Raw genomic sequence first — 72,089 nt, 5'->3', positions numbered from 1 at the left:
GAACTGATGTTTAGTGTAAAGATACGGTTTACTCAGATACCTAACAAGTGACCTTGTCTTCAATGTACTTTGAAATGCAGTTGCAGGATCTAGGTCACCAGCAAAGACAGCATGTATCATGTTCTCCAGAGATTTTGCCTAATCTGCTGAGAGTTAAGGGCCTGTCCCACTGTACGAGCTAATTCAAGAGTTCTCCCCTGATTTGAACTCGGAGAATTACAGTAATGGCCGCTCGTAGGTACTCGGGGCTCTCGTGGACATTTTTCAACATGTTGAAAAATCTTCACAAGCTTGCCGCGTTTCCCGAGTACCTGCCGTTAGCGTTATGAGCCGCTAAGAGACGTCCCGAGCTCCGACGTACATTCTACATACTTACCACGAGTTTGATTTTTTTTTAAACTCGGGAGAACTCTTGAATTACCTCGTACAGTGGGACGGGCCCTTTACTCCAGCATTTCGTGTCTTTTATTGCAAATCAACATCTGCAGTTCCTTGCATCTCCAAGTGTTATCCATTCCTAGTTAATACTGAACAGGAACTGACCCTTTGCCCCCTAGTCAGTTTAGTTCATTGTCACGTGTACCGAGGTACAATGAAAAGCTTGTGTTGCGTGCTAACCAGCCAACGGAAAGACAATACGTGATTATAATCCAGCCATTCACAGTGTACACATACATGATAAGGGAATGTTTAAGGAAGAACTGCTGATGCTGGAAAAGTCGAAGGCAGACAAAAATGTTGGAGAAACTCAACGGGTGAGACAGCATCTATGGAGCGAAGGAATAGGCGACGTTTCAGGTCGAGACCCTTCTCCAGTCTGAGATCGGGGGTGGGGGGGGGGGAAATGAAAGGAAGAGGCGGAGACAGTGGGCTTGTAGGAGAGCTGGGAAGGGGAGGGGAAGGAGGGAGAAAGCATTTCCTTGATCATCCTCTGCTTTGAACTGTAATTTTCACACCTCTCCTTATCTCTAAACTCCCTCTCTCCCGACTCCCAGACTGAGGAAGGGTCTCGACCCATTCCTTCTCTCCAGAGATGCTGCCTGTCCTGCTGAGTTACTCCAGTATTTAGTGTCTATTCACGGTGATAGGAATCACTGGCTCATTCATTGTTGAATTCCAAAAACCACAGACAATTGTGCTGGAACTCCCCAGCGTCACACACAGTATGTACTCCCACAAACTGAGGCTCAGCACAGGACTGGAGAGCCTTTTAATGGGTGAAGCAAATTAAATGAATTTGATTAAAAAGTTAATTCATTCTTTAGTGGTTACGGATTTTATAACCGTATTTAACAGAAAGCAATTGTAACAATTAAAAATGTTTCTGCACATCAAACACTTTGGAATCAAAGCGGCCAAACAAATGTTGACATAGACCACTCCTGCTAAATGCAATGGGCTGACGTGTAGTACGCAACGGAGCGGAACGTGGGCCTTTTTTTCATCCATTTCAGTAACCCGACCCGACCCGATTCGCAGTGTAATCAACGTTGCGGGGGAACAGTTTGGGTTAATAAATTAAAATTCTGAAAATGAGAAGATTTTTACCAAATAAATTTTATTTTTACGAGGATGTTTCCGTAACCGGCTTCCGTCTCTGCACTAGTATCTTATGGGATCTTTGGTGCGGAGACGGAAGCCGGTTACGGAAATGGGGCCTTAAATCACCAATGAATCTGCCCATGGCCGCACTACGTCTTTTTCGTCGAGTGGACTATCTTGCTCACTGTAGGATCTTTGGTTCTGACTTAAACAAGTGGGTGTTTCACTCAACCACAGCCAAGCCCCCTATGCCTCACAGCTCTTTATCGGCCGTCTAGCCTTTTCTCCTGTACAAACCAGTCATTTGCTCAAGACTAGATAACATTATGCTTACTGACACTGAGCAAATGGAGGTGACTTTTCTCTGGAGCCCCTACCCATCTCACCACTCCACCCCCCCAGTGATGTCCGTCTGTTTGAGTAATCGCCGTGCCAAAATGTCACAGATTCATTTAACTTGTGAAACTTACACCACATGCACCCACCAGAGGCTCCAATTAGATTATGTCTTCAGCTGAAACTGAAGCCATTAGTTCCACGCTGACGCAGAAAGTGCTTTTGAAATAAAAATAATAACCAAAAAAAATAAAAAATGTAAATAGCACCAATCAATTCAGAACCAATACAAATGCTCTATTCTATTTAACTTGCCTATAGAAACTCGGCAGGCTAGATTCACATCAGATCTTAGGGCATTGAAGAGTGGTAACCATGTGAATGATATCCTCAGCAGGTAAAAGAGGGGGAGTAACCAGGACCACGAGTTTGATGTTCAAAATATCGACTTGGAAATCCATAAAGACGACTTTATCCAGTGAGTTTTTGAAGAAACAGGACAGATTTGATTAGACTTTAGAGATACAGTGCGTGAACAGGCCCTTCAGCCCATCAAGCCATGCTGGCTAGCAATCACCAGCTTAAACATTAAGGACATATAAGATTGTTAAGGGCTTGGACACACTAGAGGCAGGAAACATGTTAGGGGAGTCCAGAACCAGGGGCCACACACACAGTTTAAGAATAAGGAGTAAGCCATTTAGAACGGAGACGAGGAAACACTTTTTCACACAGAGAGTGGCGAGTCTGTGGAATTCTCTGCCTCAGAGGGCGGTGGAGGCAGGTTCTCTGGATGCTTTCAAGAGAGAGCTAGATAGGGCTCTGAAAGATAGCGGAGTCAGGGGATATGGGGAGAAGGCAGGAATGGGGTACTGATTGGAGATGATCAGCCATGATCACATTGAATGGCGGTGCTGGCTCGAAGGGCCGAATGGCCTACTCCTGCACTTAATGTCTATTGTCTAGGAAATCCATTAAGACGACTTTATCCAGTGAATTCTTGAAGAAACAGGACAGATTTGATTAGACTTTAGAGATACAGTGTGCGTAAACAGACCCTTCAGCCCATCAAGCTATGCTGGCTAGCCTAAACACCAAGGACAATTTTACTATTTTTACCAAAACCTATTGACCTGCATATCTGTAAGTTTTTGGCACGTCAGAGTGAACTGGGGCACCCGGAGCAAACCCACGCGGTCACAGGGAGAATGCACAAACTCCCTACAGATGGCACCCAAAGTCTGGGTCTCGGGCGATGCAAGGCAGCAACTCTACCACTGGGCCACTCACCTAGAGCACATGAACAGGTGATATTTTGGCTCCCATGTTCCAGTGACATTCTAGTATGTTAATTAACCAAAAATTGACTCTTGGTGTAACTGGAAGAACAAAAAATGGATGCAATTGCAGGGATAATGGGGAAAATGACAGAGGGAATGGGATTAAAATGGAGAAGCAAGAAATGGTAGATGCTGGAATCTTCATCTGAATACGAAGTGCTGGAGGACCACAGCAGATCAGGAAGCATCTGCGGAGGGAAGAGTCTAAAGAAGGGCCCCGACCCAAAATGTTACATAGAAACATAGAAATTAGGTGCAGGAGTAGGCCATTCGGCGCTTCGAGCCTGCACCGCCATTCAATATGATCATGGCTGATCAACTCAGTATCCCGTACCTGCCTTCTCTCCATACCCCCTGATCCCCTTAGCCACAAGGGCCACATCTAACTCCCTCTTAAATATAGCCAATGAACTGGCCTCAACTACCCTCTGTGGCAGAGAGTTCCAGAGATTCACCACTCTCTGTGTGAAAAAAGTTCTTCTCATCTCGGTTTTAACGGATTTCCCCTTTATCCTTAAACTGTGACTCCTTGTCCTGGACTTCCCCAACATCAGGAACAATCTTCCTGCATCTAGCCTGTCCAACCCCTTAAGAATTTTGTAAGTTTCTATAAGATCCCCTCTCAATCTCCTAAATTCTAGAGTATAAACCAAGTCTATCCAGTCTTTCTTCATAAGACAGTCCTGACATCCCAGGAATCAGTCTGGTGAACCTGCCCATTCCCTCCACAGATGTTGCCTGACCCACTTAGTTCCTCCAGCACTTTGTGTTTTGAGGGGAGCAGTATTGATGGGATTGGTCTACTGAGAGTTGGCATTGACCTCAAGGGTCACGTGACCTTGGATGCTATTGTAATAATGAAAGACACAGAACAAGGGCTGGTCATTAGATTTTGTTTCCCTTCTATTTTGAAGGAACTGTTGCACTTTGATAGCGGGCAGAGTAGTGAAGTATTTCTTTTTGCCTGATGCAACAAAAGGCTCACTCTACAGAAAGACCCAGACCCACCTAGATTACTAATTTTGCTCCAATTACCAGAGCCTCACCAGGGGGAAAACAAGCTCCCAGATGAGAGAGAGAGCAGTCTGAGGAACAGACGAACAAGGAGCAGAGCTCTACGCAGCAACAACAAGGCCAGATGCTCTCACCTTCCAATGCCCCGTGGCATCTTGCTGTGTCACCTACTGAAGTCTGTAAAGCTCAGCTAATCCGGTACAATACAAAAAAGCTGCTCCACATAGGGCAGCAGATGGTTACCATGGCTTTACACCCCCCCCCCTTCTCCCGTTACAAACAAGAGACAACAGATGACACGAGGTCTGAAATGAGACGTCTAGTTTTCTCAACTTCAATTCACACCAGAAACGCATTTACCAGCATAGGTGCCAAGGGTATAAGTGGGGTAATTCGAATATTACTGTACACGTGACAATAAAAGACCTTTGAAATTTCAATCAGGGGGAGGATTGCAAGGTACAAAAAGGTTCATTTTCCCATTTCCAGATAATACAACTGTTGCCCAGTGGATACTGATTGGGGATGATCACATTGAATGGTGGTGCTGGCTCGACGGGCCGAACGGCCTACTCCTGCACCTATTGTATATTGTCCATCCACCTTCAAATCACTTATTCCCCATCCCCCCCCCCCACCTCTCTCTCCTCTAAACTGCTATCAAATCACCTGTCAACCCTCCAAATTTAATTCAGAGTTGCCAGCTCTTGGCTGGATGTACAGGAAAGAACTGCAGAATCTGGTAAATAGTGAAGATAGACCCAAAATGCTGGAGTAACTCAGTCTGAAGAAGGGTTCTGACCCAAAACGTCAACTATTCTGTTTAACCATATAACCATATAACAATTACAGCACGGAAACAGGCCATCTCGGCCCTACAAGTCCATGCCGAACATTTTTTTTTTCCCCCTTAGTCCCACCTGCCTGCACTCATACCATAACCCTCTATTCCCTTCTCATCCATATGCCTATCCAATTTATTTTTAAATGATACCAATGAACCTGCTTCCACCACTTCCACTGGGAGCTCATTCCACACCGCCACCACTCTCTGCGTAAAGAAGTTCCCCCTCATATTACCCCTAAACTTCTGTCCCTTAATTCTGAAGTCATGTCCTCTTGTTTGAATCTTCCCTATTCTCAAAGGGAAAAGCTTGTCCACATCAACTCTGTCTATCCCTCTCATCATTTTAAAGACCTCTATCAGGTCCCCCCTTAACCTTCTGCGCTCCAGAGAATAAAGACCTAACTTATTCAACCTATCTCTGTAACTTACTTGTTGAAACCCAGGCAACATTCTAGTAAATCTCCTCTGTACTCTCTCTATTTTGTTGACATCCTTCCTATAATTGGGCGACCAAAATTGTACACCATATTCCAGATTTGGTCTCACCAATGCCTTGTACAATTTTAACATTACATCCCAGCTTCTATACTCAGTCTGGTTTAGTTTAGAGATACAGTGCGGAAACACTGCAGGCCCTTCGACCCACCGAGTCTGCATTGGCCAGCGATCCCTGCACATTAAAACCCCTGTCTCACGGTGCAAGTTGACCCACGAGTTGAAAACAAATTTAACTCGTGGTAACTACGTACGATTAACATAGCGGGAAACGTCGGAACTCGTGGACGCAACTTAGCGACTCGTGGCGCTAACGGCAGGTACCCGTGAAACTGTGTTAACACGACCCTACACACACTAGGGACAATTTAAGGGCCTGTCCCACTTAGCGTTTTTTTTCGGCGACTGCCGGCGTCGTATCAGTGTTGCCAAAAGATTTCGAACATTTAAAAATCCAGAAATCAGCTACTCAATCCTTTGCCCCCGTCAGTGGCCCAGTTGCCAGTGTAGCCCTGACGGAGTGAAGAGGCTCTTTCTGTGCTGTACGACTATGATATTCATCCTCTCCCCAGTGCATTGAAAATGTTTCCTACTTCAAGTATCTATCAAAGTCTCCTTTTAAAAAGAGATCACAATTGTATCCACTTTCACTACCCTTTCAAGCAGTATGCCAGCTCGCTTTAGTAAAAGAAAAACTCGCCTTCCAGTCATCCCCTGCCAGCGAACCTCTTGACAATTATTATGAATCCGTCTTCTTGTTAACAACCCACCTGCTGGCAGAGCAAGACTTCCCTTCAGTATCTTTGACAGTTTCCAACTGAATCTTCTCTTGTTTGCCTGTTCTCTGGATGGCTACTGTCTGAGCTGCTACACGATGCAATCCTACTGCCCAAACTATTCAAGTAACAAAGTAAATACGCTCACTGTATTTTGCTCAACAGCTGTGTAATGGGTAAATACTGTACAAGGAGTAGGTCATTGGAGTGAAGGATCCCTGACTGAACATTTGCTTTGCAAGTGACAATATTGAGGACTCTACCAAGTCATAGAGGCAAAGCTAGACAGCACAGAAACAGGCCCTTCAGCCCATCAAGTCTGCACTGATAGCACCTTCAGCCGAACCATCGATTACACATAAACTAGCACTTGGCAAGACACTTTTTGTGCAAGTCCGGGCTGGCATTCACACATCTCAAATATGTTGTGAGGACCTGCTTCCACACTCAGGGGTTGTGCATTCTAGCTTGCAACATTTGAGGCAAGCTAGAAACAACTCATTGGTCCAACTCATCCAACCATACCATAGGGCGGTTATGGTGGCGCAGCGGTAGAGTTGCTGCCTTACAGCGAATGCAGCGCCGGAGACCCAGGTTCGATCCTGACTACGGGTGCTGCCTGTATGGGTTTTCTCCGAGATCTTCGGTTTCATCCCACACTCCAAAGACGTGCAGGTTTGGAGGTTAATTGACTTGGTAAATGCATAAATTGTCCCGAGTGCGTGTAGGATAGTGTTAGTGTGCGGGGATTGCTGGTCGGCACCAACCCAGTGGGCCGAAGGGCCTGTTTCCGCGCTGTATCTCTAAACTAAACTATCATCATCCTGAGCTACATTCCTGTATGTGGACCATATCCCTCTAACCTTTTTGTATCCACGTACCTGCCCGAATGCTTCTGATTGATGTCTGACCCAGCCTCCATCACTTCCTCTGGCAGCTCATTCATTGACCCAGCCTCCAACACTTGCCTCCCAAGTACTTTTTAAATATTTCTCCTCTCGCCTTAAACCTCTAGTTTTACAATAGACAATAGACAATAGGTGCAGGAGTAGGCCATTCGGCCCTTCGAGCCAGCACCGCCATTCAATGTGATCATGGCCGATCATCCCCAATCAATACCCCGTTCCTGCCTTCTACCCATATCCCCTGACTCCACTATTTTTAAGAGCCCTATCTAGTTCTCTCTTGAAAGCATCCAGAGAACCGGCCTCCGCTGCCCTCTGAGGCAGAGAATTCCACAGACTCACCACTCTCTATGAGAAAAAGTGTTTCCTCATCTCCATTCTAAATGGCTTACCCCTTATTCTTAAACTGTGGCCCCTGGTTCTGGACTCCCCCAACATCAGGAACATGTTTCCAGCCTCTAGCGTGTCTAAGCCCTTAACAATCTTATGTGTTTCAATGAGAGACCCTCTCACCCGACTCGATGGGTCAAAGAGTGTCTTAGGGTTAGGGTTAGCTGAATCTCTCTGAATCTATGACTGCCATCCCATGGAAATGAAGACATGTGTGACTCAGTCTAGCAGGCAAAGTTCCTCAGTAACAGGAGATCCTCAAACATAATTACGACATCCAGAGAACCTGCCTCCACCACCCTCTGAGGCAGGGAATTTACATTCCACTAACCTGGGAAGCATCTGCTGAAGCTAGAATAAAATGATGAAGAAGCATTCAGGAAAACTCTGCTGATGGAGCTAGAAATACAGATCGGACCATATGTCCTTGAGTGATGAGCAGTGTTAGTTGAGGGAATGATGCAGACAGAGATCCTGCTTTTTCTGATTGATGGGAGCATTGACAGTTCATAGAGCAGTTTGGAAGTGGATGCCAATTTGTTTAAGTGGTGCAAGGCTGCCAAGTACACAGTACATTAGAGCAACTGGACTACTGTGGCAATCCAATCGAAAACAGGCAGCTCGATATATGGTTCTGCAGCAAGGCACAGACCAGCCCCTCCCCAGGAAATTTATCTTGCAACCGCAGTAGATGCAACAACTGTCCTTGTACCTTCTCCCTCAACTCCAGCCAGGGGTGACCACAGTCCTTTTAGGCCAAGCAGCGGTTCACTTGAACCCCCCTTCAACCTCATCCATTGTTCTCCGAATGGGCTCCTATATATATCGGCCAGACCAAATGCAGACCAGACAATTGGTCACTAACGCTCAGCTCAGTCCACCTTGGCCTACGGTTGCCAAACACTAACTCCACTTCTCATTCCCAAACTGACCGTACCGAGCTGGCCTTCTCCACTGTCAGTGTGAGGCCACACACAAATTGGAGGACCAGCACCTCATGCTTCACAAGGGCTCACAACCCAGTGGAACGGATGTTAATCCCTCCGATTTCAAGTAACCCTTGCATTCCCCGTCTCCCACCCTCGTCGTCCTACTGGTTCCAGTGTTCGTATCCGTGTATCCCTTCGTTATCACCTCTTCCCCAGCCAACTATGGGCTCCACCCTTCCTTAGTCATCTGTTGACGGCCCTGATTTGTTCTGGACTTCTCCCAATTTGCAGTTTCCTCCACTCAACTTTCAGTCTGAAGAAGGGTTACATAGAAAATAGGTGCAGGAGTAGGCCATTCGGCCCTTCGTGCCTGCACCGCCATTCAATATGATCATGGCTGATCATCCAACTCAGTATCCCATCCCTGCCTTCTCTCCATACCCCCTGATCCCTTTAGCCACAAGGGCCACATCTAACTCCCTCTTAAATATAGCCAATGAACTGTGTGGCCTCAACTACCTTCTGTGGCAGAGAATTACAGAGATTCACCGCTCTCTGCGTGAAAAGAATTTCATTGTCCTACACAGGGACACATGACAATGAACTCACTTGAACTTGAACTTGAAAAAATGATTTTCTCATCTCGATCCTAAAAGACTTCCCTCTTATCCTTAAACTGTGTGACCCCTTGTTCTGGACTTCCCCAACATCGGGAATAATCTTCCTGCATCTAGCCTGTCCAACCCCTTAAGAATTTTTATAAGTTTCTATAAGTTCTGACCCGACTCCAGAGGTGCTGCCTGACCTGCTGAGTTACTCCAGCACTCTGTGTCTATCTTCGATACTTGTGCCTTTGCTAATGGCTCCTGAAAGAATGATTTCTTCCTGAGGGTCCTCAGGAAGCACAACCTGGACTAACCTGCTGCTGACCTTCTACCGCTCGTCCATCGAGAGCCTGCTGACATACTGCATTACAGCATGGTATGGCAGCTGCACCATGGCAGACAGGGAGAGGCTTCAGAGGGTAACCAGGACAGCGCAGAGGATCATTGGTTGCCCTCTCCCCTCCCTGATGGACATCTACACCTCCCGCTGCCTTAGCAGGGCAAAGAAGATCACCAAAGACAGCTCCCATCCTGCGTTTGGACTGTTCGACCTGCTGCCCTCTGGAAGGCGCTATAGGTGCATCAAATCCAGGACAAACAGACTCAGGAATAGCTGCTTCCCGAGAATTATATCTACCATAAATTCAAATCCACACATGCACTGACTACACCGCCCAACACGGACTTCCATCTGTATATATGTATATATGTATGTAGCGCCGTAGAATTTGTGCACCTATTTCCCCCCCCCCCCATCTCCCTTCTGTTTTGTTTTTCTGTTTCTTGTTTTTTGTGTAAAATTGTATGTATGCACTGAGTACGAGCAGCTTTCAGTTTCACTGTACATGTATAGTGACAATAAATGGCATATCTATATCTATTTCATAGAGATACTCATGGCTTTTTTTAGATTTTTCTTGAAAAAACTGAAAGCACGTGTTTCTGCTTTTTAAGAACATGAACCACGTTACAACTTCTGTTACATCACTGTATCAACCTACCACAATTAGAACATTATTCACAAATAATAAAAATGCTATTTTTGCTATCCTTGACATTTGTCGAAACAGAACTCACAGCCGTAATGTTGCAAGAAACTTATTTTGGGCGCTATGTTACAAAACTTAGAGAAGTTGACATCCATCTAGTCTCGGACTGAGAGCCACATCCGTAGCCCAGAATTATTGAAAGACTAGCTGCAAATGTTTAACTTATTAAAAAAAATGGAGCAGGTCTCGCAAGAAAGGGTCTCGACCCAAAACGTCACCCATTCCTTCTCTCTAGAGATGCTGCCTGTCCCGCTGAGTTACTCCAGCATTGGGGTGGAAGATTGCAACCTTCACGTGGTCCACCCCGTTCCGACTAATGCAATCAACCCGACGTGCATAAACAAGATCAAATAGAACAAGTTGACCAACAACTTTAGGCTGTGCACGCCACACGCAAGAACAAGACGCCAGCATTTTGTATCTATCTTCGGTGTAAACCAGCGACTACCGTTCCTTCCTGCAACAGGTCTCCCACTTTTGTTCCCTTTGCATCCCACACCAAACATAGGCTGAAAGGGAAAAGCACTGGAAGGTTTCTGGGACCAGAGGCCATAAATAAGAAGATGCAGAGAAATCAAAAAGCCAAATGTGCTCAACTTAGGCCATTCAGAAACAGGCCATTCGGCCCACAATATCTGTGCCAAACATGATGCCAAGCCAAACTAATCTGATCTGCCCGATTTCATCCCACGTGATTCTATGTTTCTATGATACACGTCCCTCCACGCCTATGTACCTTCCAAAATGTCACTATCGTATCTGCCTCCACCACCACCCCAGGCACCCACCGCCCTCGATTAGAAATTACCTGCCCTGTACATCTCCTTTCAACTTTGCCTCTCTCACCTTAAAAGTTTGGCCTCGAGTCTTTGACTGTCACTCCGTGAAAAAATAAAAATCACTCATTTATTTTGGGTGAATATCCACAATTGTAACAGACGTGAACTTTTCTGAAAATATCACAGGCACATCAATACTCTCTGTGGGGAAATAACAGTGAACACCTTATCTTGAAATCAAATACTTGACAATTCAAGGCTGCTCAAGGAAGTCAGAAACCACTCGGATTGTTCCATCAGTTCAACTACATTGCAAACCAGTTGCACACGAGGAGTAGACACAGTATGGCCTGCAAAGAGATTTTAAATCAGCAACGTACTATTCACGAGCTACTAATCCATACTTGCTCACTGGAGAGCTGTAAAGTTTAAAAGGAACAGATTTAAAGAAAGCCAGATGATAGCATTATTGATACAGAACTTTTCAGTACATTGCATTAAAGGAGATACCTAAAAAGTTGCAAAATATTTTGCAAATGAGTAACGGCTGTAACTTTGTCAATTACAATGTTGGTACAATTCAATGCAATGATTAAAACACTCCACTGTGTATATTATTGGTGAGCTCTCCCATATAGATCAATAGTTACACAGAGACAATTCCTACAGAGTGCCTCCTTTATAAAATAAATTCAATTCATTTTCACAACCACACACTTTCATGAATCTACATGATACAAAAGCTGGTTCTCAATCAGATTGGTGCTGCTATAATACTAAAATCAGCCTGAGATCACACATCAAATGACTAAAATGAAACACCCTCTGGGTACAGGTTTCGCCAGTTTCAATCTAGGATGAGAACAGGATAATCATTCACAATATCTACTAGTGTGTCCAAACCCTGCACCTTTCTCATAAATGCATGGAATTTAAAGAGCAGCAAAATAGGTAGTTGTGTGCCAATATATACCCCTAAACTATCCTAGTCTCCATAGGCAAGCAGTAGTGAAGTATGCAAGATGATTAAAAAAAAATCAGGTGAAATAAGAATGCTTTTATTTAAAATATATATTTAATCAACCATTCAGTTACTGCAGCATAAGCAGATTGAGATTAAAGCAAGGTATTAATTTAACAGTAATGCATTTCAAACCATTTCGCTGCAAGAGAGAGCTCTCTATCTATATTTAGCTTCTGCCATGTAGGCCTGCACTAAAGCTGAAAGCCTCACAGTACAAGAACTTACCAGTGCAAAACTGCAGCAGGGAACTGGTGTCATACAGCCCGCCATAGCCAGGGATTCGATCCGCCATTCCCCCCTTTTCTTCCAATCTTTTCAAAAAGAAAATACCCAAACAAAAGCTTTTCTTCGTCCTTATTTCACTTTCTCCTTCTGCAGCCTCCCATTACCATAGCAACCAGTTCACTCCAGCTCCTTCACATGCCTTTGAATGGGGAGAAAAAAAATCCTCGATGTTTCTCGCACTGAAAAATTCATGTAGATGCATTTCCTACTGCTTTTATGTAGGCATTCATCATACCTTATTTCCCTAAATAAAACACAATTGAGGATTAATTATTAAATGCTATTCCTTTTTAAATAGGCTTATTACAGCACACCTAAAGGATGTGTTTCTCTTCCCCAAACTACACTTCTCATTCCTCTCGACCATCATAGAGAGTTTATTGGTCCAACACTTCTATCTGAGGCTTATTTATTAACAAGCTCATCACTTACTTTGCCTCCCATCAGCCAATGAATTTCCACTCCCCTCATATGCAGCCAAATAGCTGATAAACTAGGCATGAAATCGAATTAAACCAGGGTAGCTTGATAAATGCTATTTGATGACAACATTCAACCCATTGAATGTTCGGGCTCAAACCTTTTTTTATTTTGAGGCTGGTTTCATGAGTTAACTATTCAAAGCCCAGATCATCTGGAGTAATTGTCTCATCATTAGGAAACAGATAGCGACAATCAGCGGTGATTAACGTTAATTTCCTTTCGTGCTTTCTTGTTTGTTAGTGTTTGTTGATGTCCCTAATTTATAAATAGTGACAATCTTGCTGAAATTGAACGTGAACAGTCAATATTACAGAGCGCAACAGTGCTGAGGCAACATAAACCATTGAACTGAGGAACTGGGGCAAGGGGGAGTGAATGATTACTGCTGATTTTTTTGTTGTTGCTGCTTTTGTTTCAGCCAAATCAAGCTGTTGACATGTGGAACTACCCCCTCCCTTCCCCTCCCCCACTTGGCAGGCTACCACCACAATGCTGTCAGCATCAAAGATCTTTGGTCAGCATTACAAAATAAAAATCTGAACAAGGGGGAAGAAAGTTGCCAAGAGTTAACCAGACTAACTTTTCCCCCCATTGCTTCACCAGCAAGGTTCCACAAACACACTGCAATGTAACAAAAGTTACAGAGGTGATTTCTACAGGACTCGTGAATTAGATAGGGCTCTTGCTCTCCATTTTTGACAATGACTCTTGCTGTAGTGGTTCAGGCATGAAGGTGATACCTCCTGCAGTTAAATAGCCAGATAATAGCCATCTACTTGACTGAAGCCATCTACTTGACTGAAGTTACACAAAAAAGCTGGAGAAACTCAGCGGGTGCAGCAGCATCTATGGAGCGAAGGAAATCCTTCGCTCCATAGATGCTGCTGCACCCGCTGAGTTTCTCCAGCTTTTTTGTGTCCCTTCGAATTTCCAGCATCTGCAGTTCCTTCTTAAATACTTGACTGAAATGTCAGTTGGTCAACAATAACTTCGATGGAGACACAAGGAACTGCAGATTGTGGCTTACAAAAAAGACACAAAGTGCTGGAGTGACTCAGAGGGGACAGGCAGCATCTCCTGGGGAACATGGATGGGTGTTGTTTCGGGTTGGGTCCCTTCTTCAGACATTGTAATTGAGGGGAGAAGGCTCTCCACTGATCACTGGCCAAGCTTTGTCCCACACACACACACACACACACACACATCACACACACACACACACACACACACACACACACACACACACACACACACACACACACACACACACACACACACCAATCACACACACACACACACACCACACACACACACACACACACACACCACACACACACACACACACACACACACACACACACACACACACACACACACACCACACACATCTTCCAGCTTTCTTCACTCTGGCAATCAGTCTGAAAGGGTCAGACCACCCACGAGGACATTGTATGCAGATGCCGAGATGCGTGTTCAGCTCTGGCTGAGCAAATTCTAATCTTGTGTGTGTGGACTCGATAAGAAGAAGAATCTATAGAAGGGTCCCGACCCAAAGTGTCACCTATCCATGTCCTCCAGAGATTCTACCCGACCCGCTGAGTTACTCAAGAATTTCTATGAGCTGTCTTTGGCTGCACTAAGGAGTTTTCGGATTTTTATGCACCAATATTATATGATGATTATTACTTTATTGAATCTTTGTTTACTTACAGATGCAATTACATTTTTCATTGATCTGTTGTTGCTACATATGACAATTAAACATTCTTAGTTTTTGTTAAGTTTAGTTAATGGATACAGCATGGAAACAGGCCCTTCTGCCCACCTAGTCTGTACCGACCAACCATCCTCACACACTAATACTATCCGACACACACTCGGGACAATTTACAATTTTTTACTGAAGCTAATTAACCTACAAACCTGTACGTCTTTGGAGTGTGGGAGGAAACTGGAGTACCCGGAGGAAACATATGCAAGTCACGTACAAACTCCATACAGACAGCACCCGTGGTCAGGATCGAACCCAGGACTCGAGAGTTGTAAGGCAGCTACTCTACCGCTGTGCCACCATTCTTGTTTCTTGACTCGTGATGTACACAAATATTTGTATTTTAGCAAAGAAATGAATGGCTCCAGGAATAGTGTGGAGGAGAAAAATCCAGTGAGTTTAAAAAAGCGAATCAAATCATTTTAACTGTTAATCTATCAAATGGTGACAAGGTGGTGATGTCGATTATCCATGGATCAGCAGCTTGTGCCTTTTCCAGTCATTATTGTGCATTGACTTGCTGCTGGGAAGTGTGAGTGTGAACACCTAGATGATGAGAATGATCAAGTTCTGTGGTGACCGCGGTCTAAAGCCTGCCAACACTCATTATCAGGTCCTAGACAGGTAAAAGAGAAGCCTGGGGTGCAGTGATGAGACTTGACTCCTAACAGAGTTAGCACCTTTGGGAGACGTAGGAAGAATAAAACAAAGGCAACAAAAATAAATATTACCGGAAGATCGCGAATCAACAAACTGCTGTGATCAGTTTTTAAGCTGAAACATTTACTGTTTCCCTTCCTTGGATGCTATCTCACCAGCTGATGTTTCCAGCAATTTCTGCTGTGGTAGATTTTTTCCCCAAAATTAAACTTTAAGGGGAGTGCAAAAACATTTTCGACATTCGCGGCGGCTATATACATTCATTAGCGTTACAGTTGGTACTGTTCACAAACTCATACATACATTATACTAGGCAGCCTTGCCATTCATGCGCCATTTTTTGCGTGCAGTTTTGGTCTCCAAATCTGAGGAAGGACATTATTGCCATAGAGGGAGTGCAGAGAAGGTTCACCAGACTGATTCCTGGGATGTCAGGACTGTCTTATGAAGACTGGATAGACTTGGTTTATACTCTCTAGAATTTAGGAGATTGAGGGGGGATCTTATAGAAACTTACAAAATTCTTAAAGGGTTGGACAGGCTAGATGCAGGAAGATTGTTCCCGATGTTGGGGAAGTCCAGGACAAGGAGTCACAGCTTAAGGATAAGGGGGAAATCCTTTATAACCGAGATGGTTTTTCACACAGAGAGTGGTGAATCTCTGGAACTCTCTGCCACAGAGGGTAGTTGAGGCCAGTTCATTGGCTATATTTAAGAGGGAGTTAGATGTGGCCCTTGTGGCCAAGGGGATCAGAGGGTATGGAGAGAAGGCAGGTACGGGATACTGAGTTGGATGATCAGCCATGATCATATTGAATGGCGGTGCAGGCTCGAAGGGCCGAATGGCCTACTCCTGCACCTAATTTCTATGTTTCTATGGGGTGGAACGAGGGTTTATACAGGATGAAATTAATTCATTTTGAAATTATTATATGTGGAAATGGGAGGGGTAAACATTTGTGTCTTTGTGATGTTAGCCATCTCTGTTCCACATATCCCCTTTCCCATGCACGTCACCTGACCTGCTGCCAACAGGCCCTTCGGCCCAACTCATCCATGCCCTATAAAGTGTTTCCAGCACATTTCATTTTCAGCTCAGATTTACTTACCAGCTAGGTTTTGAAACATGAATTTCATGACAAAGGTAGAAGGGAAGTGTATTTATTCAATATTTATAATATAAAAAGGCGAGTGGGAAATAAAAAAATCTTATCTCTTTCAAGTACGGCAAATAAAAAAGGCTTGGGACCGTTGATACAATTAATTAATTAGTTGCAAAAAATAATATTTTCATCAACCCACATCATAGATCCCAGACTGGATGTCAATCCATTTTATAAAATTAAGTTTTTTAAATTTTCAACATGGAAAATATTCTTATTTTATTATCTGGAGGAGGAACATTATTATTATTATTATTATAGAAACATAGAAATTAGGTGCAGGAGTAGGCCATTCGGCCCTTCGAGCCTGCACCGTCATTCAATATGATCATGGCTGATTATTAATAATAATAGGAGGAACAGCACCTCATATATCGCTTGGGCAGCTTGCAACCCAGCAGTAGGATTATTGATTTCTCTAACTTTAAGTAACCCTTGTTTCCCCTCTCTCTCCGTCCCTCCACCATCCTAGTTCTCCGACTAGTTTCACTGTCTTCCTGATTAAATTTGCTGACTGTACGCCTCTTTGTCACCTTCCCCTCACCCAACAAAGAACCAATCTACATCTCATTGATCATCATCTGTTTTGATCTGTGCAGGAAGGAACTGCAGATGCTGGTTTAAACCAAAGATAGACACAAAAAATCTGTAATTTTCACACCTTACCCTTCCATATTTCGAGTCTGAAGAAGGGTTTCTGCCCGAAACGTTGCCCATTTCCTTCGCTCCATAGATGCTGCTGCACCTGCTGAGTTTCTCCAGCTTTTTTGTGTACCTAAGAATCTATCTATCTCTGCCTTAATAATATCCACTGACTTGGCCTCCACAGCCGCCTGTGGCAAATAATTATTTTATTGCTGTTCTGAAAATCACCAAAATTAGATTTGAGAAAAAGCTATCTTGATTTTTTGAGAGTTTAAGTTATTTGAGTCCGAAGAAGGGTCGTGAATAGGTAACCTATTCCTTTTGTCCAGAGATGCTGTCTGACCTACTGAGTTACTCCAGCTTTTTGTATCCATCTCATATTTAACAAAATTTAACAAAAATAGACTTAAAGGGTTCAGGTCACACCTGCAACCCCCCCCCCCCCCCCCCCCCCCCCCCCAACACCACCACCACCTCCCCAAGCTGGATTGGAAACATGCCATGTCAAGGAACACCTCCTTAAATGTGGCCTCCTTTACATCACGGAGACCGAGCGGATACAGGGCGACCATTTCGATGAACACTTTCGCTCTGGCCTGCTGGATCTTCTGGTCACCCCCTCTTCTCCCCCATCGGGCAAAAGGTACAGAAGTGTGAAAACGCACACCTCCAGATTCAGGGACAGTTAGATGCATAGATACAGAGACAGAAGGTGCAGGAGTCGGCCATTTGGCCTTCGAGCCATTCAATGTGATCATGGCTGATCATCCACAATCAGTACCCCTTTCCTGCCTTCTCCCCATAAGCCATGATTCTGCTGGCCCTAAGAGTCTGAAGAAGGGTCTTGACATGCAGATGCTGGTTCATACCGAAGATAGACACAAAAAGCTGGAGTAACTTAGCGGGACAGGCAGCATCTCTGGAAAGAAAGAATGGGAGACCTAATTGCCTTGAACCAGAAATGTCACCCATTCCTTCTCTCCACAGATGCTGCCTGACCCGCTGAGTTGCTATCTTTGGTGTTACATACATAGATACATAGAAAATAGGTGCAGGAGTAGGCCCTTCGGCCCTTCGAGCCTGCACCGCCATTCAATATGATCATGGCTGATCATCCAACTCAGTATCCCGTACCTGCCTTCTCTCCATACCCCCGATCCCTTTAGCCACAAGGGCCACATCTAACTTCCTCTTAAATATAGCCAATGAACTGTGGCCTCAACTACCTTCTGTGGCAGAGAGTTCCACAGATTCACCACTCTCTGTGTGAAAAAAAGTTTTCCTCATCTCGGTCCTAGAAGATTTCCCCCTTATCCTTAAACTGTGACCCCTTGTTCTGGACTTCCCCAACATCGGGAACAATCTTCCTGCATCTAGCCTGTCCAACCCCTTAAGAATTTTGTAAGTTTCTATAAGATCCCCCCTCATTCTTCTAAATTCTAGCAAATTTGGGAGACCTAATTGCCTCGAACCAAAATGTCACCCATTCCTTCTTTCCACAGAGATGCTGCCTGACCCGCTGAGTTACTCCAGCATTCTGTGTCTCGCCCTCAGAGCTCTATCTTACTCTCTTTGGAATGATGCAACTAATTCAAAAGAGATTAAGTGTTTAAGAAGGAACTGCAGATGCTGGAAAATCGAGGGTGGACAAAAGTGCTGGAGAAATTAGATGGACCAAGTTTCTTGGTCCTCCAAAATATTCCAAACGGAATTTAAACTGGAGGTGGTGGAGGGAGGACTTTGAGTTATTTGGGGCTGGGGATTTTTAACACAGAATTTCAAGGAATGTGTATATTAACCCTGTAAATCCTTAAATTAACCCTTATCCTTAATGGCCGCGGGACAATCGCCATCGCCAGCCGGGGGCTTTGACTTTGACTCTGACATCGGGGGGGGAGTGCAGTGGAGAGATAAGTTTTTTTGGCCTTCCATCACAGCTATGTGATGGATGTTTATGTAAAATGTAATTATGTTGTGTCTGGGGTCTATTTGTGTGTAATGTATGGCTGCAGAAACGGCATTTCGTTTGGACCTCCAGGGGTCCAAATGACAATTAAATAGACTATTGACTATTGACTAAATCAGTTTCTAGGGGGGGGGGATTAGCAGCAAGTTTAGCTTCTTCTTCTTCTTCAGCAGCAGGTTTAACTTTAGCAGCAGCAGGTTTAGCTTTTCTTCTTATTATTATTATTCTTCTTCAACAGCAGGTTTAGCTTCTTCTTCTTCAGCAGCAGGTTTAAATTTAGCAGCAGCAAGTTTAGCTTTTCTTCTTATTCTTCTTCTTCTTCAGCAGCAGGTGTAACTTTAGTAGCAGCAGCAGGTGTAACTTTAGCACCGGCAGCAGCAGCACCCCACGTCCACACGGGACACCATCCACTGATGGTGTGAGGGGAATGTTGGTTCTCCGGCCCACGGCGACCCTTCCCTCCACCTAGCAACAGTGAGCCAATCACCGCTCGCTGCTCCCGGGGCCGCCGACCAATGGCAGGCCGGGAGGCGGCGCGAGGCGGCGGGGTGGTTCGAAACCCAACGGCCCGGCGGCGGCGCGCATGCGCATCCCGCGGGGGGGGGGGGCGGGAGAGGGGGGAGGGGGGAGGGGGAGTGGGATCACGTGACCCGCCTTTTAAATGGAGCGCACTGTCATAGAGGGAGCTGAGGTAAAGAGTGGCTGACAGGGGGAGGAGAGGAGAGAGGAGGAGAGGAGGAGAGGAGGAGGAGAGAGGAGAGGAGAGGAGAGGAGAGGAAGGAGAGAACAGAAACAGAAACAGAAACATAGACAATAGGTGCAGGAGTAGAGGCCATTCGGCCCTTCGAGCCTGCACCATTCGCCATTCAATATGACCATGGCTGATCATCCAACTCTTTCCCAAAGGAAATAGGCAACGTTTCGGGTCGAAACCCGAAGGGTTTCGGGACGAAACGTTGCCTATTTCCTACGCTCCATAGATGCTGCTGCACCCGCTGAGTTTTTGGCTGATCATCCAACTCAGTATCCCGTACCTGCCTTCTCTCCATACCCCCTGATCCCCTTAGCCACAAGGGCCACATCTAACTCCCTCTTAAATATAGCCAATGAACTGTGTAGCCTCAACTACCTTCTGTGGCAGAGAATTCCACAGATTCACCACTCTCTGTGTGTGTGAAGAAAAATGTTTTTCTCATCTCGGTCCGAAAAGATTTCCCCCTTATCCTTAAACTGTGTGTGGCCCCTTGTTCTGGACTTCCCCAACATCGGGAACAATCTTCCTGCATCTAGCCTGTCCAACCCCTTAAGAATTTTGTAAGTTTCTATAAGATCCCCCCTCAATCTTCTAAATTCTAGCGAGTACAAGCCGAGTCGATCCAGTCTTTCTTTATATGAAAGTCCTGACATCCCAGGAATCAGTCTGGTGAACCTTCTCTGTACTCCCTCGATGGCAAGAAGGAGGTTGGCAGGGCAGGAGAAGGGGGGATGGCAAGGCAGGAGAAGGGGGTTGGCAGGGCAGGAGAAGGGATGGCAGGGCAGGAGAAGGGGGGATGGCAGGGCAGGAGAAGGGATGGCAGGGCAGGAGAAGGGGGTTGGCAGGGCAGGAGAAGGGGGTTGGGGGCAGGGTGGGGGGGCAGGGCAGGGCAGGAGAATGGCAGGGCAGGAGAGGGGGTTGGCAGAAAGGGCAGGAGAAAGGGTTGGCAGGGCAGGAGAAGGGGTTGGCCGGGCAGTGCTAGAGAAGGGAGGGCTGACAGGGCAAGAGAAGGGGGGTTGGCAGGGCAGAATAGAAGGGCTTGAAGGATTAGTAGGGCCGAAGGAGAGGGCTGATGAGAGCAGTGCGAAGAACAGTTTGACATGTAGTCTTTGTAAATTGAATATATTTATTGTTCTATCCATTAGCAGAGAATAGCTTTGTAACATGTAATGAAGCCATGACTTGTTCTCATCTGCTGGAGGTGTTCCATTGGGTTAAATTAATAATGGAGGTCAACGTGAGGTTAACAGCTGGGGGAAAAAAGACACAAAATGCTGGAGTGACTCAGTGGGACAGGCAGCATCTCTTAGATAGATAGATTCTTGATTAGTATGAGTTTTAGGGGTTATGGGGAGAAGGCAGGAGAATGGGGTTAGGAGGGAGAGATAGATCAGCCAAGACTGAATGGTGGAGTAGACTTGATGGGCGAATGGCTTAATTCTACTCCTATCACTTATGACCTTAAGGCAACTTCATTGTGATATGCATATTGGTATCTTCAAGAAGGGTCTTGACCAGAAATGTTGCCTGTCCATCGCCCTCCACAGAAGCTACCTAACCCTCTGAGTTCTTCCAGCACTTTGTGTTTTGCTCAAGATTCCAACTTCTGCAGTTTTTTGCAAAGACCCCCTATAATCTTTGTTTTTTTGTGTCTGGCTTGATGCTCATTGCAAGGAGTGCGGAACTCTGTGTGATGCCCCTGATTCTAGAATCTGTCGTCGGAAACAATCCGTGTGTAGACATCAGCTGGAATGCAATGGGTTGGATACATTACAGTACAATGGATTGGAATGTTGATACCTGTGGAGTGATTTGATTCGGGTTTTTTAAGATAGTAACATATTGGAGAACCATTTTATTTTTAAATGGTCAAATGTCAAAGACTAGGGAGCATTTATTTTAAGAAGAGAGAGGCAAAGTTTAAAGGAGGTAGACAAAATGCTGAAGTAAGGCACGGGACAGGCAGCATCTCTGGAGAGAAGGAATGGGTGACGTTTTGGTTCGAGACCGTTCTTCCGACTTCAGACAAAAGAGATTACTTTATTCCTAAACTAAGAAGGCAACTGATATAGATGTGAAAATAATTACAAGGGCAGCAAAGTAGTGTGGCTGATAGAGTTGCTGCCTCCCAGTGCCAGAGACCCAGGTTCGATCCTGGCCTCCGATGCTATTTGTGTGGATTTTGCATGTTCTCCCTGTGAACATGTAGGGTTTCCTCTGACATCCCAAAGAAACTCGGGTTTGTGGATTAATTGGTCTCTGTAAATTGCCCCCTAGTGTGTTGGGAGTGGGTGAGAAAGTAGGATACTGTACATAAAATTAGTGTGAATGTGTGATTAATAATTCTGTGCTGAAGGGCCTGTTTTCATGTTGTATCTAAAGCTGAACTAATCTAAAAATGTGCTGGGTTACTTTTATTTTTCATAATGGAACAATCTAAAAATCCATAGGTTTAGGATAAGATGTTTGAAGGGGATCTGAGAAAAAGCACTTTGTCAACGAGAGGGGAGTTTTTAAAAGAAAGGAAACTCGTTACATTTGAGGGGTTGCAAGGTGGTGGGAGAGACACTCGTCTTTAGAAAAGTATCTAGATAAGTACTTGAATGCCAAGACAGAGGAGGCTTCAAACCGCGTGGTGGTAAATAGGACTAGTTCTCAAAAGCAGACCAAAGGGGGGTTTTCTGTGCTGTGCGATTCTGACAATCTTTAGAATTGTAACATATTCTGAACTATGGGGCAAGACTGAATTGTAGATTAAGGGGTGATCTGCTTAATTTGTCAAGGAGGACTCTCTCGGACTTCTACAGGTGCACAGTAGCGAGCATGCTGACCGGTTGCATCGTGGCTTGGTTCGGCAACTTGAGCGGAAAAGACTGCAAATAGTTGTAACCACTGCCCAGTCCATCATCTGCTCTAACCTCCCCACCATCGAGGTGATCTATCGCAGTCGCTGCCTCAAAAAGGCAGCCGGCATAATCAACGATCCACACCATCCTGGCCACACACTCATCTCCCTGCTGCCTTCAGGTAGAAGGTACAGGAGCCTTAAAACTGCAACGTCCAGGTTCAGGAATAGCTGTTTCCCCACAGCCATCAGACTATTAAACTCAACTCAAACAAAACTCTGAACATTAATAGCCTGTTGCACTTTATCTACTTATTTATGTGTGTGTGTGTATATATACATATATATATATATATTCATTGGTATATGGTCACACTGATCTGTTTTGTAGTCAATGCCTACTATATTCTGTTGTGCTGAAGCAAAGCAAGAATTTCATTGTCTTATCTGGGACACATGACAATAAACTCTCTTGAATCTTGAATTTTCCTTAATGATATTAAACTTCTTGAACAGTGTTGGGCTTGGAGTTGTCCAGAGATGTAGACTTGGCTGGTATCTCTAGCACAATTGAACAGCAGAGCGGACTCCATGAGTTGCATAGCCAACACCTAACCCCAGGGATGAGTTGACCCATTTTTTAAACTTGTGACTAAATGCATGGAAAGTAAAGTCAATGGAGAAGGAGGGACTGAAGTTTATTTTATCTTTACAGGATCTTTAATGAGAGAGAAAGAAAGGAATGCTTTTGAGAATAATGTCCTCCTTAATTCAAGTTAAACGTGAAGTGGAGGTAAGTACACCTTGCCACTCGCACTTACATAATTATATTCAAATTAAGAGTCATAAAATTGTCTCTTAGTCCAAACCTGGATGCTTTCAATCGAAGGTACACAAAAAAGCTGGAGAAACTCAGCGGGTGCAGCAGCATCTATGGAGCGAAGGAAATAGGCGACGTTTCGGGCCGAAACGTCGCCTATTTCTTTCGCTCCATAGATGCTTTCCTTTCTTTTTTGTGTACCTTCGATTTTCCAGCATCTGCAGTTCCTTCTTGAATGCTTTCAATCAAAACCTTTGCTACTGTATACAGATCCTATTGTGGGATAGAAGAGGGATTATTATGTAAAAGAATATGTGTGTTATGATTGTGTTTATAATTTGGTTGGTTGTTTTGTTGTTTGTCTTTTGCACAAAAGTCCGCGAGCATTGCCACTTTCATTTCACTGCACATCTCGTATGTGTATGTGACAAATAAACTCTTGACTTGACTTGACTTGGATGATCTCAAAAGTCAGTGATTTATTTGGCTTGTTGTATTGCCAAATGTAGTGTGTGCGCCCAGACCACTTCAGCTTTTTTTTAATAAAAGCAGTCCTTGTGGATATTTCTCAGATCTACAAATCTGTGGAACTTACCTCCTCTGTTACATTCTGTAATGGGATGTGTACATTAAAGACTCGGCCAGTCCAGGCCCTTTATCCACAATTGCCCTTGAGAAGGTTGTGGTGAGCTGCCTGTTTGAACATCTACCATCCAAACCTGAGACCTTTCTGGTTTGCATGACTTTTCCCTGTAAACCCATTGCCTCTCATTTGGCGGTTTTACAAGCTTGATGCTGTTTGCCAGCATTATCATTTATTTGTATTCCTTCCACTAAGTCTTCTCTATATTAGTGCAGTGATCACATTGAATGGCGGTGCTGGCTTGAAGGGCCGAATGGCCTGCTCCTGCACCTATTGTCTATTGTCTATATCTTAAAACTATGATTCATACTTTTATTATTGCTACTTGTAAAGAACAATTTTGTTTCCTATCCTGCTGCAGGATTGGAGTTTTGAGCAAAATGTGGAGATCCCATCAAGGAGAGATATTCTGACTGTGAATTATAAAGAACTTTTAACTCCAGACAGCCAGAAAATTAAACTATCTCCCCTGCAGCATCGTCGAAAGCAAAGGTAAAATAATGAAACTGAAACTTACTGGAAGGTGTGTGAAAATTATCTGTTTATTAATGTGAGAACCAACAGCAAAATATGACATGGAGGATTTGCCCCGACAACTGCAGTTTGCCTCAAAATTTGGGATAAGAATAAAAACAATTTCCATGTGCAGGTCTACAGCAAGAGAAAAGCAAAAACTTGCAGATGCTGAAAATCTGAAATAAAAAATACACAATTTTGAACAGGTAAGGACCATTAGCCATCTGTGACTTGGTAAATGACGAATCCAACCATGTAACTCCTGAATATCTTGGATCTTGGAAACTTTATTGTCATTCAGACCTTTCGGTCTGAACGAAATTTCGTTGCCTTGCAGTCATACATATAATAAAATAACAAAACACACAATAAACACAAATTTAACATCCACCACAGTGAGTTCATCAGGCACCTCCTCACTGTGATGGAAGGCAAAAATCTTTAGTCTTTAGTCTCTTCCCTCCTTGTTCTCCCTCTGCGCTGAGGCGATCCAGTCCTCCTTATCCCGTTATTTTTTTAAAATTAATCGCCAACAATTATTTTCCTTGTGGAATCGAACTCCATATATTAATTGTTCTGTTTTGGGGCTGGAGCATATTTCCATATTCATATTTCCTTGCGACATAGAAAGAAGCCATTTGGTCCATTTCCCCACTAACCTTTCTTCTATTTCACTGGTGACCAATAACAATTAATAAGCATAGAAAGGGACTTTACTTCCTGGAATTAATTTTCAGTGATTTTATCAAATGTGGACATGCATTCTCCTGTGGTAAGTACAATGGGAATACAAATATAGATATTATATGAATCTCCCAAGGAACTGAGAGGTAAGGCAATATTTTCTCAAAGCTAATTTAGTGTTGCTGAAAACAGAGCAACATTCACATGTAATTGTTGCTATACAACATCTAAAAGTCATATGAAGATACAGAGCTTTTCCAGCAACTTGCAAGATTTAAAAATATAGGATAACGCCTACATGCCTATTGCATAAACACACACACAATGGAGTTTGTCACAAATACATAAAAAGTGCCAAGATGCATTCCATTGAGATTAACAGTCACCTTTTCAAAATGGTGGTAGACCTGCTCTCTCCTAAGAGGTTGCTTGTCATTTAGAACGGGGCACAAGGGTAAAAGTGTTTGGGATCTTAATCAGTGTAGAATGCATATTTGGGTCTCGAGAGAGAGAGCTCATTTCTCTGCAGTGGTACATACCAAAAAAAGTTTGGTAACTTTTAGCCTGTGTTTTTTTTTTAAATGGTGTTTTTTTCCCTTTTTCCTTCCGCCCACAATATTTAATATGTAAAATAATATGTAATTCTGTTCCATTCTGTTTGGTTGTTTGTTTGTTTGTCTTTTTGCACAAAGTCCGCGAGCATTGTCACTTTTCATTCCACTGCACTTCTCGTATGTGTATGTGGCAAATAAACTTGACTTGACTTGACTCGACTCCAAAAGTAATATCAGTGTCTCAACTGTAAACTTCTAGCCTGGAGGCGACTGCAGATGAAAGCAATTGAGAGTCCTTCGAAAGACATTGCCTGCCCTGCTAGGTATTTTTGTCATGCTGTTTACCAGTTTTAAAATAAACACAAAGGCAGTGGAACAAAGACTACATTTAAACTGCAATGATCTTTGTCTGGTCGTTATGGCCACAGGAGTCCATGGAATAGCTTGGTGTATGGTGCAATGATAGCATTTAGGAAGCTGATGCTGCCTTTTGTTAGGATATGAGAGTGCCAGTATTCCTGTGTGTAGCATTTGCAGGGCAGTCCAACTTTAACTGTTTGATGTTATTGAGTACATTAAAGTAATATGTCCCCCTTACAATGTTCCACCACTTCCCCAACGAAGAGATGTGTCTTTAGTGTAACTGCAAGCATTGTTTAATTGGGATAATTCTGCAAAGAATTGACAATAATGATGCTCGTGCAGTATATGGAAATTATAAACCAGTAAATGATCCAAAGTGTAGAACTGGTCTATGTTAATGTTGCTGCTGTATTTTATTTCATCCTATCTGCATATTCTATTCATTTCTCTCTTAAGTTTCCACATTCTCACAGTTCCATTAATTAACCCGAGTTGCTGCTGGGTTTAATCCTGACCTCGAGTACTGTCTCTGTGGAGTTTGCATGTTCTCCCTGTGACTGGATGTGTTTCCTTCGGGTGCTCCGGTTTCCTCCCACGTCCCGAGGACGCGCAGATTTGCAGGTTAATTGGCCTCTGCGAATTGCCCCTAGAGTGTAGGGAGTGGATGTGAAAATGGGATAGCAAAGAGTTAGTGTGAATGGTCGGTGTGGACTTGGTGTGCCAAAGTGCCTGTTTCCATACAGCGTGTTTCAATCATTTTCTGTACAAATGTAAATAAATCTCTGATTTGAAAATGATTGCTGAACTTGGCCAATAGATGGTGCTCTGAGGTCTCAAACAGACCAACTGAAAGAGGCAACAAGAACTAACTCCAATTTGAATGATAATTATTAGTATTTTGTGGAATGCAGGACTATGACTGCTTTTTCAGCTTGCTTTAAGTGTGCTCTTCCCTGTTCTAGCAGGAGAGGTCAAATGTTCTGCCAACATGGAGATTCTCCCAAGGGACCTATTGTGTTAATATTACCCCTGTGAATTTCCCTTGCATGCCTTCCAGCAAGGATTCTCACCCATCAGCACCTAATGGCCAGTTACCATACCCCACGAGTTTCCAGTATGTCATCCCTATGGCTGGCATTCAGTTACATGCAAGAAGTATTTCTGCTGCCTGGATTAAAGGGTATTAGCTTTAAGGAGAAGATAGACACAGAAATCAGCAGGACAGGCAGCATCTCTGGAGAGGTGCTGTCTGTTTGGTGTTGGCTATAAGGGGAGTTTGGACAAACTTGGATTGATTTTCTCTGGAGCATCCGAGACTGAGGGGAGATCTAACGGGTTTATAACATGATGAGACGCATTGTTGGGCTATTTCGTCGGATCCTTTTATCCAGGATGGAAATGTCAAAATCTAGAGGGCATAGGTGAGGGTTGCGAGGGTTAAAGTTCAAAGAAGATGTGCGGGGCAAATTTTGCATCGAGAATGGTGAATGTCTGGGTAGTGTTGCCTGGGGTGGCAGTGGGGCAGATGCGATAGTGGCATTTAAAAACCTTTTGGATAGGTACATGCATATGAAGAAAAGCAGGCATCTGCAACGTGTGCAGGCAGAAGAATTTAAATTGGCATCATGGTTGCCATGGACATTGTGGACCAAACGTAAGCGCATCACATACACCTTGTACGTACGTGCACACACACACACACCTCGCTCTCTCTTTTCATCGTCTCACTCATTGCTACTTGTTTTTTTTTTTCTAACCGCCCATCCCGTTTTACTTCTCTCAGTCCTCTCAGGAACATATTATGTGGTCTCTCCCCAGGGAGCAATATCGCAGCAATGTCAACTCGCTGCGGGAGCTGGCTGCCATCTTGCCAGTGCCGCCTCAGAAACGGGGAAAAAAGCGTCTCACAAAGGTACAGGAACCACCCCCCTCTCCCCCCCCCCCCCCCCCCCCACCTCCCTCCACCTGCTCGGTAAAAAGAAACCACAGCAAATTCTAACCCCCTCTCTAATCTTCCTGTCATCAGTGTAAGCTGTTGAATAATATTTCTCCCTACACAAGGCTGAGCAAAGGGTGAAATTGCCTCTGGTCCTTGGTCATTAATCATAGAGGCATTATGTGGACAGGTACAAAACAGGATTCAATAAGCTCATTAATTGTTGGCCTTGATCTTGAGGAGGGGGTGTGGGTGGGGGGGGGGGGGGGGGGGGGGTGTGGTAGTTAAAGTGGTGCAGTTGGGTACTGGTGAAGCTTGCACTGCATCTGTTTAAGAAGGAACTGCAGATGCTGGAAAATCGAAGGTAGACAAAAGTGCTGGAGAAACTCAGCGGGTGCGTACCGCACCCGCTGAGTTTCTCCAGCACTTTTGTCCGCACTGCTTAGCTCTGATTGTCACACCTCCAGAAGGCCTTGGGAAAGTTGCAGCAGAGATTCACCACAATGACACTGGTGCTAAAATGTTTAAGTAAGTAAGTTTATTGGCCAAGTATTCACATACAAGAAATTTGCCTTGGTGCTCCACCCACAAGTAACAACATGACACATACAGTGACAGTTACGAATGACTCAGAAAACACTAAACATTAATAATAATAAAACATTAATGATAAACCGCCAGCAGGAATATTGGTGCTCCACTCCCTTTCCTGCTGGACATATGCAGGAAGAGATGTATCAGCAGAGCCATCTCCATCATCAAAGACCCCTACCACCCATCGCATGACATATTCTCCATCCTGCCATCTGGGAAGAGGTACAGGAGCATTAGCTGCAAAACCAGCAGGATGCTCCTCAGCTTCTTCCCACAGGCTATAAGACTGCTAAATGGACTTTGCCCCCTGCCAAAGTATCGCGCACCAACCACCAACCTGGACACACTGCAGCAGAGCCACTGTCGTGCCGCTGCCGATCGGAACGCCTGTTGAATGTTTAGTAGAGTGTTAAATTTGTTCATGATATATGTATTTTTATTTCTATTTATTTTTAATGCACACTGAATGGACACTGGTTGAGCAATGTTTTTTTTTGTTTCCTCTGGGTATGTGAATACTCAGGAAATGACAATAAAGATATACAATACAATACAATACAAAACACCATTGATCAAGCATGTGAACCAACAAAATACCAGATCAAAATGGAAGGCTACAGATTTTTGGCTATTGGGTAGAGCAACTACTCGTGGATAAAAACTGTTTTTATGTCTGGCTGTGGCAGCTTTGACAGTCCGTAGTCGCCTTCCAGAGGGAAGTGATTCAGCGAGTTTGTGGCCAGGGTGAGAGGGGTCAGAGATGATCTTGCCCGCTCACTTCCTGGATATAATGAAGACGCATAGGGTAAGCTTGGATTCGTGGGGAACAGGAGATAGACCGATGATCTCATTGGGATGTTTAAGATGACCAAAGGAATTTAAAAAGTAGTCTGCGTATAAAGTTTCAGCTTGTGTTAACACAAACTCTACTCGAATATTCCTTTCTTCCCATCAAGCCTGGTAGGACTAAAAGCCCTGTCCCATGGTGCGAGTTCATTCCAAGAACTCTCCCGAGTTTAAAAAAAAAAATCAAACTCGTGGTAAGCACGGAGAATGAACGTAGCGGGTACGTCGGAGCTCGGGGATGTCTCTTAGGGGCTCGTAACGTTAACGGCAGGTACTCGGGAAGACTCGCTAACAGCAGGTAAGCACGGGAAGACTGGTGAAGATTTTTCAACATGTTGAAAAATGTCCACAAGAGCCCCGAGTACCGACGAGTGGCCATTACCGTAAATCTCCGAGTTCGAATCAGGGCAAACTCGGGGAGAACTCTTGGAATGAACTCGTACAGTGGGACAGGGGTTTAAGCCGATCAAATACAATGAAGATGCAGATTAGTTCTAATTTGGTTGAATGACATTGTTTCATTATCTACTTTTTTTCCATTAATATTCATTGTTATAACATGATGAAATGCAGGGGAATACCTGGTTCATTGTACTGGTGCTGAGTCATATAGGAAATGGAGAATGGCATGTGCCAGTGAGGGCAGTGTTAATGTGAAGGATGCCAGGGGTGGTATAAGGGATATCCAATAGAACTGATCATATTGTGATCTTAGTGACACCATTTTAACCATATTTGGCCAAAATGTTGTCACTCTGGCATTTTAGCCAAATTAGCCAGTTTCCATAAAAACTAGACATAATATCTTTACACAATAGACACAATAGACACATAATGCTGGAGTAACTCAGCAGGACAGGCAGCATCTCTGGAGAGAAGGAATGGGTGACGTTTTTGGGTCGAGACCCTTCTTCAGACTGAGATGCTGCCTGTCCTGCTGAGTTCCTCCAGCGTTTTGTGTCTATCTTTGGTTTAAACCAGCATCTTCAGTTCCTTCCTACACACCTTAACACAATACATCCATTGGGTATCTAAGGAGCGCACTTGCTGCCAATGAGTAAGCAATGAATGAAAAGATATTCACCCGTGGTCTCTCCATCATTCTGCTGGCAAACACCCGGATAAATGTGTATACATCATGAGCATGAGTATTGAGAACACGTGCACTGACATCCATTACTCACTTCATATTCATGGATATAGTCACACTAGCAACCCCAATAAGCCACGAGTGGTCAAAGGGTGATGCTTGGATAGCATTCACAATTGTTTCGTCTTGATGTCCTTAATGGAAATTCAGCCCACAGCGAAGGAACGGAAGTATGCTCTGTCTCTATTATATGCAATGTGGTTAAGATCGGTGCACAACACAAATCAGCCCCTAGTTTGATGCTGAATGACATTGCACTCAGTGATGAGTGGGGAAATGTAATCTTTGCTGTGTTTTTCTGAGCTTTGGGCAGTGCAATGTCAAAAAAGCACCTGGCACTGTTTCCTACCTAACTCTACGGGACTTTTGGCATGTCAACATTTTATTCCAAAGCCAAGAATGAGGATGGGAGCAGGATAAATCTCACCGCCCTTTCGTGTGACATTGCTGTTTCTGCACATCAGCCAGAACATATCAGAGCTAATAGAAACAGGAACTTGGCAATAGTGTATCTCTCTCAAGTTGGGGAACTTGGATAGATGAGCATCTTGTTATCAGTTCCACTCTGTGTTCACTCGATCTCTACCCATAATGTGCCGACTACCCCATGTCAAATGTTGTGTAGTATCAGCATTTTCAGTTCTTTTTTCAGCTTTCTGCATTCTTAGTTATACAGTGGAAGTGCTATAGCTGTTAAAAGGAGTGTTGTAATTGTTGAATACATTGTCTCCACCCCGTTTCCAACAATGGCTTACTAAAAGCATTCTTCCCCTCTTGCCCAAAGATCATGGCTTCAAGCCCTAAGCAGAGTTCAACCAGTGAGTTCAAATCGGAATACGAGGAGGAATTGATTTAGTCGGAGGGTGGTGAATCTGTGGAATTCATTGTCACAGAAAGCTGTGCAGGAAATATTTAAGGCAGAACTAGATACATTCTTGGTTAGTACTGGGGTTAAGGGGACAAGGCAGGAGAATGGGTTTCGGAGGGAGAGATAGATCAGCCATGTTTGAATGGCGGAGTAGACTTGATGGGCTGAATGGCCTAATTCTGCTCCTATCACTTATGACCTTATGAAGCCCCAAGGAGAGAAATCAGCATTCAACCCTTGACATTAAATGCCCAGCGAGTTGGAGGTGCTATCTTCCATGTAGGTAATTGAGTCAAATTCTATCTATTGACCATCCCATAATGTGAGGACATTGGCCTTCACCATCCATAGATTGATGGAGCGAGACGGAGTTGTTGGTCCATCATGCCCTGGCAGCCCATCATATCTCCAAGGGTCAACACCATGTCATGGTGCAGAATTTTGTGTGTGCTTAATATCCTCAGATCTAATCTACCTGGAGCAATGTTCCTGACGGGGTCGCCCATAGTTGGGAGGTGGGGGGAAGGTTCCCAAGAAGAAGACCTCAATGGTCAAACAAGTGGCTGGCCAGCACCTCCTCTGAGAAGACAGAAGTAAGCTGGATCAGGGAGAGATTCCCAACAGTCACGGAGTCCATGCCTTTGGACCTGGGCTTGTCTCTGTCAAGGACCGTGTGGTGACGGTCCATACACCAGTCTCTCCAGGTTAAAGGATGTACGGCACTGATGTCTCCCTGGAGGGACATGAGGACCAGCCCAACTATCAAGGATATAATAATAATAATAATTTTATTTATAGAGCACTTTAAAAACAAACATAGCTGCAACAAAGTGCTGTACATCACTAATCATTGACAAAAAAGTTAACACACACCAAAAATAACAATCAAAAGAAATAGTAGGAAAAGACATGTAAAATAAAGAAACATCTGAAACACCACAAACAGAAGCAAAGCCTCAGGCATGGTCAAAAGCCAGGGAGTACAAATGTGTTTTAACACTGGATTTGAAGATGGACAGTGAGGGGGCCTGTCTGATGTGCAACGGCAGGGTGTTCCAGAGTGCCGGAGCAGCAACAGAGAAGGCTCTATCCCCTCTGAGCCTCTAATATGGAGATGAATGCTGATCATGACCCATCTAACTAACCCTATTTTCCTCACATTAGGTCCCTAACTTTCTATGCCTTGGTAATGCAAGAACTTATCTGGATCCTGCTGAAATGTTGAGCGAGTATCGGGTTCCACCACCTCAGGCAGCACATTCCCGACTCCCAACTACCTGTGTGGGATAAAAAAGAGAAAACTCCCCCGGTAAACTTTTTGCCTCTCACCTCAAGCTGTCTAGACACCCTCACCTTAAGGTGAAGCTGTCTAGACACCCCATCTTACGATCCATCCTATCTGTCCCCCTCATAATTGTATCAACCATTAATAGGCCACCATTCAGCCTCCTACACTTCAGATTCAGATTCAATTTTAATTGTCATTGTCAGTGTACAGTACAGAGACAACGAAATGCATTTAGCATCTCCCTGGAAGAGCGACATAGCAAACGATTTGAATAAATAATAATAAGTGTCCGGGGGGGGGGTGGTGGTGATTGGCAGTCACCGAGGTACGTTGTTGAGTAGAGTGACAGCCGCCGGGAAGAAGCTGTTCCTCGACCTGCTGGTTCGGCAACGGAGAGACCTGTGGCGCCTCCCGGATGGTAGGAGGGTAAACAGTCCATGGTTGGGGTGAGAGCAGTCCTTGGCGATGCTGAGCGCCCTCCGCAGACAGCGCTTGCTTTGGACAGACTCAATGGAGGGGAGCGAGGAACCGGTGATGCGTTGGACAATTTTCACCACCCTCTGCAATGCCTTCCGGTCGGAGACAGAGCAGTTGCCATACCATACTGTGATGCAGTTGGTAAAGGATGCTCTCGATGGTGCAGCGGTAGAAGTTCAGGCTGTCAAGTGTTCAACAGAATGGAGATTCATCAGCCAAACCTCATTACTGTTTGTGGAATCTTTAGTTGTTCGACTGCTGTGCAACTGGAATTATGCTTCAGAAATATTTCATTGTCTGTGAATTAACCTAGAACAGTACGGCACAGGAACAGGCCCTTTGGCCCACAATGTCTGTGCTGATCATAATGTCAAGTTAAACCAATCTCATCCGCCCACACATGATCCATATCCCTCCATTCCCTGCATATCCACATGCCTGTCTAAATGTCTCTTGAATGCCACTGTTGTATCTGCCTCCACCACCACCCCTGACTGCGCATTCGAGGCCCCCACCATCCTCTGTGTGGGGGAAAAATACCTTAAGGGGCTGTCCCACTGTGCAGAACTAATTGGCGAGTTGAGAAGAGTTTGGAAAAAGTGTCACATTGAAGACCTCCTTCAACTATGTAGAAGACCGCCTTCAACTATGCAGAAGACCTCCTTCTACTATGCAGAAGACCTCCTTCAACTCAGATGCAGAAGACCTCCTTCAACTATGCAGAAGACCTCCTTCAACTATGTAGAAGACCTCCTTCAACTATGCAGAAGACCTCCTTCAACTATGCAGAAGACCTCCTTCAACTATGCAGAAGACCTCCTTCAACTATGCAGAAGACCTCCTTCAACTATGCAGAAGACCTCCTTCAACTATGCAGAAGACCAGCTTCAACTATGCAGAAGACCAGCTTCAACTAGCTTCAGGAAAATTGGACACCAAATAGTGGAGAGTGAAAACGACTTCCTTCGACCTCCCTTCGACTATGTTGGAGACTATCTAGGACTACCTTCGACTACCCTCGATTACCCACGATTAAGTTGCCAACCCACTACTACCTACTTCGACTAAACCTACGAGTAAAAAAAATATTGATTTTTCTTTTCCATGGCGACTTTTTTTTACTCGCGGGCATTTTTCAGCATGTTGAAAAATACGCCACGACCTAGCTGAGGCCTCGAGTACACGGGGACTACTCTCGAGCATGAAGGAGAGTTACAAAGATCTCCTAGGGCCTCATGTCAACCATGCTGCGAGTATGAGTCGAGGGCAAAATCTTCTGAACTCGAGGATTAGGTCGGCGCAGTGGGACAGCCTCTTTACCCTTCACTTTTCCTTTAAACTTTGCCCCTCTCGTCTTAAAGCTATGTCCTCTACTCTTTGACATTTCCACCCTGGAGAAATGGTTCTGTCTGTTTATCTTATCTATGCCTCTCATAATTTTATGTACATCTACCTCCAGCGTTTCAGAGAGAACTATCTTAGTTTGTTCAAGTCTGAAGAAGGGTCTTGACCCGAAACGTCACCCATTCCTTCTCTCCAGAGAGTTATTTAATTTGCATGTTTAATCAATAATGTTTTATTTTTAATGTTTTATTTGTCATTCCTAACTTCATCTCCTTGGGGATGAATAAAGTGCTTGATTGATTGATAACTGTCACTGTGTGTCATGTTGACACTTGCGGGCGGAGCACCAAGGCAAATTCCTTGTATGTGAATACTTGGCCAATAAACATATTCATTCAGAGATGCTGCCTCACCCGCTGAGTTACTCCAGCAGTTTGTGTCTCCTTGTAGCTAATGCCCCTAATTGTATGGCAAAGCTTGAAGAGTTTCTGAAGTACTGTATCCATGTATGTTCTCTTCTCTTTTACAGAAGGAGGTTCTCAACCAGGTTTTGCGTTACATTGCATTTCTTCACAGGCACATCAGCAATGCTAAATCCCTGCTAAAGAATAATTCTGTGGAGATAGATGAAAATGGTAAGGACTTGAAATTTCAACTGAAAGTAGCACCTTTATAAATAATGATCTCCTTTTCTTTTCACTATTTTCTCTCTCAACTTTCTTCATTTACTCGTTTTCTTTCTTCACACACTATATATTTCACATCTTTCTATCCTTTACTATCTAACTTCTTTTTCTTATTCTCATCTTTTTTCAATGTAACAAAAAAAAAAAAGAAGTTGTACATAAAATGTATTATGAAAATATATATTAGGCACTTTGGTGCCATATGACTGTGCTTACTTCTAATAAAATAAAATATTAAAAAAAAAAAAAAAAAAAAAAGTAGCACCTTTATGATCTACAACTAAACCCGAGTCACCTCAAACACCTGTGCTATCACCTGGGCTCATGGCTTGGTGGTTAATATCCCTGTCTTGTTCCAGGCTAACGACCCTAAGCACATCAATAAATTGGGAAGTTAGAATTTTTTAAATCAAAATCTGTATTATTTAGTTTTCAGGACATAACAAAATGCAAATTTGTCTATTTGTTACAGACGGAGTGTATGAAAAGAATAAATAAAAAACAACTTATGCTAACATATAACAAGACAACAACAATAAAAGAAAAATGAGATACCAAAAATAATCCCTCCCCAGTCACCGCCAGTGAGCATATGCAAATATCAGCCTGTCACAACAATAATCAACGATAAATGAATGGGTAGACTGTTAAGGTGTTAAACTGTGCTTGATGATCAATTATTGCCATAGAGGGAGTGCAGAGACGGTTCACCAGACTGATTCCTGGGATGTCAGGACTGTCTTATGAAGAAAGACTGGATAGACTTGGTTTATACTCTCTAGAATTTAGAAGATTGAGAGGGGATCTTATAGAAACTTACAAAATTCTTAAGGGGTTGGACAGGCTAGATGCAGGTAGATTGTTCCCGATGTTAGGGAAGTCCAGGACAAGGGGTCACAGCTTAAGGATAAAGGGGAAATCCTTTAAAACTGAGATGAGAAGAACTTTTTTCACGGAGAGAGTGGTGAATCTCTGGAACTCTCTGCCACAGAGGGTAGTTGAGGCCAGTTCATTGGCTATATTTAAGAGGGTTAGATGTGGCCCTTGTGGCTAAGGGGATCAGGGGGTATGGAGAGAAGGCAGGTACGGGATACCGAGTTGGATGATCAGCCATGATCATATTGAATGGCGGTGCAGGCTCGAAGGGCCGAATCGCCTACTCCTGCACCTAATTTCATGTTTCTATGTTTCTATTTATAAAGTCTGGAATGCATTTAAAAAAAGGTCCCCACGCTTTCTGAAACCTTCCATTTGAATGTTGAAGTGAGTACCTGATTTTCTCGAGCTTTAAGGCAGGACATAATATCTGTCAGCCATTGAGTATAAATTAGAATTCTGAGATTAAAAATTCCAAGGTGCCCTTGGGAATGTTGGTACTTGCAATTTGGGATACTCTTGATTTGGTTTTTAGATAAGGGCATCCCACATCATCCTTGAATTGCTGCTTAAATGATAAGACAATACATCTCATCCCAGTGTGGGGAAAAAATCCAACTTTGGCTTCTAAGATCTGTTCTTTTTGATGAAAATATTTTAAAATCTAATTGATTTGCTTGTCTTTGAATTAAGATTTAAAAAAAAAGAAGTTGTACATAAAATGTATTATGAAAATATATATTAGGCACTTTGGTGCCATATGACTGTACTTACTTCTAATAAAATAAAATATTAAAAAAAAAAAGAATTAAGATCATAGTCCAAAATGTCCGCCGGTGTCTGCACCTGACTCGCTGACAAGACTATTTTGCTGATTTAAATTTCAATATATAATGAATACTGACCCTTTTGTTCAGGTACATGGATTGGAAAGATTTAGAGGCATTTGGGCCAAATGGGGGGCAGATGAAACTAGCTGAAAGGGCATCTTGGTTAGCATGGGCAGTTGGGCTGAAGGGCCTCTTTCTGTGCTCGATTACTCCAACGGTTAGTGAGCTGTGATGGGTCAGATAGTCCTTTTTCATCTCACAATATATTTGTCATTTTTTTAAATAATCTTATCTGGGATTAGGACAATAGACAATAGGTGCAGGAGGAGGCCATTTGGCCCTTCGAGCCAGCACCGCCAGTCAATGTGATCATGGCTGATCATCCCCAATCAGTACCCCGTTCCTGCCTTCTCCCCATATCCCCTGACTCCGCTATCTTTAAGAACCCTATCTAGTTCTCTCTTGAAAGCATCCAGAGAACCGGCCTCCACCGCCCTCTGAGGTTGAGAATTCCGCGGACTCACAACTCTGTGAGGAAAAAGTGTTTCCTCGTCTCCGTTCTAAATGGCTTACCCTTTATTCTTAGACTGTGGCCCCTGGTTCTGGACTCCCCCAACATCGGGAACATGTTTCCTGCCTCTAGCGTGTCCAAACCCTTAACAATCTTATATGTTTCAATAAGATCCCCTCTCAACCTTCTAAACTCCAGAGTGTGTAAGCCCAACCGCTCCATTCTCTCAGCATATGACAGTCCCGCCATCCCAGGAATTAACCCTGTAAACCTACACTGGGCTCCCTCAATAGCAAGAATGTCCTTCCTCAAATTAGGAGACCAAAACTGCACACAATACTCCAGGTGTGGTCTCACTAGGGCTCTGTACAACTGCAGAAGGAGCTCTTTGCTCCTATACTCGACTCCTCTTGTTATAAAGGCCAACAATGCCATTTGCTTTCTTCACTGTGATCTCTTCACTTTCATCTCTTCCTTGCCAACCTCCTTCAGCCTAGTCTCTTATCTCCTTCGCCCCTCTTTTGAAACATCTTGTGACATTTTTGCATGTGAAAGGTGCAATATAAATGCATGTTTTTCACCCGACATTCCTTCAAATCAATAACCGTGCTAATTTTTATCTGACAGAATGCTGCTTAAATGGAGAGGACTCGACAAGTCCAGAGGAAGCTGGGCAGAGTAATGCAGAGGAGATGAGCCCTCCTTCCTCATCCCCAAACTTCAAGAAAATGAGACTGAGGAATATCTGTCCCAAACCTAGGAAAAAAAAATGGATGGAAAAAACAGGTGCGGAATACTGGACAAGGGTTCATCTATAATAAACTCTGCTCATCAGCATTAAAAAAACATTTGGACAGGTACATGGATGGGAGAGGTTTAGATGGATGTAGGGCAAACACACCTGTGGTGCAGCGGTTAAGTTAGCATCTTACAGCACCAGAGAAGCAGGTTTGACCCTGACTACAGGTGTTGGCTGTGTGAAGCTTGTCCAATCTCCCCGTGACCATGTGGGTTTTCTCCGGGTGCTCTGGTTTCCACCCACATTCCAAAGACGTATAGTTTCTAGGTTAGTTGACTTTGGTAAATTGTCCCTAGTGTGTAAGGTAGTGCTAATGTACGGGGATCGCAGTTTGGTGCAGACTCGGTGGGCTGAAGGGTCTGTTTCCGCGCTGTATCTCTAAATTAAACTGAACTAAGCAAGTTGGTGGGACTGCAGATGGGGCATGTTGGTCAATGTGGGAAAGTTGGGTGGAAGAGCATGACTCTGACCCTCAATGAATCTAATTTTAAGGATGTTAGTGATGTACTGTGGAAAGTTTTCTTCCTTCCATCCAACATCAGCAGCAAACTCTCAAGATAGATGTAGATTAGCGGTAACAGCATTCATTCATTCAGCATGCAGGAAGATTGTTCCCGGAGGTTTTTGTCAGTCTCCCTACCTGTTTCCACTACCTGCAACCTCCGGCAACCGCATGGAAACCTTGGGTGTGGTCCAAAGTCTCCAGAGGTTTCCGTTCAGGTCTCTTAAGTGGGACAGGGGCATTATGCTGCGTTATCCCTTAGACAAATAGCTTAGACAAATAGCTCGTGTTTTCCCAAAAGCTTTAAGATGGACAGGAATACTCGTGTTCCCTCATCATCATCCCATAACATTCTCTGGGTTAGAACGTTGGATGGGTAAAAAACAAAGTGAAGCTTGCTCATTAAACACGCTCAGGATAGGTACAAAATGAAGCTCTCTTTGTGCAGTGTAACTGAATAAAGGTCTGAAGAAGGGTTTTGGCCCGAAACGTTGCCTATTTCCTTCGCTCCATAGATGCTGCTGCACCCGCTGAGTTTCTCCAGCTTTTTTTGTGTAACCCTCAATAAAGGTAACGTTCAGTTTACCAAATCTTGTGATGGAAAGATTCAACTCTGAGTGGCGGGGGCTTGTACTCTTGTGCGTTCAGGCCCCCTTGGAATCCGTGAGAAAAATAAAATGGATTTTAATTCTCTTGATAATCACGCCTTCCTCTCACTGCAGAATGGAGACAGATGCTGAAATCTCGCCGATGCCTTTACAGTGAGCCGGCCCGTTATGTTAAGCACCCACAATCAGAAATCCAGCATGAGGTTGATCTAACGTGGCAAGGAACATCTCTAGATACTTCATCCTCCAGCTCCGGTTCGCAGGACAACGCTGACAGGCTCCAAGGCCGTACTCTCTACCTTACCTTGTTGGAGGCGGCTGATTCAAGAGAACCTGAAGGATCCAGCCTCGACAACTTGGGTAACTATTTGAAAGAGTTTCAGCCTCAATTGGAGAAACTCTGGTCATAGTCGTGACTTATTATGTTGGTGAAATAGCAGATGTTTCAGCAATTTAAAAAGCACGTCCTGATAGGAGATTTCTTTGAAGGGGAATAGCTTTGGTTATGTTGGCAGGTTTTGACGCTATATTGCATGCAACAAAGTTTCAGAAAAGGTGATTCACAATCGAAGAAAACAAAGGTAGAAACTTCAGATGCTGGTTTTCACCGAAAATAGACACAACATGCTGGAGTGACTCATTTGCCTGTCCTGCTGAGTTACTCTAGCATTTTGTGTCTATCGTCAGTGTAAACCAGTATCTGTAGTTTCTTCCTACACATTTTATATCCTCCACTGCAAAATCTCCTCAAAGTATGCCTGCTTTGATGAAGTTCTCTTCTGAGATGCTGCCTGTCCCGCTGAGTTACTCCAGAATTTTGTATATATAAAAGATGGAGATGGACTTGTTGACTCGAATCCCCCTGTCCCACTTAGGAAACCTGAACGGAAACCTCTGGAGACTTTGCGCCCCACCCAAGGTTTCCGTGCGGTTCCCGGAGGTTGCAGGTGGTTGCCGGAGGTTGCAGGTAGTGGAAGCAGGTAGGGAGACTGCATTTCGTTGTCACTGTACTGTACACTGACAATGACAATTAAAATTGAATCTGAATCTGAATCTGAAGGCTGACAAAAACCTCCGGGAACCGCATGGAAATGTTGGGTGGGGCGCAAAGTCTCCAGAGGTTTCCGTTCAGGTTTCCTAAGTGGGACAGGGGCATTAGGTAAACCAGCAAAGATCAAGCCAAGCAACGTCCATTTTTGGAGGTCACCAGGAGAATGAATGACTAACACTACAGCAATATTTTCCAAAAGAAGCAGGACACGTTACCCAGCAAAGTCCAGTGATACATAATGCAAGGATAGATACACAGAACAACGTTCCGTCATTGACTGGATCTACACTTGACTCTTCCTTGGAAAGACAACCAACATAATCAAAAAAGCTGGAGAAACTCAGCAGGTGCAGCAGCATCTATGGAGCGAAGGAAATGGGCAACGTTTCGGCCCGAAACCCTTCCGGGTTTCGGCCCGAAACGTTGCCTATTTCCTATAGGGTTTCAGCCCGAAACGTTGCCTTTTTCCTTCGCTCCATAGATGCTGCTGCACCTGCTGAGTTTCTCCAGCTTTTTTGTGTACATTCGATTTTCCTGCATCTGCAGTTCCTTCTTAAACACAACATAATCAAAGCCTTGTTTCAACCTGCTCATTCCTCCTCCACCGTGCTCCCATCCAGCAGAAGGTATCGAAGCCTGAAAGCATGCACCAACAGGCTTAAGAACAGCTTCTTCCCCTCTGTTATCAGGCTTCTGAACGGTCCTTCCATAGTACAGGGTACCATTCCATTCATTTTGACCTCATTGTGGACATTGGACTTCCACATCAAGATGGGGATAACAGAGACAATCACCAAAGGCTTGGTTGAATTCAGAGGTTTTGAGGTGGAACGAGAGGCAGAGAGATGCAGGGGAAATATTCAAACTCTTAAACCCCTGTCCCATGGTACGAGTTCATTCCAAGAGTTCTCCCGAGTTTGCCCTGATTTGAACTTGGAGATTTACGGTAATGGCCACTCGTCGGTACTCGGGGCTCTCGTGGACATTTTTCATCATGTTGAAAAATCTTCACGAGTCTTCCCGTGCTTACCTGCCGTTAGCGAGTCATCCCGAGTACCTGCCGTTAGCTCTAAGAAACGTCCCCGAGCTCCGACGTACCCGCTACGTTCATTCTCCGTGCTTACCATGAGTTTGATTTTTTTTTAAACTCGGGAGAGCTCTTGGAATGAACTCGCACTGTGGGACAGGGCTATTAGTAGTTCTAAACCAACCAACCATGTGATTCAATTGCTCAGGTGGATTGGAAAAAAATTGAAATTCCGCGGTGTGTGTTTTTTGTTTTGTATCCACACTGAACAAACATTAATTGACTGTTAGGAACTCAGCGGGTGCAGCAGCATCTATGGAGCGAGAGAAATAGGCAACGTTTCAAGCCGAAACCCTTCTTCAGACCCGAAAGTTTCGGCCCGAAACATTGCCTATTTCCCTCGCTCCATAGATGCTGCTGCACCCACTGAGTTTCTCCAGCTTTGTTGTGTACCTTCGATTCTCCAGCATCTGCACAGTTCCTTCTTAAACATTAATTGACTGTTTCTGTCCTTGGAACTTGTGCAAACTTGCTGAGTATGAATGGGTGCAATATTTTGTTGTGTTACAGTACATGCACTTGATTTGTGAAAGGAATGTGAATGAGAAGTTACCTGGGTTTTCCTGTCACATGTCCAGGGAAGCACGAGATGCAACACGGCACTAAATATTCTTCTGAAATCGAGGAGAGGAAGATGGATTTTAATCATGACTCCAGCTTATATGATCCACCAGTCAGTCCTCCATATCCAAGGTAACAGGCAAACATTAACTCAATCTTTCTGCCGATTCACTTAGTCCTAGAGAATGGAAACACTTTGGCCCAAGTTGACCACGCCGACCAAGATGTCCCACCTACACTAGTCCCACCTGCCTACACTTGCCCCAAACCCCTCTAAACCTAACTATCCTTAAGAGGGAGTTAGATGTGGCCCTTGTGGCCAAGGGGATCAGAGGGTATGGAGAGAAGGCAGGTACGGGATACTGAGTTGATGATCAGCCATGATCATATTGAATGGCGGTGCAGGCTCGAAGGGCCGAATGGCCTACTCCTGCACCTAATTTCTATGTTTCTATGTTTCTACCTGTCCAAATGGTTCTTGAATGTTGCGATACTACCTGCCTCAACAACCTTCTCCAGCAGCTTGTTCCATCCTATTAAGTCTTTCCACCCTCACCTTAAACTGCAAATCAAATGCCCTGTCAGAAAATGCCCGCAACACCACAGCAGCTGGCAAATCCACCCGTCAAATCTCCCAAACACTTACTCATGTGAAGAAACTCAGCGGGTGCAGCAGCATCTATGGAGCGAAGGAAAAAGGCAACGTTTCGGCCCGAAACGTTGCCTTTTTCCTTCGCTCCATAGATGCTGCTGCACCCGCTGAGTTTCTCCAGCTTTTTTGTGTACCTTCGATTTTCCAGCATCTGCAGTTCCTTCTTAAACACTTACTCATGTGAGGTGTTCATTAATCGGGGGGGGGGGGGGGGGGGGGGGGGTCGACATCAGATTTTGTTTGATAGTATTTCTGTGAAGTATTTAGGACATTTTGTAACACTGAAGATTCTGTGCAAATTATTATTATTGGAATAATTGTCCAAGGGCTGTTGACCCATCAGAGCATTGAAATGCCTCGCGTTAATCCACTGCAAATACATGCACAGAAGTCTACTAACCCAAGGGTACAAATCTAATTACAGAGCACCTGTGCCTGCCATGACTCCGATTGTTCAAAGCAGCCCAGACCTGAGTTTCAAACTGTGTCCGGCTGTTTGGTATTAGCCAACTACCTCATTCACACCCTCAGCTTTCAATGTAACTGAACGAGGATCTTGCTGGGATACGAGGGCCTGAGCTCCAGGGAGAGGTTAGACAGACAAGGTCTTCATTCCTTGGAGCACTGGAGGATGAGGTGTATAAAGGGGTATAAGATCGTGAAGGGAATAGATAGGCTGAATTCCTCTTTAACCCAGGGTAGGGGAAGCAGGAACCAGAGCACATTGGTTTAAGGTGAGAGGGGAAAGATTTAATAGGTACCTGAGGGGCAATTTTTCACACAAAGGGAAGTGGGTATATTGGATGGAAATGCCAGAGGAGGTAGTTGAGGCAGGTACTGTCACAGCATTTAAAAGACATTTGGACAGGTACATGGATAGGAAAGGTTTAAAAGGATATGGGCCTAACAAAGGGGTAGGTGTGAGTAGTGAGGATGGCAGTAGCGAGTTGGGCCGAAGCTTCATGCTGAATGTTTCTATGACTCTCTCTGATTCCATGACACAGTGTTTTAATAGTAGATGAACCTCATCAAGACGAGGCGTGTTTATAGTGTTTGAATGCATGGGCAAAGAAGGATGGCGATATTATAACATGTAAAGACCTTAGCAATTCTGCCGTCTCACATTTTGTTTTCATGCAGTCTGAAGGATCAGAAGCTGGTTCACTACCTCTCATCCCACGATGAAGATGATGAGGTAGACCGGAGTCCTTGGCTTCCACAGGAGTACCCTCGAGGTGTGCAACATTCTTTCTTTCCTACTTTGACCTCCAAAAGTCAATTGTTTACATTAGCCATATGTGTAAAAAAATATGTATAAGAAGGAACTGCAGATGCTGTGTTTTTTTGTTTTTTTGCTGGAGTAACTCAGCGGGACAGGCAGCATCTCTGGAGAGAAGGAATGGGTGATGTTTCGGGTTTGAAGATGTGTCTTGACCTGAAACATCACCCATTCCTTCTCTCCAGAGATGCTGCCTGTCCCGCTGAGTTACTCCAGTTTTTTGTGTCTATCTACAGATTAAAAAAAAACTCTGTTCTGCTAGTTTTGATAATTGAATAATTGTATAAATGATTGGGTAATATGGTTGTCAATAATACTTTAAGTGAACTGATTTGATGCTGGGTGAAAATTTGGGATACTGGAGATAAAGGAAAATGTATTTTTTTTTAAATAGGTCAGTTCGCATCTGTGGCAAGAGCAACAGATTTAACCTTTTAATAAAATGTTCCTTTAGCAGTATATAAAATTATGAGAGGCATATGGGTGGTCATGGTGGTGCAGCAGCGGTAGAGCCGGGTTCCATCCCGACTACGGGTGCTGTCTGTACGGAGTTTGCACGTTCTCCCCATAACCAGCGTGGGTTTTCTCCGAGATCTTCAGTTTCTTCCCACACTCCAGACGTACAGGTTTGTAGGTTAATTGGCGTGGTAAATGTAAAAATTGTCCCTGGTGTGTGTAGGATGGTGTTAATGTGCGGGGATCACTGGTCGGCGCGGACTCAGCGGACCCTGTTTCCACGCTGTATCTCTAAACTAAAACTAAATTAATTAAGTAGACAGGTAGACAAAAATGCTGGAGAAACTCAGCGGGTGCGGCAGCATCTATGGGGCAAAGGAAATAGGCAACGTTTCGGCCCGAAACCCTTCTTCAGACTCAATAAAGCAGAAAGTCGGAATCTTTTTTTCCCAGGGTAGAAATATACAACGCTAGAGGACAAAGGTATGAGGTTAGAGGAGGGAAGTTTAATGGAGATGTGTGGGGCAGGTTTGTTTTACACAGAGGGTGGTGGTGGGTGCCTGGAACGCGCTGCCAGGGGTGGTGGTGGAGGCAGATATGATGGTGGTGTTTTAGAGGCTTTTAGACAGGCATGGAAGTTCAGGGAATAGAGGGATCATGTAGAGGCTGATGAGCTCGGTCATGTTCAACACAAACATTGTGGGTCGAAGGGCACATTCCCGTGTTGTACTGTTCTGTTTCAAGTCAAGTCAAGTCAAGTTTATTTGTCACATACACATACGAGATGTGCAGTGAAATGAAAGTGGCAATGCTCGCGGAACAACAAAACAACCAAACAAATTATAAACACAATCATAACACACATATTATTTTACTTAATAAATAATAGAAGGAAAAATGTTCTGTACAGTTAGTCCCTGGTGAGAAAGGCGTTTACAGTCCGAATTGCCTCTGGGAAGAAACTCCTTCTCAACCTCTCCGTTCTCACTGCATGGCAACGGAGGCGTTTGCCTGACCGTAGCGGCTGGAACAGTCCGTTGCAGGGGTGGAAGAGGTCTCGCATGATTTTGTTTGCTCTGGAGTTGCACCTCGGTCTATCATCTTCATCGTCTATTGTGAACAGTTGGGAATTTGTGTCACAATGTATTCAGTGATACTTGTTCAACTAAGAGCTGTCAATGAGGTGAACTCTCTTTACTGTAGTACCCCCTTGCATCCTCACACAATGATCTCATCCATGCCGTCAGCGGGCCGTTGCTGCATCGAATCCCAGCAGCTTTACCCACTAACATGGTGGGTCCACGAAGGTGGCTGCTCTCAACTCCGCAATCAAACAAGGATAGACATTAAACGCCATCCCATCTACCCATGCCCTCTCCTTGTAAAAAATGACAAAAACTGTACAAACGCTGACATCTGGAGAGGGCCATTTGTTGGATTTTTGTTTGAGCAATAGTCTAACATGCTTGTGTGTGTAATGCAAGCACAGGTGGTTCTTGCCTGCAACCTGCTCAACGCATGTTGTAATGAATATTCTGATGTCCTTTCGGCTGAAGCAGAAGCGGGGGGCAGAGGAATTTTAATCCCAACAGATGCAACGTTGGATGGAGTAGTCTGTTCTATACAGTAGGCAAAGTGCAAGTACCACAAGTGCAGAATGCAACAGGCAAAGTGAGTCGGGAAGGTTTTATTTAATGTTTTTAATGTTTTCTTTATTAGAAGTACAATAAGTTACAGTAGTACACGCCACACATATCTTATTACATTTATTATACCCCTTCATTTTTTGAACTTTAATAAAGATAGAAATAAAGGACGTAAGGAAAGTGAGAAAGAGTCGTGATAGTGCGAGAGTGTTGGAAAAAAAAGCCCTTTAGGGAGAGAGTTAGAGAAGAAAGTTAAGAAATAGACCCTACGAAACAGGAAGAAAGAGAAACAATTGCTCTGTTATAAAAAACCACGCAAAAAGGGAAGGTTCTTGTGTCGTATCACATCTTCAGGGTGAGCTCGACAGGTCGGGCAGCATCTCTGGAGAAGGAGAATAGGTGACATTTCGGGTTGGAACCCTTCTTCACACTTCTTTAATCAGGAGAGGGGTTCTGACCTGAAACACCACCTATTATTTTTCGCCTGACCCGTTGAGTTACTCCAGCATTGTGTGTCTATCTTCGGTATAAGCCAGCATCTGCAGTTCCTTCCTACACAATCAGTTAGCTCAGCCTAATATTCCCATGATGGGTACCACCACTGATAGTGGTGGTACCTCAGTTGTACAGGGTCTTGGTGAGACCACACCTGGAGTATTGCGTACAGTTTTGGTTTCCAAATCTGAGGAAGGACATTATTGCCATAGAGGGAGTGCAGAGACGGTTCACCAGACTGATTCCTGGGATGTCAGGACTGTCTTATGAAGAAAGGCTGGATAGACTTGGTTTATACTCTCTAGAATTTAGGAGATTGAGAGGGGATCTTATAGAAACTTACAAAATTCTTAAGGGGTTGGACAGGCTAGATGCAGGAAGATTGTTCCCGATGTTGGGGAAGTCCAGGAAAAGGGGGTCACAGCTTAAGGATAAGGGGGAAATCCTTTAAAACCGAGATGAGAAGAACTTTTTTCACACAGAGAGTGGTGAATCTCTGGAACTCTCTGCCACAGAGGGTAGTTGAGGCCAGTTCATTGGCTATATTTAAGAGGGAGTTAGATGCGGCCCTTGTGGCTAAGGGGATCAGGGGGTATGGAGAGAAGGCAGGTACGGGATACTGAGTTGGATGATCAGCCATGATCATATTGAATGGTGGTGCAGGCTCGAAGGGCCGAATGGCCTCTACTCCTGCACCTAATTTTCTATGTTTCTATAATAGTACTGAATGCAGCATAAAAAGAAAGAGAACGATATATTTTGAAATATCCTGTTCCACCAAAGTCAGGCTTGTGGTTAGCTTTATCTTGAAAACTGTGAATCGATGGCCTTGACATGTAAAGGCAAGTTCTTTCTTTCGAAGGTAAAACAGGAGGTTAGAAGTTAGTTTACTCTTGAACCAATATTGCTACTTCCTTTATTTCACCAACAACCAGTTTAAAAACGTCATCCTTCCCCCACCTCTGCACTGGCACATTCAAATGTGAAGGTCCATTTTGTAAGCTGGTGCCAGTGAATGAATTACAATTGTCCCTCTGCATTCTTGAGCTAATGAGTATGAAGAATCCCTTTCCTAATCGGTATCCAGTTGAATCAGCTGAGAACATGAGGTCAGCTGTGAGCCTTCCAGAGTTGTGTATCCTCTGACGTTCATTGGGCTGTGGTGTGCCCCAAGGCAAACCAAGTAAACCTTTTGGACGTGCCTGTGTGAACATATCAGCAATGTGAAACTTGCATGTACAAAGCACCTTTTACAATCACACAAGCCTTTGCAGACATTATTTTTAATACATGTTGAAATGTCTTCCCAATCTGAAAGAGGTTTTTGAAGAGGCAACCAAGTGTATGAATGAGGGCAGAGCAGTAGATATGATGTACACGGACTTTATTTAGTAGGACCTTCCACATGTCCAAAAGGTTAGGGCACATGCGATCCAAGGCAATCTAACTAACTAGATCCAAAATTGACTCGGCAGTAGGAGACAGAGGATGGCCATAGAGGGAATACTGAGAAGGTTCACCAGACTGATTCCTGGGATGGCAGGACTTTCATTTGAAGAAAGACTGGATAGACTCGGCTTGTACTCGCTAGAATTTAGAAGATTGAGGGGGGATCTTATGGAAACGTACAAAATTCTTAAGGGGTTGGACAGGCTAGATGCAGGAAGATTGTTCCCGATGTTGGGGAAGTCCAGAACAAGGGGTCACAGTTTAAGGATAAGGGGGGAAATCTTCGGGTTTCGGCCCGAAACATTGTCTATTTCCTTTGGGTTTCGGCCCGAAACATTGCCTATTTCCTTCGCTCCATAGATGCTGCTGCACCCGCTGAGTTTCTCCAGCACTTTTGTCTACCTTCGATTTTCCAGCATCTGCAGTTCCTTCTTGAACACTAACATTATCCTACACACTAGGGACAATTTTCAATTTTACTGATGCCAATTAACCTGTAAACCTGCACGTCTTTGGAGTGTGAGAGGAAACTGGAGCCCCTGGAGAAAACCCACATGGTCACAGGGAGAACATGCAAACTCCTTACAGAGAGCACCTGTAGTCAGGATCAAATCCGGCTCTCAAACAATTAATTTTGCTCACGAGGAGGCAGTAGTCAGATAATCTCTCAGTTATGGGTAAATAAAGTTCAGGACACTGATTGAACTTCCCCTACTCTTTAAAACAACAGTGAAGTCTAGCTGAGAGGACAAAAAACCCTTAGTGTAATGTCAGATTGGAAAGTTTGCTCTCAAACCTCTGGAGCGGGACTTTCCAGCTCAAACTGAGACACTGATCGAGAGGGAATAAAAAGAAGGAGATGGGTTTAAAGAGCATCAAAATTACTGCAGGAGCCATTTCAAATAAAATATTGTCTTGCAAACCTGAACCATAAGGTTCAAATGGGGATCTATCAGGAGGAAATGCATATCTGCGATGAGGAAGCAGGCTATTGATGTTTCAAATGTGATCCTGATCAGAACAGAGTTGTATATTTATCTGTTTTAAAGTCTAATATCCCTGTCCCACAGTACGAGTTCATTCCAAGAGCTCTCCCGAGTTTAAAAAAAAATCAAACTCGTGGTAAGCACGGAGAATGAACGTAGCGGGTACATCGGAGCTCGGGGACGTCTCTTAGTGCTAACGGCAGGTACTGGGGAAGACTCGCTAACGGCAGGTAAGCACGGGAAGACTGGTGAAGATTTTTCAACATTATGAAAAACGTCCACGAGAGCCCCGAGTACCGACGAGTGGCCATTACTGTAATGCCCCTGTCCTACTTAGGAAACCTGAACGGAAACCTCTGGAGACTTTGCGCCCCACCCAAGGTTTCCGTGCTGTTCCCGGAGGTTGCAGGTAGTGGAAGCAGGTAGGGAGACTGACAAAAAACCTCCGGGAACCGCACGGAAACCTTGGGTGGGGCACAAAGTCTCCAGAGGTTTCTGTTCAGGTTTCCTAAGTGGGACAGGGGCATAAATCTCCGAGTTCGAGTCCAGGCAAACTCGGGAGAACTCTTGGAATGAACTCGTACCATGGGACAGGGGTTTACGATAGTCTGATTATTTGCTCATACCATGTTGGATAGTTTGGTTTCCCCAATGGGGGATTTGTTGGTGGGCACATTCTGATCTATCTACATCTTTCTGAAGGAGCAGCAGAGGTTCATTCTCCCGTCAGCAACTCTCGAACGGCATCAGGGCTTCAGGCTTCACTTGGGTTGAGTCCCTCTCTCTTTTCATCTCCAGCGCGACATGTCCAACTTCTTCAAGATGGAAAGGAGAATCTGACGCAAGGTAATAATTTATTCCTAGTTGCTGGAATAAAAACGGGAAAGCAGACTAGTATCTAAATGGTGGCCGATTGGGAAAGGGGGAGATGCAGCGAGACCTGGGTGTCATGGTACACCAGTCATTGAAGGTAGGCATGCAGGTGCAGCAGGCAGTAAAGAAAGCGAATGGTATGTTAGCATTCATTGCAAAAGGATTTGAGTCTAGGAGCAGGGAGGTTCTACTGCAGTTGTACAGGGTCTTGGTGAGACCACACCTGGAGTATTGCGTACAGTTTTGGTCTCCAAATCTGAGAAAGGACATTATTGCCATAGAGGGAGTGCAGAGACGGTTCACCAGACTGATTCCTGGGATGTCAGGACTGTCTTATGAAGAAATACTGGATAGACTTGGTTTATACTCTCTAGAATTTAGGAGATTGAGAGGGGATCTTATAGAAACTTACAAAATTCTTAAGGGGTTGGACAGGCTAGATGCAGGAAGATTGTTCCCGATGTTGGAGAAGTCCAGGACAAGGGGTCACAGCTTAAGGATAAGGGGGAAATCCTTTAAAACCGAGATGAGAAGAACTTTTTTCACACAGAGAGTGGTGAATCTCTGGAACTCTCTGCCACAGAGGGTAGTTGAGGCCAGTTCATTGGCTATATTTAAGAGGGAGTTAGATGTGGCCCTTGTGGCTAAGGGGATCAGGGGGTATGGAGAGAAGGCAGGTACGGGATACTGAGTTGGATGATCAGCCATGATCATATTGAATGGCGGTGCAGGCTCGAAGGGCCGAATGGCCTCTACTCCTGCACCTATTGTCTATGTTTCTATGTTTCTAAAACCAAAAGATGCTGGAAACACTCAGCAGACCAGACAGCTCATGTGGGCAGAGAAACAAGTCATGCTTCATGTCAGGGCCCTTTCATCATAACTTTTTTTCAGATTTCCAGGATCTACCCATTTTTAATTTTCACTTAGATGCTTGGGCTTGTAAGACTTTGCGCCCCAATATCTCAACTAGTCCCCTCTTTGGTCACATCAACTGCTTTGCAGATGCAAGGAACAATAGCTATCAGCTTGGAAAACTCAAAGACTAAAAGTGGAAATTGTACTTAAAAAAAAATGATTACATCATCTGTCATTCTGCAATTTTTAAATGTGAACTAGTTTTTGGGCAATAGTTCCCTGGGCTGTTGAAATTCAACGATCTGATCAGCCATCCTGAATTAGCCATTTGTCTACTTTCTTTCAAAATGTCCTTGAAATTGGCTCTTCAGGACATTTCTCCTGTCACTGCTAAATCTTAATGTAATAACAAATAATGACCGCTTTTCCTAACCCCTGCGCTCAGTCCGTCAAGGCCTACTGGATGTCCCGGTTGCTAATTTGGCAGTCTGAAGAACGACAACTGAAGTTTCACACACAGATCTTTATCAAAAACAGTCCAGTTTCCAGTATACAGGTTCTCTAGACACGTCTGGCCACAACGGTGCTAACACGTGAAAGCAAAACCGCGCGAAAACAAGCAGCCCCTCCCGAGGCACGTGACCGCGGCTTCCGAACGCCGGGTTCGATACCTGCGTGCGCCAGTAGGCGCTGATACACTAACAACATCAACTCCCCTTCCCATTCCCACACTGACCTTTCTGTCATGGGCCTCCTCCACTGCCAGAGTGAGGCCACACACACAAATTTGAGGAACCGGGCCTCCTATTCCGCTTGGGTAGTTCACAACCCCAATAGTATGAACCATTAAATTCTCCAATGACTCCTACAAACAACTTTCCTTTCCTCCCTGACATTTTCCCCCCTCCTCCCCATCCCCTTCACTGAAGGCCCGTTAACTAGCTTATATACGTAGTTTATAACTGTGTATCCCTCTTGGGCTCACCTGTTTTTATGTGTAACCTTTGTCCAGTAATCTGCCTACCAGGGACCCCCCCTTGCCTGAGACCAACAGTTGCCGTCCTTGATCTGCCCTGTCTTTTTTTGCTTCCAGTTTTGGGGTTTTTTTCCCCTACTACAATCAGTCTGAAGAAGGGTCCAAACCCGAGGAGACATTTATCCATTTTCACCAGAGGCTCGCTGCCTGACCTGCTGAGTTACTCCAGCACTTTGTGTGTGTCTCTCACTGCAAAATCTTACTTCCTCGTGGCAAATGCAGAAATGTAAAACTGAGGCTAGCCATGAAAATGCATTTCGTTGTCTCTGTACTGTACACTGACAATGACAATTAAAATTGAATCTGAATCTGAAAATGGACACTATCAGGACCGGCCATTACATTAGACAGCCCGAATCTCAGTGAGTTGGGATTTAGTTTTTCTGCTTATAACTTCCACATGAAGTGAAAGTGAGACCCAAAACTAGCAGTGGTTTAATTAAGGGTTACAAGTTAGCACATCCTCTGTAGTCTGTTTCCCATAATACTACATGTTTATCTCTCAACAAATCTTTTGCAAGCCTTGGTCGGTGTGTGGGCCAGGAAGTATATTTGTTGCCACTTAGTTTGACAACATCATAGGTATTTCAGGACCAGGGGCCACAGTTTAAGAATAAGGGGTAAGCCGTTCAGAACGGAGGTGAGGAAATATTTTTTCACACAGAAAGTTGTGAGTCTGTGAAATTCTCTGCCTCGTAGGGTGGTGGAGGCCAATTCACTGGATGCTTTCAAGAGAGTTAGATAGGGCTCTTAAAGATAGCGGTGTCAAGGGATAATGGGGTACTGATTGTGGATGATCAGCCATGATCATATTGAATGGCGGTGCTGGATCGAAGGGCCAAATGGCCTACTCCTGCACCTAATGTCTATTGTCTATTATCACCAGCTCGAAATTTGCTGGTAGGTGTTAATATCAACACCGTGGAGATAGATAGATAGTAAAAGAATTAACCAAGGGTCTTCATGCTAGAGTTATGCATCCCAATATAGACTGCGGACTGGATATTTAATAATAATAATAATAATATATTTTATTGTCATTGTACATAGGTGCAACGAGATTTGTGTATGCAGTTTCAATCCGACATCATAACTTAAGTAACTACTAAAATTTAGGTTTAGATACCCCGAGAACATGGTTTGTACAAAGAACATTACAACAGTAAAATAGTCAAAACAGACTAAAGTGCAGATATGTCGTGCGACGTGACCATCCGAGGGAGACAGTCCGTGGGGTGTGGTGGCGGGGGGCTCAGCAGGGCCGGTTCAGAGCCGCTATAGCTCTGGGAATGAAGCTGTTCCTGAGTCTGGAGGTTCGGGTGTAGAAGGCCTTGTAACGTCTGACGGAAGGAAGTAGTTCGAACAGTCCATTACAAGGGTATTTGTTGACATTTGACATTTGGTGAAAATTGCCCAACGCATCACCGGTTCCTCGCTCCCCTCCATTGAGTCTGTCCAAAGCAAGCGTTGCCTGCGGAGGGCGCTCAGCATCGCCAAGGACTGCTCTCACCCCAACCATGGACTGTTTACCCTCCTACCATCCGGGAGGCGCTACAGGTCTCTCCGTTGCCGAACCAGCAGGTTGAGGAACAGCTTCTTTCCGGCGGCTGTCACTCTACTAAACATCGTACCTCGGTGACTGCTATGTCGCTCTTCAAGGGAGATGCTAAATGCATTTCGTTGTCTCTGTACTGTACACTGACAATGACAATTAAAATTGAATTGAATCTGACATTGTTTGCCTCGCACCAAAGATCCTATAGGATGTTTGCCTCGCACGTCAGATGCTTCTTGCTGCTCACAGTTAGAGATGCCCCATGTTTCTGGGCAGAATGGGGAATGTAGAAGAAGCACATCATGGTGATTTTCCTCAACTTTTCTTTGATGGGATGATTACAGTTGCTGAACACGCATGTAAAATGATTTTATCTGGAGGTAGGCAGGCAAGATTAGCGTTTACTTCCCGTTCCTTATTGCCCAGAGCCTTTAACTGTTGGCGCCACTCTGACACTGCTGCTTCCAAAATGTCAATTTGTTTTATTTTCAGTATTGGTAAGAAGGCCGAGGGATAACTTGTGCTTTAAACGGCCTTGTGTAGCATATGGCAGCCAATTAGTGACACCCACTTTAATGTTCTTTGTTAAATATATCTGGTCATTCTGTAAACCTGGAGGCTTTCAGCTGTGAAATCCTGCTGCAGGCCCTCAAAGTCTTAGTCTCTGTACTTTCCCTCACTCTCTCACTCACATCTGGATGTCTTAGTGGATGTCTGTCAATACTCAATTATAGAACTCTCATTCCTGAGTTGCAGATTCAAGGGCTTGCTATTTGGGCAAGGATCTGCTTGAGTGTTTGTGCAAATCGGTGAAGTCAGTGGATTTCTTTTTAATTGTTGAATTCTAGGTTTCAGACTGAAAAGCGGGTCTAAAATGTCACGTTACAAATGTGTAATCTTCCTCTCTTTCAGCCTTGTTTGGAACTGTGTGCCTTAGCCCAGAATTTCCTGTGACCAAGCCTGGAGACCTGAAGCTATCGAACACACGTCAAAGCCAGCAATTACACAACAGTTACTGGAATGCTCCTATAAAGGTTAGCTAGTTATTTTTGTTTATTGTTAAGTGTAGAGTGAAAAGCTTTCTGTGCTGAGGTATCCTTCCTGTGGTATATTAAGTGGAGATCATTTAATCTGGAGATACTTTCATTTTGGAGTGATACAGCGTGGAAACAGGCCCTTCGGCCCAACTTGCCCACACCAGCCAACATGTCCCAGCTACACTAGTCCCACCTGCCCGCATTTGGTTCCTATGCCTCCAAACATGTCCTATCCATCTTAGTTCATCTTTTGGAGCAGCAAGGTGGCGCAGCAGTAGAGTTGCTGCCCTAGACCTGGGTTCGATCCTGACTCTGGGTGCTGTCTGTATGGAGTTTGTACGTTCTCACTATGACCGCGTGGATTTTCTCCGGCTGCTCCGGTTTCCTCCCATATTCCAAAGACGTGCGGGTTTGTAGGCTAATTGGCTTTGGTAAAAAATAAAATATTGAGCATATCAACCTCAGTCTTAAAAATTACAATAGGCTTTTGGAGGAAGCAGAATTCATTTGCAGAAGGATGCACTGAAAGGTTGTAATGAATTATACTATAGCGTGGCTTGTGTAAGGCAATAATTAACGGCGGTGCAGCGGGTAGAGCTGCTGCCTCACAGCGCCAGAGACACGGGTTCCATCCTAACTGTCTGTACGGAGTTTGTACGTTCTCCCTGTGACCTGCATGGGTTTTGTCCAGAATGCTCTGGTTTCTTCCCACACTCCAAAAACGTATAGATTTGTTGGTTAATTGGCTTGTTAAAATTGTAAATTGCCGCTACTCTGTGTAGGATAGCTCTAATGTGTGGGGATCGCTGGTCGGCGCAGACTTGGTGGGCCGAAGGGCCTGTTTCCGCGCTGTAACTCTAGACTAAACTAAAACTCATTAAGGTCGAATGCCTTTTTGTTGTGGTTTAATTTATGTCACATGGGAAATGCTCTCTAATTTCACTCCTTGATTGGCTAACATTAATCTTAAAATGATCAAACCCATTGTGATTATAAACACCTATCCAAACCATGAAGGAAATACCAGCGAGGTTTATGTCCTTGCACTGTGCAGCAGAGGTTATAAGGTAGAAATCCAATGACGGCTAGCTACCATGGTCGCTGTAACCCTTGCTAGCACAATGGGACAGAGATTAATTATACTGCCCTGAGTTTCACCCCAGTTGAAATTAAGTTGCTCAGATAGACAAACGGTTAAACCTGCTACTGTTCTGGCCTATCTCATTCAGCTGTTCGATGCCTGAAGCACCTAGCTGTGTTTCTGTATCATTTTGCAACGCTGGTAAGGCCTAGGAATTGATCCCTTCTTTGTTTGTATAATCTACTTTTACCCAAGATGTCTGCACTCATCCATTTCGGCAGCCTTGAATGTGATCACGCCTTCATCAATACCATACCTTTTGCTTCATCAATAATCATTCTCTAAAACTGTCCACCTGCTCTTGGTGTTTAAGAAGGAACTGCAGATGCTGGAAAATCGAAGGTACACAAAAAAGCTGGAGAAACTCAGCGGGTGCAACAGCATCTATGGAGCGAAGGAAATAGGCAACGTTTCGGGCTGAAACCCTGTAGGAAATAGGCAACGTTTCGGGCCGAAACCCGGAAGGGTTTCGGCCCGAAACGTTACCTATTTCCTTCGCTCCATAGATGCTGCTGCACCCGCTGAGTTTCTCCAGCTTTTTTGATATTGGTTTATTGCCATGTGTATTGAATGCAGAGGGAGGCTTAGTTTTGTCCATTCGGATAAACCACAGAGGACTATATCAAGGTAGAGAATATCAAACTGTCACGGTGGCACAGTGATAGGGTTGCTTCCCTTACAGCACAAGAGACCCGGGTTCGATCCTGACTGCGGGTGCTGCCTGTACGGAGTTTGCACGTTCTTAGATAGATAGAAGATCGAGGGGGGATCGTATAGAAACTTACAAAATTCTTAAGGGGTTGGACAGGCTAGATGCAGGAAGACTGTTCCCGATGTTGGGGGAAGTCCAGAACAAGGGGTCACACAGTTTAAGGATAAGGGGGAAATCTTTTAGGACCGAGATGAGGAAAACATTTTTCACACAGAGAGTGGTGAATCTGTGGAATTCTCTGCCACAGAAGGTAGTTCTGTGGCAGAGAATTCTCTGTCACAGAAGGGAACATTACCATCTGGTTTGGGAATTGCTCTGCCAAGGACAAGAAGGCTCTGCAGAGAGTAGTGCGTTCGGCCGGTAAATCTGTGGAATTCTCTGCCACAGAAGGTAGTTGAGGCCACACAGTTCATTGGCTATATTTAAGAGGGAGTTAGATGTGGCCCTTGTGGCTAAAGGGATCAGGGGGTATGGAGAGAAGGCAGGGATGGGATACTGATTTGGATGATCAGCCGTGATCATATAGAATGGCGGTGCAGGCTCAAAGGGCCAAAAGGCCTCTACTCCTGCACCTATTTTCTATGTTTCTATGAATCTTTACAGCACAGGAGGGACTATTATAGACTTCTATGGCTCTTTGTAGAACTTTAGTCAGTCCCATTCCCCTCCTCTTTCACCATAGCCCTGTAAAGTATTTCTGTCCAATGTCTTGCAGAAACAGAGAATGAAAAAGAATTGCAGGAAACACATGCTTGCTGCACCTGTTTTAAGCCACATTGTGTTTATATCACTGCACAGTATTCATGGATTTTACTGAGCGCAAAACACATCACTCTTTCCAAAATTTTAAAAAATGACAATGCTGGCATATCTGAGTTTAATATAGCACACAATACATCTAGGCGCTAAGTGTAAGTTAAAAGATAAATGTCGGAATATAAGGAATATAAATTAGGGAGGTGAATTGTACTAGGTCTGGCTATCAAAAATGTAAATAGTGTGGAAGATATATTCACAATATTGTTTCTTATTTGCACCATTTACAGTCTAAGCAACCACTTTGAATCTTTATTTCAGTCCAGAACCAGATGTAATGTATAAAACATGCAGAAATTCTACCAAAAATGAAGAGACCATGTCAAACTAACATCCAGCATCATGTACATTTATCAATGAAGCCTCCACACTTGATTCACCAGTCCCATGGTAACTCAGTCCCCCAGCATCTATAGGTGAGAATAACCACTGCCTTCTAACTAACTTGCCTAATCTTCAACCAAAAGAACATACAAGTCTGTTTTTGTATATTTTTGGACGATTTTGGTACATCTTTTTCAAGGCAACGTGGACATGTAGCATCAAGATAAATTGTTATAAGGTCATAGGAGGAAAATGAGGCCATTCGGCCTATCAAGTCTACTCTGCCATCCAATTGTGGCTGATCTATCTCTCCCTCCTAACCCCATTCTCCTGCTTTCTCACCATAACCTCTGACACCCGCACTAATCAAGAATCTATCTATCTCCGTCACATTACTTGTCACAGTGCCTTTGAATCTTTCCCAAATAGAATGCTTCAACATTGGCATTTTCACACCTGGTATCTTTAGTCTTTCCTTGGTGCTGAGTCAAAAGCTATATCATGAAGGGAGTTATAGAGTCATACAGCATGGAATCAGTTCCTTCAACCCAACTTGCCCACACAGACCAACAGGTACCATCTACACTTGTCCCACCTGCTTGCTCTGGACCTCAAAGCAGAGATAGATAGATTCTTGATTAGTGCGGGTGTCAGGGGTTATGGGGAGAAGGCAGGAGAATGGGGTTAGGAGGGAGAGATAGATCAGCCATGATTGAATGGCGGAGTAGACTTGATGGGCTGTGAACCCCATTCTCTGTCCTTCTCCCCATAACCCCTGACACCTGTACAAATCTATCTATCTCTGCCTTACAAATATCCATTGACTTGGCCTCCACAGCTTCGCAGCCTAAATCTGAATGTTTCAGGGAAATTGGGGAGGGGAGGGCAGAGGTTGAGCTATTGATTGGGGCATGAGATCTTGCTGGCTGAGACATTATAGGTGATGCAGGAAAAATGTTCCCAATGTTGGGCGAGTCCAGAATCAGGGGCCACAGTCTTCGAATAAAGGGGAGGCTATTTAAGACTGAGGTGAGAAAAAACGTTTTCACCTGGAGAGTTGTGAATTTGTGGAATTCCCTGCCACAGAGGGCAGTGGAGGCCAAATCACTGGATGGATTTAAGAGAGAGTTAGATCGAGCTCTAGGGGCTAGTGGAGTCAAGTGATATGGGGAGAAGGCAGGAGTGGGGTACTGATTGGGGACGATCAGCCATGATCATAATGAATGGCGGTGCTGGCTCGAAGGGCCGAATGGCCCCCTCCTGCACCTATTTTCTATGTTTCTATTTCCTCACTTTGTTTTTCTCAGGATGAACCGGATCAAACTGTGCCAGAAACTCCACTGATGGCCTCAGACACATTCCAGTCGACATTCATCTTTGACCACTGCTACCTTCCATACAGTGAAACAAGTCGATCTGACTCCAGCCAGGCTGACAGTACATCTTCAGGGGAGAATTCGTGCCAGATCTGCCCGACTTCAGAGAAGTGGCTCAGACGTCTTCTGCAGGAGGTTACCAACTCAATACTAATCATCCCACGTTTACTTTTGGGGGATTTCTCTGGAATTCACTGGAATTTAGGTTGAGATGGGATCTTATAGAATTCTTAAGGGATTGGACAGGCTACATACACACGATGTTGGGGGAAATCCAGAACCAGGGGTCATAGTTTAAGAATAAAGGGGTCGCCCATTTTGGACTGAGATGAGGAAAAACGTTTTCACCCAGAGAGTTGTGAATCTGTGGAATTCTCTGCCACAAAAGACAGTGGAGGCCAATTCACTGGATGTTTTCAAGAGAGAGTTAGATATAGGTCTTAGGGCTGAAGAAGGGTTTCGGCCCAAAACGTTGCCCATTTCCTTCGCTCCACAGATGCTGCTGCACCCGCTGAGTTTCTCCAGCACTTTTGTCTACCTTCGATTTTCCAGCATCTGCACAGTTCCTTCTTAAACACATAGATCTTAGGGCTAACTGAATCGAGGGATACTGTGTGGGGGGAAAAGCAAGAACGGTGTACTGATTTTGGATGATCAGCCATCATCATATTGAATGGTGGGGCTGGCTTGAAGGGCCGAATGGCCTACTGTTTTCTATGTTTACACATGTTTATATATTTGTAGTGTTTGTCAAGATAGTTTCAACTTCCCACAGTTACATTTCTTAAGAGTTATCACCATTCTCCTGAACTGCATCAGATTGTAAAAGCATACCTCCTGCCTCCTACTCTGTCGGGTTTCACTCTAGTGACTTAGTCTTAAACCCTGAGGCTGACTCACAGGGTGACACATGAACAGTGTCATCTTTCATTCAAAATGTCAATGAAACTTTATCTTTCTTCTCAGAAGGATTGGATCTTTACCATACATCCACAACCATTACTTTGAAGAAGCGTTCCCTATTGTTATGTCATTATATTTACAATATCTAACTTCAAAAGCTTTGGGATGTACAAGTTGCTGGGTGGTTGCAATCTGATTCCATTTCTCTCAAGTATTTGCTGGGCTTTTTCTACTTGGCGTCTGGTGGTTTTCAAGGGTAACTTGGCATCCTGATTAATTAACTGGTTCACTGTGGGTTTAGCGCAGAGTGAAATGACTGAGCTCATTATATCTGAGAGATCTACACTAGATTTACCACCTCCATTTGACTGTTCTTGCTCTGTATCCTCACAAATATCATGTGTAAGATAGAGCTGCAGATGCTGGTTTAAACCGAAGATAGACACAAAAAGCTGGAGTAACTCAGCGGGACAGGCAGCATCTCTGGAGAGAAGGAATTGGTGACGTTTCGGGTCGAGACCCTTCTTCAGACACTTAAATATCATCATTGCAGCAGCCATTTACTGTAATAGTTTCATAATCCAAGTACGGCATGAAATTCACCAAACCCAAGTTCAAGTTCAAGATTCAAGTGAGTTTATTGTCATGTGTCCCTGATAGGACAATGAAATTCTTGCTTTGCTTCAGCACAACACAACATAGTCGGCATGAATACAGAACAGATCAGTGTGTCCATATACCATAATATAAATATATACACACATAATAATATATTTTATTGTCATTGCACGAGATTTAGTTGCAGCTTCCATCCGATGTAGAAGAAAAGTAAAATAAATACATAGCTGTGTGACGTGACCATCCGAGGGAGACAGTCCAGGGTGGGTGGGGGGCACTCAGCAGGGCCGGTTCAGAGCCGCTATAGCTCTGGGAATGAAGCTGTTCCTGAGTCTGGAGGTTCGGGTGTGGAAGGCCTTGCAATGTCTGCCGAAGGGAAGTAGTTCAAACAGTCCGTTACAGGGGTGTGATGAATCTTTATGGATGCTGACGGCCTTCCTGAGGCACCGTGTGTGGTAGATGCCCTCCAAGGCTGGTAGCTGTGTCCCAATGATCCTCTGCGCTCTGTGGACGACGCGCTGAAGAGCTCTCCTCTCCGCCTCCATGCAGCTGAGATACCACACAGAGATGCCATACGTTAATATGCTCTCTGTGGTGCAGCGGTAGAACGTTGTCAGCAGCTGTTGGGGCAGACCAGTCTTTTTCAATGTCCTCAGGAAGAACAGTTGTTGCTGTGCCTTCTTGACCAGCGCAGCGGTGTTGGTGGACCATGTGAGGTCCTCTGAGATGTGAGTGCCCAGAAACTTAAAGCTGGACACTCTCTCCACAGTTTCCCCGTAGATGGAGATTGGGGCGTATTCTCCATTATGGGACCTCCTGAAGTCAATAATCAGCTCCTTGGTCTTGGAGGTGTTTAGTGACAAGTTGTTACGTGTGCACCAGTCCGCCAGGTTCTGCACTTCCGCTCTGTATTTTGTTTCATCACCGTCGGTGATCAGCCCAATCACTGTTGTGTCGTCTGCAAACTTCACGTGGTGTTGGTGTCGAATGCAGGAACACAGTCGTGAGTGAAGAGGGAGTAGAGCATGGGGCTGTACACAGCCCTGTGGTGTGCCGGTGCTCGGGGTGATAGTGGAGGACAGGTGTGGGCCCAGTCTCACTGCCTGCGGTCGCTCCGTCAGAAAGTTCAGGATCCAATCGCATATCGGCGAGCTGAGGCCTAGCTGGTGGAGTTTGGTGGTGAGCTTGGTGGGGATGACCGTATTGAATGCAGAGCTATAGTCAATGAAGAGCATCCTCACGTACGTGCCCTGTCTGTCCAGGTGAGTCAGGACAGTGTGAAGAGCCAGAGAGATGGCATCCTCTGTTGATCTATTTGCCCTGTATGCAAATTGATGAGAGTCCAGTGAGGCAGCGATGCTGGATTTGATGTGGGAGAGGACCAGCCTTTCGAAGCACTTCATTGAGATTGGAGTTAGGGCAACCGGGCGATAGTCGTTCACGTTGGTGACTTTAGACTTTTTCGGCACCGGCACTATGGTGGCTGTTTTCAGGCACTTGGGGACCGTTGCCAGAGAATAAATATGTGTAATATATATGTAAATAAATATGAATAAACCCTGACTTTTCCTTTCAAGTTTTTAGAGACATAAGAAGGTTGTTTATCCCATTCCACCTGTGAGCTCTCTAAAAGATCTAGAAAACCACATCCTAATTCATTTCTCTCACAAACCCTATATACTTGCCAATACTTCATGACAGATGCTGCCAACACTGGTATGGGTGCAATATTTTGACCTACTTTCACATGATTGAATTTCCTTACCTCTATTTACATTGCTTTCAGAACAACCATTGTCTGTCCCTTTAGTTATTGATTCATAAACCTTTGTAGCATTTTCCTTCTCAGAATCGCAAACTATTAATCTCAGTTTAGTATCAGTTCAGTTTATTGTCACGTGTACCGAGGTACAGTGAAAAGCTTTTGTTGCGTGCTAACCAGTCAGCAGAAAGCAAATGGTATGTTAGCTTTCATTGCAGCGAATGGTATGTTAGCTTTCATTGCAAAAGGATTTGAGTCTAGGAGCAGGGAGGTTCTAACTGCAGTTGTACAGGGTCTTGGTGAGACCACACCTGGAGTATTGCGTACAGTTTTGGTCTGCGAATCTGAGGAAGGACATTATTGCCATAGAGGGAGTGCAGAGACGGTTCACCAGACTGATTCCTGGGATGTCAGGACTGTCTTATGAAGAAAGACTGGATAGACCTACTACTCTCATTTAGGAGATTGAGAGGGGATCTTATAGAAACTTACAAAATTCTTAAGGGGTTGGACATTGCTAGATGCAGGAAGATTGCTCCCGATGTTAGGGAAGTCCAGGACAAGGGGTCACAGCTTAAGGATAAGGGGGAAATCCTTTAAAACTGAGATGAGAAGAACTTTTTTTCACACAGAGAGTGGTGAATCTCTGGAACTCTCTGCCACAGAGGGTAGTTGAGGCCAGTTCATTGGCTATATTTAAGAGGGAGTTAGATTTGGCCCTTGTGGCTAAGGGGATCAGGGGGTATGGAGAGAAGGCAGGTACGGGATACTGAGTTGGATGATCAGCCGTGATCATATTGAATGGCGGTGCAGGCTCGAAGGGCCGAATGGCCTACACCTGCACCTAATTTCTATGTTTCTATGAAAGACAATACATGATTACAATCGAGCCATTTACAGTGTACAGATACATGATAAGGAATAACGTTTAGTGCAAGGTAAAGCCAGTAGAGTCTGATCAAGGATAGTCCGAGGGTCACCAATGAGGTAGATAGTAGTTCAGGACCGCTCTCTAGTTGTGGTAGGATGGTTGCGTTATCTGATAATATGGGCAGCACATCAGAAGAGTTGCTGCCCTACAGGTTCAAGGTTCATTGCTTACAGTACCAGAGACCCGGGTCGAATCCTGGCTACGGGTGCTGTTTGTCCAGAGTTTGTACCATCTCCGTGTGACCTGCGTGGGTTTTCTCTGGGAACCTTGGTTTCCTCCGAAGAAGGTTTGTAGGTTAATTGGCTTGGTGTAAATGTAAAAATTGTCCCTCGTGTAGGATAGTGTTAATGTGCGGGGATCGCTGGTCGGTACGGACTCGGTGGGCCGAAGGGCCTGTTTCTGCGCTGTTACTCTGTAAGCTAAACTAATCTCCACAGTATTGGTTTGTACAATGAGTGGGATGTGTGTATTGGATAGTAACCTAACTCCTGACTGTCGCCTCCAGGACAGCGATGAGAGTGAGCACTGGTTCTCCTTTAGTGACGACATTGAGGACAATGATATCACCTGGACTCCGTACTACAGGGGGAAGCTGTCACAGCCCGCCACCTCCAGCAAGCTGAAGCGAGGCAAGAGCACGAGCCAAGGCCAGCGCAGGAAACGGTGCTGTGCTCTCCAGCTCAAGAAGAAATGTGTCAATGGCTTCATCATGTTCTGCCGTGTAAACAGGAGGCTGTACATCAGGTACATTACACAAGACATCAGAAGGAGAGTACATGATGCGGTACATCGCGGTTTACATGTATGTGAAAGTAAGGAGGGTCTGTGTTCCCCCCCCTTCCTCCTTCCCCCAAATCCTCTCACCTATTTCTCCCCTCTCCTATTTCCAAAAACGTACCTTCCTCTCGCTTACCCATTTGCCAATCTTCAATGTTATCAACAGTCCTAATTATGTTTGATCGTGTGATAGTTTTAGTAATTCCGGAAGTCTTATAGTGGTCTGACAGGAAAGTGGAATTGAGACTGATAAAGATCTTATTGAATGGCAAAAAGAGCTCAAGGACATAGTGCTGGAGTAACTCAGCGGGTCAGGCAGCATCTGTGGAGAACATGGATAGGTGCGTTTCACAGAGTGCTGGAGTAACTCAGCGGGTCAGGCAGCATCTATGGAGAATATGGATAGGTGACGTTTCACACAGTGCTGGAGTAACTCAGCGGGTCAGGCAGCATCTGTGGAGAACATGGAAAGATGACGTTTCACAGAGTGCTGGAGTAACTCAGCGGGTCAGGCAGCATCTGTGGAGAACATGGAAGAGTGACATTTCACAGAGTGCTGGAGTAACTCAGCGGGTCAGGCAGAATCTGTGGAGAACATGGATAGGTGACGTTTTCCAGAGTGCTGGAGTAACTCAGCAGGGGTCGGCAGCATCGAAACATGGATAGGCCCATTTCACAGAGTGCTCCATAACTGCTGCTGCAGCAGCATCTATGGAGCTAAGGAAATAGGCAACGTTTCGGGCCGAAACGTTGCCTATTTCCAGAAGGATTTCGGAGAACATTGCCTATTTCCAGAAGGATTTCGGCCCGAAACGTTGCCTATTTCCTTAGCTCCATAGATGCTGCTGCACCTTGACTGAGTGGGTCAGGCAGCATCTGTGGAGAACATGGATAGGTGACGTTTCACAGAGTGCTGGAGTAACTCAGTGGGTCAGGCGAGTATATCAATGAGTTTGCTCAGACGTGTGATGCTTTTTCTGTGATTAGGAGAGTATGATACAGTAATTCAGCGATTTACTCTCTATCCAATTCTCCTGCCATAGCCCCTGACACCCGAAAATGTCCTACCTTGGATCCAAGCACAGTTACGGACATTATACCCTCCTGGCTGATGTACTTGACAAATATTCTAACTTCACCCCCCCATCATGTTCCTACTTCTTGTGCCCACTCCCCCACCAGGTCCATGCCTTTGGTGTCGGGGGGGGGAGGGGAAGCCTACTCAAGATCAAGATCAAGATTCAAGATTCAATTTAATTGTCATTTGGACCCCTTGAGGTCCAAACAAAATGCCGTTTCTGCAGCCATACATTACAAACAAATAGACCCCAGACACAACATAATTTACATAAACATCCATCACATTGCTGTGATGAAAGGCCAAAAAAACTTATCTCTCCACTGCACTCCCCCCCCCCCCCCCCCCCCCCCCGATGTCAGAGTCAAAGTCAAAGCCCCCGGCTGGCGATGGCGATTGTCCCCGCGGCCATTAAAGCCACGCCGGGGGGTGCAAGGTCGCACACCGGGTCTTGGTGTTAGAGCCCCCGGCGTGCGCTCGCAGAGTCCTGCGGCCATTCCAAGCCGCACGGGGCGGTGCTGTGAGGCCCAGCTCCAGGAGCTCTTCAACCCCGCAACTCGGGCGGGAGAAGTCGCCGTTGCGAGAGCCCTGAAAAGCGGTCTCCCTCCAGGGACCCGCGGGCTCCCGGTGCCGCCGTCCGCCAGACCCGCAGTTGCAGAATCTCCGGAGGTCGGGCCGCAGCAGCAGCAGCGCTCCACCACCGCTCCACCCGCTCTGGGCTCGGCCAGCTCCGCGACGGTGAGGTGAGTCGGCGGCACCAGAGTCCCCGGTCTTCCTGTTGGAGGCCGCTCCTCGTTGCAGCCCCAACGACAACGGAGACCCGACAAAAAAAGGTCGGGTCTCCCGTGCAGGGAGAGATTAAAAGTTACCCCCCTCCCTCCCATTGCATTGTGCCCTTCCCCAATATTTACATTCCTGGTGTGTGAAAATTCAAGTTATTAAAGCAGGTTTTAATAGAAGTGGAGATGTGAGGGTTTCATCTCTTTTGAGTCCTTATAAGAATTGACAAATTATTCTTTGAGTATGGGATCCAAAATGAATGGAATGGTTTGGATAAAACACAGTTTGGGTTCTCAGCAGGCATGTTTTAATAGTGCCAATTTTTTTCTCATTCATACGTTAGTCAAAGTGAATGATTGGTATTGTATATTGATTGGTTATTGATTAGGTAACTTCAAAACCATCCCCGTCCTCCCCCACCCTCACCCCCCCCCCCCCCCATGTGCTCCACCTGGATGCATTTATTTCCTCCCCCTCCACCTCCACCTACATTCCTTCCTCTAGCTTCACAATTTGAAAATCTTCAATCCTTTTGTCTCACACCATCTGTCTATTCACCGCTGATCTTAGTCTACCATCAGCCGATCAAACCCCCCTCGCCCGTATCCACCTGCCACACGTTGTCCTGCCCCTCCTCTCTTCCAGCTTTCTCCCCTCCTCCCCCTACAATCAGTCTGAAGAAGGGTCCCGGACCTGAAACATCAACTATCCATGATCTCCAGAGATGATTGATATTGGGTATCAGATTCAGATTCAGATTCAGATTCAATTTTAATTGTCATTGTCAGTGTACAGTACAGAGACAACGAAATGCATTTAGCATTTCCCTTGAAGAGCGACATAGCAAACGATTTGAATAAAAAAATAATAAGTGTCGTGGGGGGGGGGGGGGGGGGTGGTGATTGGCAGTCACCGAGGTACGTTGTTGAGTAGAGTGACAGCCGCCGGAAAGAAGCTGTTCCTCGACCTGCTGGTTCGGCAACGGAGAGACCTGTAGCGCCTCCCGGATGGTAGGAGGGTATGAGATTCTGCCTGAGTTACTCCAGCACTTTGTTTTGTTTTTTGTAAACCAGCATCTGCAGTTCCTTGCATCTCCCTCTCTGATTGCAATCCCTTGTGTCTCCTCCCTTAGTGACCACCCTGGAACAGCTTCCACTGTTGCTACCAAAGCCTTGGCACACGTGTGGCGTACCATGTCAAAGAATCAACGCCGGCCCTACTGGTAAGACAGGATTGCACAGAGGTCCTCTCCACATCACCAGCAACTGCATCCTACACAGTTTGTAGATGCCAATGAGGGTGGGGAAGACAGTCGGAAAATATTTGCTGGGAATATCTAAGTTTTCGGCCATATCTAAGCCGTTGAGTTAAACGCCCTATGCTTTGGTTGTCCTAGGTTGGGCTATGTTATTGTTTTGCCAGCCACTTCTCTGATGTGTGAACTGTTCAGTTTATGAACATTCTCAGGAACAGGTCATAAGTTCATAGGTGATTGGAGCAGAATTAAGCCATTCGGCCCATCAAGTCTACTCCGCCATTCAATCATGGCTGATCTATCTCTCCCTCCAAACACATTCATAGAAACATAGAAACATAGAAATTAGGTGCAGGAGTAGGCCATTCGGCCCTTCGAGCCTGCACCGCCATTCAGTATGATCATGGCTGATCATCCAACTCAGTATCCCGTACCTGCCTTCTCTCCATACCCTCTGATCCCCTTAGCCACAAGGGCCACATCTAACTCCCTCTTAAATATAGCCAATTAAACTGGCCTCAACTGGCCTCAAATAGGGCCGAAACCCAAAGGAAATAGGCAACGTTTCGGGTCGAAACCCAACGGGTTTCGACCCGAAACGTTGCCTATTTCCTACGCTCCATAGATGCTGCTGCACCCACTGAGTTTTTGGCTGATCATCCAACTCAGTATCCCGTACCTGCCGTCACCCCATATCCCCTGACACAATGCTGTTGTAATCTGGGCAGGGTCTGTACTGGCTAGTCCCATGGGCGTAGCAGGCCAAACCTCAAACACATCCGATGCATGCAGATCAAAACAGTCCCATAAATAGGCACTAACCTTTTAAACTCCTCTTCCCATTCCCCTACTGACCTTTTTGTCCCAGGCCGTCTCCACTGCCAGAGTGAGGCCTGACATAAACTGGAGGAACAGCACCTCTTATTCCGTTTGGGCAGTTTACAACCCAATGGTGTGACCAATGAACTCTCCAATTTTAGATAACAGCAACCCCCCCCCTTCCTCCTTCCCCCAAATCCTCCACCCCTCACCTGTGCCCCATGTGGACATGCACCAACTTCTCCCCTCTCCCTCTACTTCCAAAAACAATCCTTCCTCTCGCTTACCAATTTGCCAATGTTCAAGGTTACCAACAGTCCTAAATATTTTTGATCGAGTGATGATATTTTAGTAATTCCTGAAGTCTTATAGTGATCCGACAAGAAAGTGGAATTGAGACTGATGGAGATCTTATTGAATGGCAAAAATAACTCAAGGACACAGAGTGCTGGGGTAACTCAGCGGGTCAGGCAGCATCTGTGGAGAACATGGATAGGTGACGTTTCACAGAGTGCTGGAGTAACTCAGCGGGTGCAGCAGCATCTATGGAGCTAAGGAAATAGGCAACGTTTTGGGCCGAAACCCATAAGGGTTTCGGCCCGAAACGTTGCCTATTTCCAGAAGGATTTCGGCCTGAAACGTTGCCTATTTCCTTAGCTCCATAGATGCTGCTGCACCATAACTCAGTGGGTCAGGCAGCATCTGTGGAGAACATGGATAGGTGACGTTTCACAGAGTGCTGGAGTAACTCAGCGGGTCAGGCAGCATCTGTGGAGAACATGGATAGGTGACGTTTCGAGTCGGGACCCTTCTTCATACCCAGCTCAAGGAGATGTTTGGAGACACAAGGAACTGCAGAAATTAACTGCAGGTGCAGGATTAACAAAAATGTTTGATTTTTACCCAATCCTGCACCTAAAGTTTTTCTTTTTTTGTGTCGGTCAAACTGGATTGACAATCTTTTAAGTAAATGTTAAAATTCCCAAAACAATCCCGTGCTCCTGACAACACTTCCATGAGATGCTCAACTGTTCCATTTCTGTGCCTGGTCTGTGGTTACAGAATAGCTGTCACATTTTCCCATCAAACAGTCATCTTTGATGTTCGGAATAATTTACTGTGTGTGGTGAACTTCAAAATCGTTTTTCAGCATTGTGATAAGATGCCTGCAAATGTTCCCAATTTACCATTTAACTTGCCATGTGTATCATTCAAAACAAAATTATTGTTAATGAAATTTCTGAAATCATTTTTTGCATTTCAAGTGGCAAGCACTTTAATTCATTTTCTTAAAAGCAATTTCTAATCAAAAACTCTAGTTGAAGTCAGCAATTGTGCCAATATACAATAGACAATAGGTGCAGGAGTAGGCCATTCGGCCCTTCGAGCCAGCACCGCCATTCAATGTGATCATGGCTGATCATCCACAATCAGTACCCCATTCCTGCCTTCTCCCCATATCCCCTGACTCCACTATCTTTAAGAGCCCTATATAGCTGTCTCTTGAAAGCATCCACAGCCTCTTAAGTCACACTTTCAGCCAATTGTGCTATTTAGCGGTAACCTTTTGCACCACGTTAAACCAATGGAATTAAGGTCAACGGTGAATGTGGTTTTCAGCAGAATTAATTCATCAGCTGAATTTTGGTTGCTTGGAGGCTGTGTTGTTCTGCTTCATTGCAGCAAGGCTGGCTATTGTTGAGATTACAAGAATGATCCCAGCAATGAGTGGGTTAACATATGATGAGCGTTTGACAGCACTGGGCCTGTACTCGCTGGAGTTTAGAAGAATGAGGGGGGGCCTTCATTGAAACTCACTAAATAATGAAAGGCTTTGATAGAGTGGATGTGGAGAGGATGTTTCCACTAATAGGAGAGTCTAGGTCACAGCCTGCAAAATAAAGGATGTACCTTTAGGAAGGAGATGAGAATGAATTTCTTTAGTTAGAGGGTTGTGAATCTGTGGAATTAACTGCCTCAGAAGGCTGTGGAGGCCAAGTCAGTGGATATTTTTAAAGCAGAGTTAGATAGATTCTGAAGAAGGGTTTCGGCCCGAAACGTCGCCTATTTCCTTCGCTCCATAGATGCTGCTGCACCCGCTGAGTTTCTCCAGCTTTTTTGTGTACCTTAGATAGATTCTAGATTAGTATGGGTATTATGGATTATGGGGACAAGGCAGGAGAATGGGGTTGGGAGGGAGAGATAGATCAGCCATGATTGAATGGCGGAGTAGACTTGATGGGCCGAATGGTCTAATTCTGCTCCTATTACTTATGATCTTATGACCTTATGAGTTGGCCTGATGAATGCAGGAGGATTATTTGTTAGCCTGTGTTAAATGTGCCTTCCCTGTCTCTTTCTCTCTCTCTTGCTCACAGTATAAAAGCCCGCGAATTCAGCAAGATGAATAATCGCATCGTGAGACTGGCTAGCTCGTCGAGTGAAGAGAAGGAGGAGGTGGAGATGCCTAAACCCCTTCATCTCCTGTGAGACCTGCCCCATTACTGAGGCTAACAAGAGCACAATGCTGTTGTGAAACGGCCCACGGTGTCCGACGCTAGATGCACAGGACCACTGCTGAGTCGCTTGAGGCCCGGTCACTGAGTCACACAGTGAGGAAACAGGCCCTTCGGCCCAACTTGCCCATGCCGGCCAACATGTCCCAGCTACACCTGACAAACTCGCTCGTGTCTAACTTGGATCACCAAGACAACTTGGAAAATCATTGCGAAATAGATTTTTTTTATTAATGGTTAAATTTTGAAAACACCCACCTACATATTAGGACAGATGGAAGTTAGTGAGAGTGGTGCTGAAATTCAAGTGACTATTGTGGACTGTCCAGCAGGAAATGAACTTGAAGCCGTTTTCATCAGTATTGGGTAGAACTTTAAGTTTATGTTCGAAGTAGCAATGTATGTGAAGCTTGGCTTGTGTTGATAATGAGAGGCATAGCTTTCTTCTTGGCTCAGGCACTCAAACTACAGGCTCTATCTCTGTCTCTGCGGGCAGCGTCATTACCCCTGAGTCAGAAGGTTGTGGCTTCTCGTCTCATTCCAAAAACTCGATCACAGATATCAAGTCTGACAGTGTAGGATATTAATTCAACCAAAAAAAAAATGCCTTGCACTGAGGGGGAGCTGCATTGTCAGGAGTGTGGACTTTAGGTGAGAGGTTAACTGGAAAATCTGGCTGCTTTTGCATGTGGAAGTCTTGTGGAAAAAGCAGGGGGCATTATCCCCTGTGTCCTGTCCAATGTGGTCATCCCACACTTAACATTAGTACGATAGATCATCTAGTCACGAGCACAGGGTTGTGTGTGGGAGCTTGCTGTACAGAAATTAGCTGCTATGTTATAACTCTCTCTGGACCACTCTGGGTTGTCCTGAACGGGACATGTAAGGACTCGGACAAACATTAGATATTCTCTTTTCCAACTGTAGATGGAAAATCTCCAGTTGGACTATTGCAGTTTCCTTATAAAACAAGCAATGACATCATCCCCTTAAAATGTCTTGTGGTCTCAACCAAATGCACTCTATTATTGACTGCCGGGATTCAACTTTTGGCTGCTCTCTGCCTTTCCCTTGTCGATATGACTAAGGAAGGACATCCCCTCTGTAGCTGCACTGAACTCCAGTCTCACTGCCAGGCCCGTGTGGGGGCTAGTGTGGGAAATGTGAAAATAATGCAGTGGGAAATGTGAAAATAATGCAGTGGGAAATACTCATTGGTGTTTGCAGCTGAATTATCAGTCCCTGCCCTGAATATTTGTGGGGTGCACCAGCATGGAGGTTTTATTCAGCTCCCTGGCTGTGACACTAATAAAAAAAATAAGTATTCTGTGCTCATGGTTACTATACAAGCACTAAACTTGCAAATAAAATTATTGTTTGACTACTGACTGAAATGAAGCACAAAACTATCATGCTAACTGCAGGAAGAGTCGGTAATACTTTTGATAAGAATCAGTTCTGATTCTTATCAGAAGAGATCGCTGACCATTTTTGTAAAGTGCAGTTTTGTATTTAATATTTAAAAGTGCATGCATCTCAAAGTGCTTTAATGAACTAGGTCAGTCAGCAGTAAACAATAAGGATCATTTATACTGCAGTTGGTGCCCTGGCCATCATTCAAGGCACTTTAATTTTACAGGAGTGCAGTTGAGAGCAAATCCGTGTGTCTCTGGTCGTCAGCTGCACAGATCAATGCAAATGACTTCATCCAGCATGTTCTGTCTCATTGTTCTGTGAGAACAATCGCTCATAGTGACCAGTC

The 72,089-nt window shown here is 44.7% G+C and overlaps 1 protein-coding gene across 3 annotated transcripts; it reads left to right on the top strand.

Annotated features, from left to right (window-relative positions):
* The first annotated feature begins 19,641 nt into the window (after window positions 1-19,641).
* Window positions 19,642-71,507, top strand: LOC129714097 (meiosis initiator protein-like). Of its 3 annotated transcripts, none has more exons than XM_055663563.1 (15): window positions 19,642-19,695; window positions 23,319-23,396; window positions 24,428-24,558; window positions 28,002-28,095; window positions 35,216-35,321; window positions 38,217-38,375; window positions 39,613-39,858; window positions 42,215-42,329; window positions 43,990-44,084; window positions 49,863-50,006; window positions 54,395-54,516; window positions 58,820-59,023; window positions 63,608-63,846; window positions 66,870-66,959; window positions 70,190-71,507. In XM_055663563.1, the coding sequence occupies exons 2-15, from the start codon at window positions 23,346-23,348 to the stop codon at window positions 70,299-70,301; spliced, it is 1,908 nt and encodes a 635-aa protein (XP_055519538.1). In that variant the 5' UTR covers window positions 19,642-19,695; window positions 23,319-23,345; the 3' UTR covers window positions 70,302-71,507. The 3 variants fall into 3 exon arrangements, with proteins under 3 accessions (XP_055519538.1, XP_055519539.1, XP_055519540.1); XM_055663564.1 differs by having other exon boundaries at window positions 19,673-19,695; window positions 49,869-50,006; XM_055663565.1 differs by lacking the exon at window positions 58,820-59,023 and having other exon boundaries at window positions 19,673-19,695.
* The last annotated feature ends 582 nt before the right edge of the window (window positions 71,508-72,089 follow it).

This window comes from Leucoraja erinacea, chromosome 38 (genome assembly GCF_028641065.1).
Source record: "Leucoraja erinacea ecotype New England chromosome 38, Leri_hhj_1, whole genome shotgun sequence".
NCBI classification, from domain to species: Eukaryota; Metazoa; Chordata; class Chondrichthyes; order Rajiformes; family Rajidae; genus Leucoraja; species Leucoraja erinaceus.
The sequence above is the reverse complement of the archived record's forward strand: the minus strand, read 5'-3'. Positions and strand labels throughout refer to the sequence as shown.

What these genes read in the sequence shown, in the direction of transcription:
- LOC129714097 (XM_055663563.1), top strand. Translation starts at nt 23,346, where the DNA reads ATGCTTTTGAGAATAATGTCCTCCTTAATTCAAGTTAAACGTGAAGTG. An exon ending in GAAAAAAGCGTCTCACAAAG is followed by an intron (nt 28,096 to 35,215) that starts GTACAGGAACCA and finishes TCTCTTTTACAG; the next exon opens with AAGGAGGTTCTCAACCAGGT. An exon ending in TCAGACGTCTTCTGCAGGAG is followed by an intron (nt 59,024 to 63,607) that starts GTTACCAACTCA and finishes TGTCGCCTCCAG; the next exon opens with GACAGCGATGAGAGTGAGCA.